General features: G+C 52.8%; 16 non-coding genes and 6 pseudogenes across 16 annotated transcripts; all 22 read left to right on the forward strand.

Annotated features, from left to right (window-relative positions):
- Window positions 1-94: 94 nt before the first annotated feature.
- On the forward strand, window positions 95-288 carry LOC139698361 (U2 spliceosomal RNA). Its single transcript, XR_011702901.1, has one exon. It is a non-coding gene; the product is annotated as a U2 spliceosomal RNA (small nuclear RNA).
- A 1,495-nt stretch (window positions 289-1,783) lies between these two features.
- Window positions 1,784-1,918, forward strand: LOC139698374 (U2 spliceosomal RNA; annotated as a pseudogene).
- Window positions 1,919-7,185: 5,267 nt separating this feature from the next.
- Window positions 7,186-7,379, forward strand: LOC139698362 (U2 spliceosomal RNA). The gene has a single exon (XR_011702902.1). It is a non-coding gene; the product is annotated as a U2 spliceosomal RNA (small nuclear RNA).
- Window positions 7,380-8,890: 1,511 nt separating this feature from the next.
- On the forward strand, window positions 8,891-9,024 carry LOC139698370 (U2 spliceosomal RNA; annotated as a pseudogene).
- A 5,253-nt stretch (window positions 9,025-14,277) lies between these two features.
- LOC139698363 (U2 spliceosomal RNA) lies at window positions 14,278-14,471 on the forward strand. Its single transcript, XR_011702903.1, has one exon. It is a non-coding gene; the product is annotated as a U2 spliceosomal RNA (small nuclear RNA).
- Window positions 14,472-15,982: 1,511 nt separating this feature from the next.
- Window positions 15,983-16,116, forward strand: LOC139698371 (U2 spliceosomal RNA; annotated as a pseudogene).
- A 5,253-nt stretch (window positions 16,117-21,369) lies between these two features.
- Window positions 21,370-21,563, forward strand: LOC139698365 (U2 spliceosomal RNA). The gene has a single exon (XR_011702904.1). It is a non-coding gene; the product is annotated as a U2 spliceosomal RNA (small nuclear RNA).
- Window positions 21,564-23,074: 1,511 nt separating this feature from the next.
- Window positions 23,075-23,267, forward strand: LOC139698355 (U2 spliceosomal RNA). Its single transcript, XR_011702895.1, has one exon. It is a non-coding gene; the product is annotated as a U2 spliceosomal RNA (small nuclear RNA).
- A 1,511-nt stretch (window positions 23,268-24,778) lies between these two features.
- On the forward strand, window positions 24,779-24,971 carry LOC139698368 (U2 spliceosomal RNA). The gene has a single exon (XR_011702907.1). It is a non-coding gene; the product is annotated as a U2 spliceosomal RNA (small nuclear RNA).
- A 1,511-nt stretch (window positions 24,972-26,482) lies between these two features.
- LOC139698372 (U2 spliceosomal RNA) lies at window positions 26,483-26,616 on the forward strand (annotated as a pseudogene).
- A 5,252-nt stretch (window positions 26,617-31,868) lies between these two features.
- LOC139698366 (U2 spliceosomal RNA) lies at window positions 31,869-32,062 on the forward strand. The gene has a single exon (XR_011702905.1). It is a non-coding gene; the product is annotated as a U2 spliceosomal RNA (small nuclear RNA).
- A 1,511-nt stretch (window positions 32,063-33,573) lies between these two features.
- On the forward strand, window positions 33,574-33,766 carry LOC139698376 (U2 spliceosomal RNA). The gene has a single exon (XR_011702909.1). It is a non-coding gene; the product is annotated as a U2 spliceosomal RNA (small nuclear RNA).
- Window positions 33,767-35,277: 1,511 nt separating this feature from the next.
- Window positions 35,278-35,470, forward strand: LOC139698377 (U2 spliceosomal RNA). The gene has a single exon (XR_011702910.1). It is a non-coding gene; the product is annotated as a U2 spliceosomal RNA (small nuclear RNA).
- Window positions 35,471-36,981: 1,511 nt separating this feature from the next.
- Window positions 36,982-37,174, forward strand: LOC139698378 (U2 spliceosomal RNA). Its single transcript, XR_011702911.1, has one exon. It is a non-coding gene; the product is annotated as a U2 spliceosomal RNA (small nuclear RNA).
- A 1,511-nt stretch (window positions 37,175-38,685) lies between these two features.
- Window positions 38,686-38,878, forward strand: LOC139698356 (U2 spliceosomal RNA). Its single transcript, XR_011702896.1, has one exon. It is a non-coding gene; the product is annotated as a U2 spliceosomal RNA (small nuclear RNA).
- A 1,511-nt stretch (window positions 38,879-40,389) lies between these two features.
- Window positions 40,390-40,523, forward strand: LOC139698375 (U2 spliceosomal RNA; annotated as a pseudogene).
- A 5,260-nt stretch (window positions 40,524-45,783) lies between these two features.
- LOC139698367 (U2 spliceosomal RNA) lies at window positions 45,784-45,977 on the forward strand. Its single transcript, XR_011702906.1, has one exon. It is a non-coding gene; the product is annotated as a U2 spliceosomal RNA (small nuclear RNA).
- A 1,511-nt stretch (window positions 45,978-47,488) lies between these two features.
- LOC139698357 (U2 spliceosomal RNA) lies at window positions 47,489-47,681 on the forward strand. The gene has a single exon (XR_011702897.1). It is a non-coding gene; the product is annotated as a U2 spliceosomal RNA (small nuclear RNA).
- Window positions 47,682-49,192: 1,511 nt separating this feature from the next.
- Window positions 49,193-49,326, forward strand: LOC139698373 (U2 spliceosomal RNA; annotated as a pseudogene).
- Window positions 49,327-54,579: 5,253 nt separating this feature from the next.
- LOC139698369 (U2 spliceosomal RNA) lies at window positions 54,580-54,773 on the forward strand. The gene has a single exon (XR_011702908.1). It is a non-coding gene; the product is annotated as a U2 spliceosomal RNA (small nuclear RNA).
- Window positions 54,774-56,284: 1,511 nt separating this feature from the next.
- On the forward strand, window positions 56,285-56,477 carry LOC139698359 (U2 spliceosomal RNA). The gene has a single exon (XR_011702899.1). It is a non-coding gene; the product is annotated as a U2 spliceosomal RNA (small nuclear RNA).
- Window positions 56,478-57,988: 1,511 nt separating this feature from the next.
- Window positions 57,989-58,181, forward strand: LOC139698360 (U2 spliceosomal RNA). The gene has a single exon (XR_011702900.1). It is a non-coding gene; the product is annotated as a U2 spliceosomal RNA (small nuclear RNA).
- Window positions 58,182-59,089: the final 908 nt, after the last annotated feature.

Genomic DNA, 59,089 nt, shown 5'->3' on the forward strand with positions numbered 1-59,089 from the left:
CCCCAAAATAAAGGGGCAAAAAGACTTGTTCCCCGGCTCCCTCATTTGGAGGGAGCCGGTCATGTATAAATTATATATTAATTATAAGTTGCTTAAAACTCTGTATGAAAGAATTTTCAAATAAACATTTTAAATCTGTTCTTATCAGCTTAATATCTGATACGTCCCGCATTGCGGGACCAGAATATTAATCTGATTTTTGGACATTGGCGGGGTACCCGGAGTTTACTCCATCCCTGCCGCGGGTTGGCCCGGCATTGCAGTACCGTCGGGATCGGCCCATCATTAAAAAGGTCCACTTAAAAGCTGATGAGAACAGATTGAAGCTTAAATTGATCCGCGAAAATTATTTATTTTCGCACTTGCAAATTTCAGGCGATCCGGCTGGAAAAATATTCGCGAAATTGCATTTTCGCGGAGAGAAGCGATTTTATTCCATGCGAGCGGAGCAAAAGTAATGTAATCCAAATTGAAGCAGCACAACGAAGTATTAAAAGGAATGAATTATTAAAAGGAGAGAAACTTGGGAAGAAAAAAAATCCCATCTGAAGAGAGTCGTCGTCACTTTAAAGTGTAAGTGTAACAATAAATACAATTTTGTGAAAATAATGCAATTATTTTTTCTGCTTTCAATGCAACGTCAACAACAACAACGTCTTGTCTCCTCAGTATTCCATCATTGGAGACGACGACAACTGTTGAAGAGAGGCGCCGGATCACGTTTCAAACTTTGGCGTGTGACGCCCCTTCCTTCCAGCTGTTTACCTCCCCCCCGAAGAGATGGCGCGCGCGCGCTCCCGGCAAGGAGCGTCATTCGGAAATAGGCGAGTTCCACTCTTCTTTACCTTAGTTTTTGAACACCAATCTTTCCACAGAATTTATGCGAAGATAATTCTTGTAAAAGGAGTGTGTGTTTGATGAAAAAAAATTGAACGGAAAAGAAACTCAATACATCGGAGGAAACGACCGATCGCGAGCACTCGGGAAAAAATTGGAAAACATGTTTGCAAAAAAATTTCAGAAATTTTTTTGCGAATTTCGCGGAATCGATGCCCATGTTCCGCGATTTTTTTCGAGAAAATGGAAAATATAAACAATGGAGAAATCTGGTTTTCCAATCTTGTGTAATTGAAAGCGCCACTTTTTTACAGCCTTTTCGATTCCTATTCTCCGATTTGAAGAAAACCCTAATTTGTTTATATTGAAGAAACCCCTAATTTATGTATTTATTTATTTATAAGGAAAGCGTATTTTTACTAATGACGATTAATGCAAAGTAAGTGAACAGCACACGATTTTTAAATCTCTACCACACAGGAAGTGAAGTGAAGAGGAAGCCCGTTTTTCGAAAAAACTGTCGACCACTGAATACTGGCGAAAAGGGCCCTTTATTACCGCCCTGGATGCCCCCCTCCATTTCGGAATGTTGAAAATTGCGCCCGACCTTTCCCGGGAAGCGGGGAGAGAGCTTGCAATACGTCTCGTGTGTCGCTCACAGAGATGGCACGACCCTAGCGAAGGACTCCGCGTTGCAATTTACTGTCTCGCCTCCGGACTCCGGGGACGCAATTGCTCCGGCCGTCCTGCCCCCCGCGCCCCCCCAAAACTTTTCTTGCTGCAGGAAAACAAGGAAGCCTTCGGAAACACCCCCGCAGGACCCTACGCGAATTCTCCCCGACCAATGCCACCCCGCGGCGCCTACGCCAATCCTGCGCCCTCCGCCCCAAGTGCTCCGGGGGTCGTCCCTACACATGGTAAATATTTGCAGAAAAAGGGCTCCCTTATCGCTTCTCGGCCTTATGGCTAAGATCAAAGTGTAGTATCTGTTCTTATCAGCTTAATCCCCTTAACTTTCTTCTTTTTCGCCCGCCAAATTCAAAGTTTTTAAATGAACAGATCTACCGCTTTTGGACCTTTCTAGCCTCTCTGAGGAATCCCGGACGGGCCCCGACCAACGGTAAGCCCCCGCGGGACAACTCCCAGAGGGAAGGGGCAACAGGACACTAGGCGCCTGCTCTGCCCAGTAGCCCCTCTTTCGACCCCCGATGGCCCCCACGGTCCATTGCCTCTTCAAGGCGGACCGTGGGACCCACCGCCCCCCTCAGGGCTCCCCGGTCGCTCACGGACCGTTCCCCACGCCCACTTGGGGGGTGATAACCTCCCCGGGCTCGACGCCGGGCCCCTAAGGCCCGGCGCAGGCCCCCGCCCCCGGTTGCACCGCCGGGTCCCTTCAGGACCGGTAGGCTGAGCACCGGACGTTCCCCGGCCCCCGGTGCACTGCCAGGTCCCCTCCGGACCGGTAGCTTGAGCACCGAGGCCCCCGGACCCCCTCAGGGCCCCCGGGAGCACCCTCCGTCGATCCCGTACGGATCGGCGCAGAGCGGGTGATTTGAACGGCGCGCGGTTTTCCTTTTCGGCCGCGACGCCGGTCAAGCGACCGTTCGGCGCGCTTCACGCCCGATCTGGTTCGATTGACCCCCTCCCCCCCCGTCCGGTATTTGTGGAAGACTTCATCTTCCACAAAACCGTCATTTCAAAAACCCCGGTAAATTCAAATTTCCTCCCGATCCCACCCATACGGGCCGAGAAGCGGGTTTGAGCGCCTTCAGCGCCATCCCTCGCGGCCGGCCTGGACTTCATTCAGGTGGACGCCACGCGCTTAATTTAAATTTGTATTTTTGAAAATTTTCGTTCCGCAGTCCCTCAGACCGCGGAAAAGCCCTCCGTCGCCCCCCTTGGCCTTCAGTCATTGTATATCTTTTGAATTTTTTTGGTGTCCTTAAAAGGACAATTTTTCAAAACAACGTACCACGGTCCTTCAGGCCGTGGAATATCGTCCGCCAGGCCCCGTTTGTGCCATGACTTAACGCCCTCCCATGCCCCCACGTCCTCCCCGTAAAAACGGGGGGGCGGGGCCGTTAGAAAAGCACCATCGCGTGCTAGTTCCTCCGCCCCCCCCTACCTCCTCTCGCACTCCGCGGAGGAGGAAAGTCGAGGCGTCAGAGCCCGACTCCTCCCCTCCCCATACACCACCGGACGGCGCGTCCGAAAAGCGCTTCGGCGCGTAGGACGCGTCGCCCGCGGAAAATCATACACTATGGCTCCCCCGTTTCTTCTTCTTCTTCTTCTCCATCCGGCGTCCGAAAGCCTTCCCTTGAGACCTTCTCCCCGCTCTCGGACGTCACCTATTCTCCCCCAAGTCCGTTCTTCTTCCCCTCTCTCCCTCGACGACTTCACGACGCCTCCGGATCTTCTTCGTCCAGACGTCCGGCGCTGGATTCTCCCCCCCCGATTCCCCCGACTGCCCCCGCCCCCCAAACGACTGACAGGGTCCCGGCGCTTCTCCTGACCGGCACCGCGGTGTCGGCCAGGAGAATCGACAATCAACTTGTGGTTTACTTTCCCGTGGCGGACACGTTAACCTGCACCGAGGTGGGATGCAGCATGTCCTTCCGCGCTACGGAGTGGACGGCGATGCGGAGAAGTCTCGTCCGGCACCTGATGGAGCAGCACGGCCACCGACTCACGTCGGTGAACGCCTGCTCCATCTGCGGTGGGACTATCGGCCGCAAGCCGTCCACTCATCCCTGCCTCAAAGGGGGGATACGTAAGGCTGCGGACGGACGTGTTGCACTCTCGCATCGGTGCGGGGCATGCGATTTCGCATGCGCTACCCGTCGCGGGCTTGCGAACCACATGGTGACCCACAAGAGACCTCCCCCCTTGATTGCCCCCCTTCAGGAGGCAATCGAGGAGACAGTTAGATGCACGACGCCGCCCAACGTGACCGAGGCGCAACCCTCCGATCCAGACGCAGCAGCAGACGCTCCGGCCGAAGACCTGGCGCCGGGGCAGCCTCCTGAAGTCGGTGACCTTAACGACACCGGGTCACCGCCGCCTGTGGACGCAGCAACATCGCCGCCGCCAGCTCCAGACGCAGCAGAAGGAGCACCACGACAGGTCGAGCCACCGATACAGCAGAAGGAGAAGCTGTGGCTCGACCGACTGGCCAGCACATCCGGCCAGTCATGGGAGGAGTTCGAGGTCGTGGTGCAGGATCTGGTGGCCACCACCCAGGCGGAGAGGAAGAGGGAGGCGAAACCTGCGGACGGAGGGGAAGCTCCTCGGCCACGAAACGTCGTGCACAGACAACCACCAAGACGCAGACAAGTAGCTGACTACGACGCGAAAAAGGCGTCGGACATACAGAAACTCTTCAGGAGTCATCCCAGGAGGGCAGTGGAGAGCATCCTGTCCGATAAGTCACCCTATTGCGACATTCCCGCGGAGGAGGTGGAAAAGCATTTCCGCCAAGTCTACGGGAATGTCGGGATGGGGGGCTTGGAGGACGAGGGTGACGACTCGGTCTACCGTCGCACGACGGAGACCGAGAAGAAACTGCTCCTCGAAAGGATCACTCCTGAGGAAGTGACGAGACGCATGTCTAGAACCAAGAACACCGCCCCGGGCCCCGATGGCCTCACCTACGGCGACCTGAGGGCGGTCGATAGACATGGACGAATTCTCTCTTTTATCTTCAACAGATGCCTGAAGGAGGCCAGGACACCGGCCGCGTGGAAGACCTCTCGGACTGTCCTCCTGCACAAAGGGGGGGACCGCCAGGACATCGGCAACTGGAGGCCCATAGCGCTTGGCAACACCATCGCCAAGCTGTACGCCGGGGTGCTTGCTGACCGCATACTATCTTGGGCGGTCAGCGGGAAGAAGATGCACCCGGCTCAAAAGGGCTTCCGGGAGTTCGAGGGGTGCCACGAGCACAATTTCACCCTTCAGGCAGCTGTTGACGAAATGAGACGCAGACGTTCCCGAATCGCACTGGCTTGGCTTGACCTACGGAACGCGTTCGGGTCCATCCCGCACCAACACCTCCAGAACACCCTGAGGAGGATGGACTTGCCTGAGGAGATGAGGAGGACCGTGGAGGAGTTGCAGAAGGGCTCCACGGTCGTGAAGACGACCAGCGGCGACACCGGCGTCATCGACATCTGCGCCGGTGTCAAGCAGGGGTGCCCGTTATCACCGACCATTTTCAACTTGGGAATGGAGCCGGTGATACGGGCGGTCGCTGGTGAGGCAGGCAAGTCCGGAGTCGTCGTCCAGGGGCAAAACATCGCCATCCTGGCCTACGCGGACGACTTGGTGCTGGTGGCCCGGGACCAGGAGCACCTGCAGCGCCTGCTGAACATCGCGGGAGAAGAGGCGACCGCTGCAGGTCTACAGTTCAAGCCAAGCAAGTGCGCAACGCTGGACCTCAACTTTGCAGCAAACCAGCCCGTGCAGCCGTCCCAACTCACCATCCAGGGGGCGGCCATTTCCAGCCTGAAGGACGGCGAAGCGTACCGGTACCTCGGGGTCCCGTTCGGGTTCCACGTGGACCAGACCCCCGAGGAGGACCTGGTGCGCTTGGGCGAGGACGTCAAGAAGATCGACGAGTCACTCCTCGCCCCGTGGCAGAAGATCGCCGCGACCAACATCTTCCTTCTGCCCAGGCTGGAATTCATCTTGCGGGCTGGTAATGTTAAAAAGAAAAACTTGACCGACATCGACAAGAGGCTGAAGGCCTGCGCAAAGGGCTGGCTCCATTTGCCCAAAAGGGCATCGCCTGAGATGGTCTTCATTGGCCATCAACACGGCGGCGCAGGTCTTCTCCCTCTTTCCGACTTGACTGACATATTGACCATCGTGCAGGGATATCGACTCCTCCATTCCCGTGACCCCAACGTGAGAGTGCTCGCCTGGGGTCGCCTGAAGGAGGTAGTGCGGAGGAAGCTGAGGAGACCGCCAACCACCGGTGATCTCGCAGAGTACCTTAGTGGTAGTCTGCGGGATGACTTTGGAAGGGAAAGCGGCGACTTCAGTTCCCTCTTCACGCAGGTTCGCTCCGCGTCACGCCGTATCGCCGCGCGCATAGGCTTGAGCTGGAGATGGTCGGACGAGCTAAGGGAGATGCAGATTTCGTTCCGGGACATGAATGACGGGGCTGAAGACCGCCCCCCCTTCATCAGGGTTCCTCCGAAGGCCGTAAGGCAACTGACGGGTGCCCTGAAGATCGCGGTGCGGCGCTACTACCTGAACAAGGTAAGCGCCAAGCCCGATCAAGGGAAAGTCATTCGTGCCTCGGCGAAATCTGAAGCCTCCAATCACTTCCTGGCAGGAGGGAGATACACCAGGTTTTGTGATTGGAGGTTCATCTTTAGGGCTCGGCTCGATCTGCTCCCGCTCAATGCCTGTCGCCGTTGGGAAACCAACGGGGACAAGCGGTGTCGGCGATGTGGCTACGCGGAGGAGACCCTGCCCCACGTCGTTAATCACTGCACGATGCACTCAAGGACGTGGCAGCATAGACATAATGCTGTCCAAGACCGACTACACAGGGCTCTGATTGGACGCCGGGGAAAAGGTGACGATGAAATCAGAGTCAACAAACAAGTACCTGGCACTGACTCGACTCTTAGACCAGACCTGGTTATAACTAACCAGGCCGACAAGACTGTGACATTGATCGACGTAGCAGTACCGTTCGAGAACAACGAGGGAGCTCTGCTGGCAGCCAGGACCGCGAAGGAGGAGAAGTACGCCGCCCTGGCAGAGACCATCCGCCAGCAGGGATACCGGTCATCGGTCGCCGCCATCGTCGTGGGAAGCCTGGGGACGTGGGACTCGCAGAACGACCCCGTCCTGAAGTCCCTGGGCCTACCTCGACGATTCTGCACCACCATGCGGCGACTGATGGTCAGCGACGTCATCCGCTGGACCCGGGACTGCTACGTCGAACACATCACGGGACATAGACAGTATGAAGACGGCTCCGGAGGCTGAAAAGGAAAGGACAAAAGTGAAGTCGTGTAAAATCATTTCCCCCCCTCTTTCCATACTTCTTCATTGTAAAACCTTTCTCTGTCCCCTTTCTCTTTTATTTACTCTATGAGCCATAGTGTATGAATGGCCACGCCGTGGTGTATAAACGGCCCCCCCCAAAAGTGTAAACCCTCCCCGTGAGAGACTTAAACATATAAAACATTTTATAAAAAAAAACACTCGTGCGAGAAGCCTATATTATTATAATATTTCCCCAAAATAAAGGGGCAAAAAGACTTGTTCCCCGGCTCCCTCATTTGGAGGGAGCCGGTCATGTATAAATTATATATTAATTATAAGTTGCTTAAAACTCTGTATGAAAGAATTTTCAAATAAACATTTTAAATCTGTTCTTATCAGCTTAATATCTGATACGTCCCGCATTGCGGGACCAGAATATTAATCTGATTTTTGGACATTGGCGGGGTACCCGGAGTTTACTCCATCCCTGCCGCGGGTTGGCCCGGCATTGCAGTACCGTCGGGATCGGCCCATCATTAAAAAGGTCCACTTAAAAGCTGATGAGAACAGATTGAAGCTTAAATTGATCCGCGAAAATTATTTATTTTCGCACTTGCAAATTTCAGGCGATCCGGCTGGAAAAATATTCGCGAAATTGCATTTTCGCGGAGAGAAGCGATTTTATTCCATGCGAGCGGAGCAAAAGTAATGTAATCCAAATTGAAGCAGCACAACGAAGTATTAAAAGGAATGAATTATTAAAAGGAGAGAAACTTGGGAAGAAAAAAAATCCCATCTGAAGAGAGTCGTCGTCACTTTAAAGTGTAAGTGTAACAATAAATACAATTTTGTGAAAATAATGCAATTATTTTTTCTGCTTTCAATGCAACGTCAACAACAACAACGTCTTGTCTCCTCAGTATTCCATCATTGGAGACGACGACAACTGTTGAAGAGAGGCGCCGGATCACGTTTCAAACTTTGGCGTGTGACGCCCCTTCCTTCCAGCTGTTTACCTCCCCCCCGAAGAGATGGCGCGCGCGCGCTCCCGGCAAGGAGCGTCATTCAAGACGACCCGACGCGAATCGACTCGCGGAAATAGGCGAGTTCCACTCTTTTACCTTAGTTTTTGAACACCAATCTTTCCACAGAATTTATGCGAAGATAATTCTTGTAAAAGGAGTGTGTGTTTGATGAAAAAAAATTGAACGGAAAAGAAACTCAATACATCGGAGGAAACGACCGATCGCGAGCACTCGGGAAAAATTGGAAAAATGTTTGCAAAAAAATTTTCAGAAATTTTTTGCGAATTTCGCGGAAATCGATGCCCATTTCCGCGATTTTTTCGAGAAAATGGAAAATATAAACAATGGAGAAATCTGGTTTTCCATCTTGTGTAATTGAAAGCGCCACTTTTTTACAGCCTTTTCGATTCCTATTCTCCGATTTGAAGAAAACCCTAATTTGTTTATATTTGAAGAAACCCTAATTTATGTATTTATTTATTTATAAGGAAAGCGTATTTTTACTAATGACGATTAATGCAAAGTAAGTGAACAGCACACGATTTTAAATCTCTACCACACAGGAAGTGAAGTGAAGAGGAAGCCCGTTTTTCGAAAAACTGTCGACCACTGAATACTGGCGAAAAGGGCCCTTTATTACCGCCCTGGATGCCCCCCTCCATTTTCGGAATGTTTGAAAATTGCGCCCGACCTTTCCCGGGAAGCGGGGAGAGAGCTTGCAATACGTCTCGTGTGTCGCTCACAGAGATGGCACGACCTAGCGAAGGACTCCGCGTTGCAATTTACTGTCTCGCCTCCGGACTCCGGGGACGCAATTGCTCCGGCCGTCCTGCCCCCCGCGCCCCCCCAAAACTTTTCTTGCTGCAGGAAAACAAGGAAGCCTTCGGAAACACCCCCGCAGGACCCTACGCGAATTCTCCCCGACCAATGCCACCCCGCGGCGCCTACGCCAATCCTGCGCCCTCCGCCCCAAGTGCTCCGGGGTCGTCCCTACACATGTAAATATTGCAGAAAAGGGCTCCCTTATCGCTTCTCGGCCTTATGGCTAAGATCAAAGTGTAGTATCTGTTCTTATCAGCTTAATCCCCTTAACTTTCTTCTTTTTCGCCCGCCAAATTCAAATTTTTAAATGAACAGATCTACCGCTTTTGGACCTTTCTAGCCTCTCTGAGGAATCCCGGACGGGCCCCGACCAACGGTAAGCCCCCCGGGACACTCCCAGAGGGAAGGGGCAACAGGACACTAGGCGCCTGCTCTGCCCAGTAGCCCCTCTTTCGACCCCCGATGGCCCCACGGTCCATTGCCTCTTCAAGGCGGACCGTGGGACCCACCGCCCCCTCAGGGCTCCCCGGTCGCTCACGGACCGTTCCCCACGCCCACTTGGGGTGATAACCTCCCCGGGCTCGACGCCGGGCCCCTAAGGCCCGGCGCAGGCCCCCGCCCCCGGTGCACCGCCGGGTCCCTTCAGGACCGGTAGGCTGAGCACCGGACGTTCCCCGGCCCCCGGTGCACTGCCAGGTCCCCTCCGGACCGGTAGCTTGAGCACCGAGGCCCCCGGACCCCCTCAGGGCCCCCGGGAGCACCCTCCGTCGATCCCGTACGGATCGGCGCAGAGCGGGTGATTTGAACGGCGCGCGGTTTCCTTTTCGGCCGCGACGCCGGTCAAGCGACCGTTCGGCGCGCTTCACGCCCGATCGGTTCGATTGACCCCCTCCCCCCCGTCCGGTATTTGTGGAAGACTTCATCTTCCACAAAACCGTCATTTCAAAACCCCGGTAAATTCAAATTTCCTCCCGATCCCACCCATACGGGCCGAGAAGCGGGTTGAGCGCCTTCAGCGCCATCCCTCGGCGGCCGCCTGGACTTCATTCAGGTGGACGCCACGCGCTTAATTTAAATTTGTATTTTTGAAAATTTTCGTTCCGCAGTCCCTCAGACCGCGGAAAAGCCCTCCGTCGCCCCCCTTGGCCTTCAGCATTTATATCTTTTGAATTTTTTTGTGTCCTTAAAAGGACAATTTTCAAAACAACGTACCACGGTCCTTCAGGCCGTGGAATATCGTCCGCCAGGCCCCGTTTGTGCCATGACTTAACGCCCTCCCATGCCCCCACGTCCTCCCCGTAAAAACGGGGGGGCGGGGGCCGTTAGAAAAGCACCATCGCGTGCTAGTTCCTCCGCCCCCCCCTCCTCCTCTCGCACTCCGCGGAGGAGGAAAGTCGAGGCGTCAGAGCCCGACTCCTCCCCTCCCCATACACCACCGGACGGCGCGTCCGAAAGCGCTTCGGCGCGTAGGACGCGTCGCCCGCGGAAAATCATACACTATGGCTCCCCCGTTTCTTCTTCTTCTTCTTCTCCATCCGGCGTCCGAAAGCCTTCCCTTGAGACCTTCTCCCCGCTCTCGGACGTCACCTATTCTCCCCCCAAGTCCCGTTCTTCTTCCCCTCTCTCCCTCGACGACTTCACGACGCCTCCGGATTCTTCTTCGTCCAGACGTCCGGCGCTGGATTCTCCCCCCCCGATTCCCCCGACTGCCCCCGCCCCCCAAACGACTGACAGGGTCCCGGCGCTTCTCCTGACCGGCACCGCGGTGTCGGCCAGGAGAATCGACAATCAACTTGTGGTTTACTTTCCCGTGGCGGACACGTTAACCTGCACCGAGGTGGGATGCAGCATGTCCTTCCGCGCTACGGAGTGGACGGCGATGCGGAGAAGTCTCGTCCGGCACCTGATGGAGCAGCACGGCCACCGACTCACGTCGGTGAACGCCTGCTCCATCTGCGGTGGGACTATCGGCCGCAAGCCGTCCACTCATCCCTGCCTCAAAGGGGGGATACGTAAGGCTGCGGACGGACGTGTTGCACTCTCGCATCGGTGCGGGGCATGCGATTTCGCATGCGCTACCCGTCGCGGGCTTGCGAACCACATGGTGACCCACAAGAGACCTCCCCCCTTGATTGCCCCCCTTCAGGAGGCAATCGAGGAGACAGTTAGATGCACGACGCCGCCCAACGTGACCGAGGCGCAACCCTCCGATCCAGACGCAGCAGCAGACGCTCCGGCCGAAGACCTGGCGCCGGGGCAGCCTCCTGAAGTCGGTGACCTTAACGACACCGGGTCACCGCCGCCTGTGGACGCAGCAACATCGCCGCCGCCAGCTCCAGACGCAGCAGAAGGAGCACCACGACAGGTCGAGCCACCGATACAGCAGAAGGAGAAGCTGTGGCTCGACCGACTGGCCAGCACATCCGGCCAGTCATGGGAGGAGTTCGAGGTCGTGGTGCAGGATCTGGTGGCCACCACCCAGGCGGAGAGGAAGAGGGAGGCGAAACCTGCGGACGGAGGGGAAGCTCCTCGGCCACGAAACGTCGTGCACAGACAACCACCAAGACGCAGACAAGTAGCTGACTACGACGCGAAAAAGGCGTCGGACATACAGAAACTCTTCAGGAGTCATCCCAGGAGGGCAGTGGAGAGCATCCTGTCCGATAAGTCACCCTATTGCGACATTCCCGCGGAGGAGGTGGAAAAGCATTTCCGCCAAGTCTACGGGAATGTCGGGATGGGGGGCTTGGAGGACGAGGGTGACGACTCGGTCTACCGTCGCACGACGGAGACCGAGAAGAAACTGCTCCTCGAAAGGATCACTCCTGAGGAAGTGACGAGACGCATGTCTAGAACCAAGAACACCGCCCCGGGCCCCGATGGCCTCACCTACGGCGACCTGAGGGCGGTCGATAGACATGGACGAATTCTCTCTTTTATCTTCAACAGATGCCTGAAGGAGGCCAGGACACCGGCCGCGTGGAAGACCTCTCGGACTGTCCTCCTGCACAAAGGGGGGGACCGCCAGGACATCGGCAACTGGAGGCCCATAGCGCTTGGCAACACCATCGCCAAGCTGTACGCCGGGGTGCTTGCTGACCGCATACTATCTTGGGCGGTCAGCGGGAAGAAGATGCACCCGGCTCAAAAGGGCTTCCGGGAGTTCGAGGGGTGCCACGAGCACAATTTCACCCTTCAGGCAGCTGTTGACGAAATGAGACGCAGACGTTCCCGAATCGCACTGGCTTGGCTTGACCTACGGAACGCGTTCGGGTCCATCCCGCACCAACACCTCCAGAACACCCTGAGGAGGATGGACTTGCCTGAGGAGATGAGGAGGACCGTGGAGGAGTTGCAGAAGGGCTCCACGGTCGTGAAGACGACCAGCGGCGACACCGGCGTCATCGACATCTGCGCCGGTGTCAAGCAGGGGTGCCCGTTATCACCGACCATTTTCAACTTGGGAATGGAGCCGGTGATACGGGCGGTCGCTGGTGAGGCAGGCAAGTCCGGAGTCGTCGTCCAGGGGCAAAACATCGCCATCCTGGCCTACGCGGACGACTTGGTGCTGGTGGCCCGGGACCAGGAGCACCTGCAGCGCCTGCTGAACATCGCGGGAGAAGAGGCGACCGCTGCAGGTCTACAGTTCAAGCCAAGCAAGTGCGCAACGCTGGACCTCAACTTTGCAGCAAACCAGCCCGTGCAGCCGTCCCAACTCACCATCCAGGGGGCGGCCATTTCCAGCCTGAAGGACGGCGAAGCGTACCGGTACCTCGGGGTCCCGTTCGGGTTCCACGTGGACCAGACCCCCGAGGAGGACCTGGTGCGCTTGGGCGAGGACGTCAAGAAGATCGACGAGTCACTCCTCGCCCCGTGGCAGAAGATCGCCGCGACCAACATCTTCCTTCTGCCCAGGCTGGAATTCATCTTGCGGGCTGGTAATGTTAAAAAGAAAAACTTGACCGACATCGACAAGAGGCTGAAGGCCTGCGCAAAGGGCTGGCTCCATTTGCCCAAAAGGGCATCGCCTGAGATGGTCTTCATTGGCCATCAACACGGCGGCGCAGGTCTTCTCCCTCTTTCCGACTTGACTGACATATTGACCATCGTGCAGGGATATCGACTCCTCCATTCCCGTGACCCCAACGTGAGAGTGCTCGCCTGGGGTCGCCTGAAGGAGGTAGTGCGGAGGAAGCTGAGGAGACCGCCAACCACCGGTGATCTCGCAGAGTACCTTAGTGGTAGTCTGCGGGATGACTTTGGAAGGGAAAGCGGCGACTTCAGTTCCCTCTTCACGCAGGTTCGCTCCGCGTCACGCCGTATCGCCGCGCGCATAGGCTTGAGCTGGAGATGGTCGGACGAGCTAAGGGAGATGCAGATTTCGTTCCGGGACATGAATGACGGGGCTGAAGACCGCCCCCCCTTCATCAGGGTTCCTCCGAAGGCCGTAAGGCAACTGACGGGTGCCCTGAAGATCGCGGTGCGGCGCTACTACCTGAACAAGGTAAGCGCCAAGCCCGATCAAGGGAAAGTCATTCGTGCCTCGGCGAAATCTGAAGCCTCCAATCACTTCCTGGCAGGAGGGAGATACACCAGGTTTTGTGATTGGAGGTTCATCTTTAGGGCTCGGCTCGATCTGCTCCCGCTCAATGCCTGTCGCCGTTGGGAAACCAACGGGGACAAGCGGTGTCGGCGATGTGGCTACGCGGAGGAGACCCTGCCCCACGTCGTTAATCACTGCACGATGCACTCAAGGACGTGGCAGCATAGACATAATGCTGTCCAAGACCGACTACACAGGGCTCTGATTGGACGCCGGGGAAAAGGTGACGATGAAATCAGAGTCAACAAACAAGTACCTGGCACTGACTCGACTCTTAGACCAGACCTGGTTATAACTAACCAGGCCGACAAGACTGTGACATTGATCGACGTAGCAGTACCGTTCGAGAACAACGAGGGAGCTCTGCTGGCAGCCAGGACCGCGAAGGAGGAGAAGTACGCCGCCCTGGCAGAGACCATCCGCCAGCAGGGATACCGGTCATCGGTCGCCGCCATCGTCGTGGGAAGCCTGGGGACGTGGGACTCGCAGAACGACCCCGTCCTGAAGTCCCTGGGCCTACCTCGACGATTCTGCACCACCATGCGGCGACTGATGGTCAGCGACGTCATCCGCTGGACCCGGGACTGCTACGTCGAACACATCACGGGACATAGACAGTATGAAGACGGCTCCGGAGGCTGAAAAGGAAAGGACAAAAGTGAAGTCGTGTAAAATCATTTCCCCCCCTCTTTCCATACTTCTTCATTGTAAAACCTTTCTCTGTCCCCTTTCTCTTTTATTTACTCTATGAGCCATAGTGTATGAATGGCCACGCCGTGGTGTATAAACGGCCCCCCCCAAAAGTGTAAACCCTCCCCGTGAGAGACTTAAACATATAAAACATTTTATAAAAAAAAACACTCGTGCGAGAAGCCTATATTATTATAATATTTCCCCAAAATAAAGGGGCAAAAAGACTTGTTCCCCGGCTCCCTCATTTGGAGGGAGCCGGTCATGTATAAATTATATATTAATTATAAGTTGCTTAAAACTCTGTATGAAAGAATTTTCAAATAAACATTTTAAATCTGTTCTTATCAGCTTAATATCTGATACGTCCCGCATTGCGGGACCAGAATATTAATCTGATTTTTGGACATTGGCGGGGTACCCGGAGTTTACTCCATCCCTGCCGCGGGTTGGCCCGGCATTGCAGTACCGTCGGGATCGGCCCATCATTAAAAAGGTCCACTTAAAAGCTGATGAGAACAGATTGAAGCTTAAATTGATCCGCGAAAATTATTTATTTTCGCACTTGCAAATTTCAGGCGATCCGGCTGGAAAAATATTCGCGAAATTGCATTTTCGCGGAGAGAAGCGATTTTATTCCATGCGAGCGGAGCAAAAGTAATGTAATCCAAATTGAAGCAGCACAACGAAGTATTAAAAGGAATGAATTATTAAAAGGAGAGAAACTTGGGAAGAAAAAAAATCCCATCTGAAGAGAGTCGTCGTCACTTTAAAGTGTAAGTGTAACAATAAATACAATTTTGTGAAAATAATGCAATTATTTTTTCTGCTTTCAATGCAACGTCAACAACAACAACGTCTTGTCTCCTCAGTATTCCATCATTGGAGACGACGACAACTGTTGAAGAGAGGCGCCGGATCACGTTTCAAACTTTGGCGTGTGACGCCCCTTCCTTCCAGCTGTTTACCTCCCCCCCGAAGAGATGGCGCGCGCGCGCTCCCGGCAAGGAGCGTCATTCAAGACGACCCGACGCGAATCGACTCGCGGAAATAGGCGAGTTCCACTCTTTTACCTTAGTTTTTGAACACCAATCTTTCCACAGAATTTATGCGAAGATAATTCTTGTAAAAGGAGTGTGTGTTTGATGAAAAAAAATTGAACGGAAAAGAAACTCAATACATCGGAGGAAACGACCGATCGCGAGCACTCGGGAAAAATTGGAAAAATGTTTGCAAAAAAATTTTCAGAAATTTTTTGCGAATTTCGCGGAAATCGATGCCCATTTCCGCGATTTTTTCGAGAAAATGGAAAATATAAACAATGGAGAAATCTGGTTTTCCATCTTGTGTAATTGAAAGCGCCACTTTTTTACAGCCTTTTCGATTCCTATTCTCCGATTTGAAGAAAACCCTAATTTGTTTATATTTGAAGAAACCCTAATTTATGTATTTATTTATTTATAAGGAAAGCGTATTTTTACTAATGACGATTAATGCAAAGTAAGTGAACAGCACACGATTTTAAATCTCTACCACACAGGAAGTGAAGTGAAGAGGAAGCCCGTTTTTCGAAAAACTGTCGACCACTGAATACTGGCGAAAAGGGCCCTTTATTACCGCCCTGGATGCCCCCCTCCATTTTCGGAATGTTTGAAAATTGCGCCCGACCTTTCCCGGGAAGCGGGGAGAGAGCTTGCAATACGTCTCGTGTGTCGCTCACAGAGATGGCACGACCTAGCGAAGGACTCCGCGTTGCAATTTACTGTCTCGCCTCCGGACTCCGGGGACGCAATTGCTCCGGCCGTCCTGCCCCCCGCGCCCCCCCAAAACTTTTCTTGCTGCAGGAAAACAAGGAAGCCTTCGGAAACACCCCCGCAGGACCCTACGCGAATTCTCCCCGACCAATGCCACCCCGCGGCGCCTACGCCAATCCTGCGCCCTCCGCCCCAAGTGCTCCGGGGTCGTCCCTACACATGTAAATATTGCAGAAAAGGGCTCCCTTATCGCTTCTCGGCCTTATGGCTAAGATCAAAGTGTAGTATCTGTTCTTATCAGCTTAATCCCCTTAACTTTCTTCTTTTTCGCCCGCCAAATTCAAATTTTTAAATGAACAGATCTACCGCTTTTGGACCTTTCTAGCCTCTCTGAGGAATCCCGGACGGGCCCCGACCAACGGTAAGCCCCCCGGGACACTCCCAGAGGGAAGGGGCAACAGGACACTAGGCGCCTGCTCTGCCCAGTAGCCCCTCTTTCGACCCCCGATGGCCCCACGGTCCATTGCCTCTTCAAGGCGGACCGTGGGACCCACCGCCCCCTCAGGGCTCCCCGGTCGCTCACGGACCGTTCCCCACGCCCACTTGGGGTGATAACCTCCCCGGGCTCGACGCCGGGCCCCTAAGGCCCGGCGCAGGCCCCCGCCCCCGGTGCACCGCCGGGTCCCTTCAGGACCGGTAGGCTGAGCACCGGACGTTCCCCGGCCCCCGGTGCACTGCCAGGTCCCCTCCGGACCGGTAGCTTGAGCACCGAGGCCCCCGGACCCCCTCAGGGCCCCCGGGAGCACCCTCCGTCGATCCCGTACGGATCGGCGCAGAGCGGGTGATTTGAACGGCGCGCGGTTTCCTTTTCGGCCGCGACGCCGGTCAAGCGACCGTTCGGCGCGCTTCACGCCCGATCGGTTCGATTGACCCCCTCCCCCCCGTCCGGTATTTGTGGAAGACTTCATCTTCCACAAAACCGTCATTTCAAAACCCCGGTAAATTCAAATTTCCTCCCGATCCCACCCATACGGGCCGAGAAGCGGGTTGAGCGCCTTCAGCGCCATCCCTCGGCGGCCGCCTGGACTTCATTCAGGTGGACGCCACGCGCTTAATTTAAATTTGTATTTTTGAAAATTTTCGTTCCGCAGTCCCTCAGACCGCGGAAAAGCCCTCCGTCGCCCCCCTTGGCCTTCAGCATTTATATCTTTTGAATTTTTTTGTGTCCTTAAAAGGACAATTTTCAAAACAACGTACCACGGTCCTTCAGGCCGTGGAATATCGTCCGCCAGGCCCCGTTTGTGCCATGACTTAACGCCCTCCCATGCCCCCACGTCCTCCCCGTAAAAACGGGGGGGCGGGGGCCGTTAGAAAAGCACCATCGCGTGCTAGTTCCTCCGCCCCCCCCTCCTCCTCTCGCACTCCGCGGAGGAGGAAAGTCGAGGCGTCAGAGCCCGACTCCTCCCCTCCCCATACACCACCGGACGGCGCGTCCGAAAGCGCTTCGGCGCGTAGGACGCGTCGCCCGCGGAAAATCATACACTATGGCTCCCCCGTTTCTTCTTCTTCTTCTTCTCCATCCGGCGTCCGAAAGCCTTCCCTTGAGACCTTCTCCCCGCTCTCGGACGTCACCTATTCTCCCCCCAAGTCCCGTTCTTCTTCCCCTCTCTCCCTCGACGACTTCACGACGCCTCCGGATTCTTCTTCGTCCAGACGTCCGGCGCTGGATTCTCCCCCCCCGATTCCCCCGACTGCCCCCGCCCCCCAAACGACTGACAGGGTCCCGGCGCTTCTCCTGACCGGCACCGCGGTGTCGGCCAGGAGAATCGACAATCAACTTGTGGTTTACTTTCCCGTGGCGGACACGTTAACCTGCACCGAGGTGGGATGCAGCATGTCCTTCCGCGCTACGGAGTGGACGGCGATGCGGAGAAGTCTCGTCCGGCACCTGATGGAGCAGCACGGCCACCGACTCACGTCGGTGAACGCCTGCTCCGTCTGCGGTGGGACTATCGGCCGCAAGCCGTCCACTCATCCCTGCCTCAAAGGGGGGATACGTAAGGCTGCGGACGGACGTGTTGCACTCTCGCATCGGTGCGGGGCATGCGATTTCGCATGCGCTACCCGTCGCGGGCTTGCGAACCACATGGTGACCCACAAGAGACCTCCCCCCTTGATTGCCCCCCTTCAGGAGGCAATCGAGGAGACAGTTAGATGCACGACGCCGCCCAACGTGACCGAGGCGCAACCCTCCGATCCAGACGCAGCAGCAGACGCTCCGGCCGAAGACCTGGCGCCGGGGCAGCCTCCTGAAGTCGGTGACCTTAACGACACCGGGTCACCGCCGCCTGTGGACGCAGCAACATCGCCGCCGCCAGCTCCAGACGCAGCAGAAGGAGCACCACGACAGGTCGAGCCACCGATACAGCAGAAGGAGAAGCTGTGGCTCGACCGACTGGCCAGCACATCCGGCCAGTCATGGGAGGAGTTCGAGGTCGTGGTGCAGGATCTGGTGGCCACCACCCAGGCGGAGAGGAAGAGGGAGGCGAAACCTGCGGACGGAGGGGAAGCTCCTCGGCCACGAAACGTCGTGCACAGACAACCACCAAGACGCAGACAAGTAGCTGACTACGACGCGAAAAAGGCGTCGGACATACAGAAACTCTTCAGGAGTCATCCCAGGAGGGCAGTGGAGAGCATCCTGTCCGATAAGTCACCCTATTGCGACATTCCCGCGGAGGAGGTGGAAAAGCATTTCCGCCAAGTCTACGGGAATGTCGGGATGGGGGGCTTGGAGGACGAGGGTGACGACTCGGTCTACCGTCGCACGACGGAGACCGAGAAGAAACTGCTCCTCGAAAGGATCACTCCTGAGGAAGTGACGAGACGCATGTCTAGAACCAAGAACACCGCCCCGGGCCCCGATGGCCTCACCTACGGCGACCTGAGGGCGGTCGATAGACATGGACGAATTCTCTCTTTTATCTTCAACAGATGCCTGAAGGAGGCCAGGACACCGGCCGCGTGGAAGACCTCTCGGACTGTCCTCCTGCACAAAGGGGGGGACCGCCAGGACATCGGCAACTGGAGGCCCATAGCGCTTGGCAACACCATCGCCAAGCTGTACGCCGGGGTGCTTGCTGACCGCATACTATCTTGGGCGGTCAGCGGGAAGAAGATGCACCCGGCTCAAAAGGGCTTCCGGGAGTTCGAGGGGTGCCACGAGCACAATTTCACCCTTCAGGCAGCTGTTGACGAAATGAGACGCAGACGTTCCCGAATCGCACTGGCTTGGCTTGACCTACGGAACGCGTTCGGGTCCATCCCGCACCAACACCTCCAGAACACCCTGAGGAGGATGGACTTGCCTGAGGAGATGAGGAGGACCGTGGAGGAGTTGCAGAAGGGCTCCACGGTCGTGAAGACGACCAGCGGCGACACCGGCGTCATCGACATCTGCGCCGGTGTCAAGCAGGGGTGCCCGTTATCACCGACCATTTTCAACTTGGGAATGGAGCCGGTGATACGGGCGGTCGCTGGTGAGGCAGGCAAGTCCGGAGTCGTCGTCCAGGGGCAAAACATCGCCATCCTGGCCTACGCGGACGACTTGGTGCTGGTGGCCCGGGACCAGGAGCACCTGCAGCGCCTGCTGAACATCGCGGGAGAAGAGGCGACCGCTGCAGGTCTACAGTTCAAGCCAAGCAAGTGCGCAACGCTGGACCTCAACTTTGCAGCAAACCAGCCCGTGCAGCCGTCCCAACTCACCATCCAGGGGGCGGCCATTTCCAGCCTGAAGGACGGCGAAGCGTACCGGTACCTCGGGGTCCCGTTCGGGTTCCACGTGGACCAGACCCCCGAGGAGGACCTGGTGCGCTTGGGCGAGGACGTCAAGAAGATCGACGAGTCACTCCTCGCCCCGTGGCAGAAGATCGCCGCGACCAACATCTTCCTTCTGCCCAGGCTGGAATTCATCTTGCGGGCTGGTAATGTTAAAAAGAAAAACTTGACCGACATCGACAAGAGGCTGAAGGCCTGCGCAAAGGGCTGGCTCCATTTGCCCAAAAGGGCATCGCCTGAGATGGTCTTCATTGGCCATCAACACGGCGGCGCAGGTCTTCTCCCTCTTTCCGACTTGACTGACATATTGACCATCGTGCAGGGATATCGACTCCTCCATTCCCGTGACCCCAACGTGAGAGTGCTCGCCTGGGGTCGCCTGAAGGAGGTAGTGCGGAGGAAGCTGAGGAGACCGCCAACCACCGGTGATCTCGCAGAGTACCTTAGTGGTAGTCTGCGGGATGACTTTGGAAGGGAAAGCGGCGACTTCAGTTCCCTCTTCACGCAGGTTCGCTCCGCGTCACGCCGTATCGCCGCGCGCATAGGCTTGAGCTGGAGATGGTCGGACGAGCTAAGGGAGATGCAGATTTCGTTCCGGGACATGAATGACGGGGCTGAAGACCGCCCCCCCTTCATCAGGGTTCCTCCGAAGGCCGTAAGGCAACTGACGGGTGCCCTGAAGATCGCGGTGCGGCGCTACTACCTGAACAAGGTAAGCGCCAAGCCCGATCAAGGGAAAGTCATTCGTGCCTCGGCGAAATCTGAAGCCTCCAATCACTTCCTGGCAGGAGGGAGATACACCAGGTTTTGTGATTGGAGGTTCATCTTTAGGGCTCGGCTCGATCTGCTCCCGCTCAATGCCTGTCGCCGTTGGGAAACCAACGGGGACAAGCGGTGTCGGCGATGTGGCTACGCGGAGGAGACCCTGCCCCACGTCGTTAATCACTGCACGATGCACTCAAGGACGTGGCAGCATAGACATAATGCTGTCCAAGACCGACTACACAGGGCTCTGATTGGACGCCGGGGAAAAGGTGACGATGAAATCAGAGTCAACAAACAAGTACCTGGCACTGACTCGACTCTTAGACCAGACCTGGTTATAACTAACCAGGCCGACAAGACTGTGACATTGATCGACGTAGCAGTACCGTTCGAGAACAACGAGGGAGCTCTGCTGGCAGCCAGGACCGCGAAGGAGGAGAAGTACGCCGCCCTGGCAGAGACCATCCGCCAGCAGGGATACCGGTCATCGGTCGCCGCCATCGTCGTGGGAAGCCTGGGGACGTGGGACTCGCAGAACGACCCCGTCCTGAAGTCCCTGGGCCTACCTCGACGATTCTGCACCACCATGCGGCGACTGATGGTCAGCGACGTCATCCGCTGGACCCGGGACTGCTACGTCGAACACATCACGGGACATAGACAGTATGAAGACGGCTCCGGAGGCTGAAAAGGAAAGGACAAAAGTGAAGTCGTGTAAAATCATTTCCCCCCCTCTTTCCATACTTCTTCATTGTAAAACCTTTCTCTGTCCCCTTTCTCTTTTATTTACTCTATGAGCCATAGTGTATGAATGGCCACGCCGTGGTGTATAAACGGCCCCCCCCAAAAGTGTAAACCCTCCCCGTGAGAGACTTAAACATATAAAACATTTTATAAAAAAAAACACTCGTGCGAGAAGCCTATATTATTATAATATTTCCCCAAAATAAAGGGGCAAAAAGACTTGTTCCCCGGCTCCCTCATTTGGAGGGAGCCGGTCATGTATAAATTATATATTAATTATAAGTTGCTTAAAACTCTGTATGAAAGAATTTTCAAATAAACATTTTAAATCTGTTCTTATCAGCTTAATATCTGATACGTCCCGCATTGCGGGACCAGAATATTAATCTGATTTTTGGACATTGGCGGGGTACCCGGAGTTTACTCCATCCCTGCCGCGGGTTGGCCCGGCATTGCAGTACCGTCGGGATCGGCCCATCATTAAAAAGGTCCACTTAAAAGCTGATGAGAACAGATTGAAGCTTAAATTGATCCGCGAAAATTATTTATTTTCGCACTTGCAAATTTCAGGCGATCCGGCTGGAAAAATATTCGCGAAATTGCATTTTCGCGGAGAGAAGCGATTTTATTCCATGCGAGCGGAGCAAAAGTAATGTAATCCAAATTGAAGCAGCACAACGAAGTATTAAAAGGAATGAATTATTAAAAGGAGAGAAACTTGGGAAGAAAAAAAATCCCATCTGAAGAGAGTCGTCGTCACTTTAAAGTGTAAGTGTAACAATAAATACAATTTTGTGAAAATAATGCAATTATTTTTTCTGCTTTCAATGCAACGTCAACAACAACAACGTCTTGTCTCCTCAGTATTCCATCATTGGAGACGACGACAACTGTTGAAGAGAGGCGCCGGATCACGTTTCAAACTTTGGCGTGTGACGCCCCTTCCTTCCAGCTGTTTACCTCCCCCCCGAAGAGATGGCGCGCGCGCGCTCCCGGCAAGGAGCGTCATTCAAGACGACCCGACGCGAATCGACTCGCGGAAATAGGCGAGTTCCACTCTTTTACCTTAGTTTTTGAACACCAATCTTTCCACAGAATTTATGCGAAGATAATTCTTGTAAAAGGAGTGTGTGTTTGATGAAAAAAAATTGAACGGAAAAGAAACTCAATACATCGGAGGAAACGACCGATCGCGAGCACTCGGGAAAAATTGGAAAAATGTTTGCAAAAAAATTTTCAGAAATTTTTTGCGAATTTCGCGGAAATCGATGCCCATTTCCGCGATTTTTTCGAGAAAATGGAAAATATAAACAATGGAGAAATCTGGTTTTCCATCTTGTGTAATTGAAAGCGCCACTTTTTTACAGCCTTTTCGATTCCTATTCTCCGATTTGAAGAAAACCCTAATTTGTTTATATTTGAAGAAACCCTAATTTATGTATTTATTTATTTATAAGGAAAGCGTATTTTTACTAATGACGATTAATGCAAAGTAAGTGAACAGCACACGATTTTAAATCTCTACCACACAGGAAGTGAAGTGAAGAGGAAGCCCGTTTTTCGAAAAACTGTCGACCACTGAATACTGGCGAAAAGGGCCCTTTATTACCGCCCTGGATGCCCCCCTCCATTTTCGGAATGTTTGAAAATTGCGCCCGACCTTTCCCGGGAAGCGGGGAGAGAGCTTGCAATACGTCTCGTGTGTCGCTCACAGAGATGGCACGACCTAGCGAAGGACTCCGCGTTGCAATTTACTGTCTCGCCTCCGGACTCCGGGGACGCAATTGCTCCGGCCGTCCTGCCCCCCGCGCCCCCCCAAAACTTTTCTTGCTGCAGGAAAACAAGGAAGCCTTCGGAAACACCCCCGCAGGACCCTACGCGAATTCTCCCCGACCAATGCCACCCCGCGGCGCCTACGCCAATCCTGCGCCCTCCGCCCCAAGTGCTCCGGGGTCGTCCCTACACATGTAAATATTGCAGAAAAGGGCTCCCTTATCGCTTCTCGGCCTTATGGCTAAGATCAAAGTGTAGTATCTGTTCTTATCAGCTTAATATCTGATACGTCCCGCATTGCGGGACCAGAATATTAATCTGATTTTTGGACATTGGCGGGGTACCCGGAGTTTACTCCATCCCTGCCGCGGGTTGGCCCGGCATTGCAGTACCGTCGGGATCGGCCCATCATTAAAAAGGTCCACTTAAAAGCTGATGAGAACAGATTGAAGCTTAAATTGATCCGCGAAAATTATTTATTTTCGCACTTGCAAATTTCAGGCGATCCGGCTGGAAAAATATTCGCGAAATTGCATTTTCGCGGAGAGAAGCGATTTTATTCCATGCGAGCGGAGCAAAAGTAATGTAATCCAAATTGAAGCAGCACAACGAAGTATTAAAAGGAATGAATTATTAAAAGGAGAGAAACTTGGGAAGAAAAAAAATCCCATCTGAAGAGAGTCGTCGTCACTTTAAAGTGTAAGTGTAACAATAAATACAATTTTGTGAAAATAATGCAATTATTTTTTCTGCTTTCAATGCAACGTCAACAACAACAACGTCTTGTCTCCTCAGTATTCCATCATTGGAGACGACGACAACTGTTGAAGAGAGGCGCCGGATCACGTTTCAAACTTTGGCGTGTGACGCCCCTTCCTTCCAGCTGTTTACCTCCCCCCCGAAGAGATGGCGCGCGCGCGCTCCCGGCAAGGAGCGTCATTCAAGACGACCCGACGCGAATCGACTCGCGGAAATAGGCGAGTTCCACTCTTTTACCTTAGTTTTTGAACACCAATCTTTCCACAGAATTTATGCGAAGATAATTCTTGTAAAAGGAGTGTGTGTTTGATGAAAAAAAATTGAACGGAAAAGAAACTCAATACATCGGAGGAAACGACCGATCGCGAGCACTCGGGAAAAATTGGAAAAATGTTTGCAAAAAAATTTTCAGAAATTTTTTGCGAATTTCGCGGAAATCGATGCCCATTTCCGCGATTTTTTCGAGAAAATGGAAAATATAAACAATGGAGAAATCTGGTTTTCCATCTTGTGTAATTGAAAGCGCCACTTTTTTACAGCCTTTTCGATTCCTATTCTCCGATTTGAAGAAAACCCTAATTTGTTTATATTTGAAGAAACCCTAATTTATGTATTTATTTATTTATAAGGAAAGCGTATTTTTACTAATGACGATTAATGCAAAGTAAGTGAACAGCACACGATTTTAAATCTCTACCACACAGGAAGTGAAGTGAAGAGGAAGCCCGTTTTTCGAAAAACTGTCGACCACTGAATACTGGCGAAAAGGGCCCTTTATTACCGCCCTGGATGCCCCCCTCCATTTTCGGAATGTTTGAAAATTGCGCCCGACCTTTCCCGGGAAGCGGGGAGAGAGCTTGCAATACGTCTCGTGTGTCGCTCACAGAGATGGCACGACCTAGCGAAGGACTCCGCGTTGCAATTTACTGTCTCGCCTCCGGACTCCGGGGACGCAATTGCTCCGGCCGTCCTGCCCCCCGCGCCCCCCCAAAACTTTTCTTGCTGCAGGAAAACAAGGAAGCCTTCGGAAACACCCCCGCAGGACCCTACGCGAATTCTCCCCGACCAATGCCACCCCGCGGCGCCTACGCCAATCCTGCGCCCTCCGCCCCAAGTGCTCCGGGGTCGTCCCTACACATGTAAATATTGCAGAAAAGGGCTCCCTTATCGCTTCTCGGCCTTATGGCTAAGATCAAAGTGTAGTATCTGTTCTTATCAGCTTAATATCTGATACGTCCCGCATTGCGGGACCAGAATATTAATCTGATTTTTGGACATTGGCGGGGTACCCGGAGTTTACTCCATCCCTGCCGCGGGTTGGCCCGGCATTGCAGTACCGTCGGGATCGGCCCATCATTAAAAAGGTCCACTTAAAAGCTGATGAGAACAGATTGAAGCTTAAATTGATCCGCGAAAATTATTTATTTTCGCACTTGCAAATTTCAGGCGATCCGGCTGGAAAAATATTCGCGAAATTGCATTTTCGCGGAGAGAAGCGATTTTATTCCATGCGAGCGGAGCAAAAGTAATGTAATCCAAATTGAAGCAGCACAACGAAGTATTAAAAGGAATGAATTATTAAAAGGAGAGAAACTTGGGAAGAAAAAAAATCCCATCTGAAGAGAGTCGTCGTCACTTTAAAGTGTAAGTGTAACAATAAATACAATTTTGTGAAAATAATGCAATTATTTTTTCTGCTTTCAATGCAACGTCAACAACAACAACGTCTTGTCTCCTCAGTATTCCATCATTGGAGACGACGACAACTGTTGAAGAGAGGCGCCGGATCACGTTTCAAACTTTGGCGTGTGACGCCCCTTCCTTCCAGCTGTTTACCTCCCCCCCGAAGAGATGGCGCGCGCGCGCTCCCGGCAAGGAGCGTCATTCAAGACGACCCGACGCGAATCGACTCGCGGAAATAGGCGAGTTCCACTCTTTTACCTTAGTTTTTGAACACCAATCTTTCCACAGAATTTATGCGAAGATAATTCTTGTAAAAGGAGTGTGTGTTTGATGAAAAAAAATTGAACGGAAAAGAAACTCAATACATCGGAGGAAACGACCGATCGCGAGCACTCGGGAAAAATTGGAAAAATGTTTGCAAAAAAATTTTCAGAAATTTTTTGCGAATTTCGCGGAAATCGATGCCCATTTCCGCGATTTTTTCGAGAAAATGGAAAATATAAACAATGGAGAAATCTGGTTTTCCATCTTGTGTAATTGAAAGCGCCACTTTTTTACAGCCTTTTCGATTCCTATTCTCCGATTTGAAGAAAACCCTAATTTGTTTATATTTGAAGAAACCCTAATTTATGTATTTATTTATTTATAAGGAAAGCGTATTTTTACTAATGACGATTAATGCAAAGTAAGTGAACAGCACACGATTTTAAATCTCTACCACACAGGAAGTGAAGTGAAGAGGAAGCCCGTTTTTCGAAAAACTGTCGACCACTGAATACTGGCGAAAAGGGCCCTTTATTACCGCCCTGGATGCCCCCCTCCATTTTCGGAATGTTTGAAAATTGCGCCCGACCTTTCCCGGGAAGCGGGGAGAGAGCTTGCAATACGTCTCGTGTGTCGCTCACAGAGATGGCACGACCTAGCGAAGGACTCCGCGTTGCAATTTACTGTCTCGCCTCCGGACTCCGGGGACGCAATTGCTCCGGCCGTCCTGCCCCCCGCGCCCCCCCAAAACTTTTCTTGCTGCAGGAAAACAAGGAAGCCTTCGGAAACACCCCCGCAGGACCCTACGCGAATTCTCCCCGACCAATGCCACCCCGCGGCGCCTACGCCAATCCTGCGCCCTCCGCCCCAAGTGCTCCGGGGTCGTCCCTACACATGTAAATATTGCAGAAAAGGGCTCCCTTATCGCTTCTCGGCCTTATGGCTAAGATCAAAGTGTAGTATCTGTTCTTATCAGCTTAATCCCCTTAACTTTCTTCTTTTTCGCCCGCCAAATTCAAATTTTTAAATGAACAGATCTACCGCTTTTGGACCTTTCTAGCCTCTCTGAGGAATCCCGGACGGGCCCCGACCAACGGTAAGCCCCCCGGGACACTCCCAGAGGGAAGGGGCAACAGGACACTAGGCGCCTGCTCTGCCCAGTAGCCCCTCTTTCGACCCCCGATGGCCCCACGGTCCATTGCCTCTTCAAGGCGGACCGTGGGACCCACCGCCCCCTCAGGGCTCCCCGGTCGCTCACGGACCGTTCCCCACGCCCACTTGGGGTGATAACCTCCCCGGGCTCGACGCCGGGCCCCTAAGGCCCGGCGCAGGCCCCCGCCCCCGGTGCACCGCCGGGTCCCTTCAGGACCGGTAGGCTGAGCACCGGACGTTCCCCGGCCCCCGGTGCACTGCCAGGTCCCCTCCGGACCGGTAGCTTGAGCACCGAGGCCCCCGGACCCCCTCAGGGCCCCCGGGAGCACCCTCCGTCGATCCCGTACGGATCGGCGCAGAGCGGGTGATTTGAACGGCGCGCGGTTTCCTTTTCGGCCGCGACGCCGGTCAAGCGACCGTTCGGCGCGCTTCACGCCCGATCGGTTCGATTGACCCCCTCCCCCCCGTCCGGTATTTGTGGAAGACTTCATCTTCCACAAAACCGTCATTTCAAAACCCCGGTAAATTCAAATTTCCTCCCGATCCCACCCATACGGGCCGAGAAGCGGGTTGAGCGCCTTCAGCGCCATCCCTCGGCGGCCGCCTGGACTTCATTCAGGTGGACGCCACGCGCTTAATTTAAATTTGTATTTTTGAAAATTTTCGTTCCGCAGTCCCTCAGACCGCGGAAAAGCCCTCCGTCGCCCCCCTTGGCCTTCAGCATTTATATCTTTTGAATTTTTTTGTGTCCTTAAAAGGACAATTTTCAAAACAACGTACCACGGTCCTTCAGGCCGTGGAATATCGTCCGCCAGGCCCCGTTTGTGCCATGACTTAACGCCCTCCCATGCCCCCACGTCCTCCCCGTAAAAACGGGGGGGCGGGGGCCGTTAGAAAAGCACCATCGCGTGCTAGTTCCTCCGCCCCCCCCTCCTCCTCTCGCACTCCGCGGAGGAGGAAAGTCGAGGCGTCAGAGCCCGACTCCTCCCCTCCCCATACACCACCGGACGGCGCGTCCGAAAGCGCTTCGGCGCGTAGGACGCGTCGCCCGCGGAAAATCATACACTATGGCTCCCCCGTTTCTTCTTCTTCTTCTTCTCCATCCGGCGTCCGAAAGCCTTCCCTTGAGACCTTCTCCCCGCTCTCGGACGTCACCTATTCTCCCCCCAAGTCCCGTTCTTCTTCCCCTCTCTCCCTCGACGACTTCACGACGCCTCCGGATTCTTCTTCGTCCAGACGTCCGGCGCTGGATTCTCCCCCCCCGATTCCCCCGACTGCCCCCGCCCCCCAAACGACTGACAGGGTCCCGGCGCTTCTCCTGACCGGCACCGCGGTGTCGGCCAGGAGAATCGACAATCAACTTGTGGTTTACTTTCCCGTGGCGGACACGTTAACCTGCACCGAGGTGGGATGCAGCATGTCCTTCCGCGCTACGGAGTGGACGGCGATGCGGAGAAGTCTCGTCCGGCACCTGATGGAGCAGCACGGCCACCGACTCACGTCGGTGAACGCCTGCTCCATCTGCGGTGGGACTATCGGCCGCAAGCCGTCCACTCATCCCTGCCTCAAAGGGGGGATACGTAAGGCTGCGGACGGACGTGTTGCACTCTCGCATCGGTGCGGGGCATGCGATTTCGCATGCGCTACCCGTCGCGGGCTTGCGAACCACATGGTGACCCACAAGAGACCTCCCCCCTTGATTGCCCCCCTTCAGGAGGCAATCGAGGAGACAGTTAGATGCACGACGCCGCCCAACGTGACCGAGGCGCAACCCTCCGATCCAGACGCAGCAGCAGACGCTCCGGCCGAAGACCTGGCGCCGGGGCAGCCTCCTGAAGTCGGTGACCTTAACGACACCGGGTCACCGCCGCCTGTGGACGCAGCAACATCGCCGCCGCCAGCTCCAGACGCAGCAGAAGGAGCACCACGACAGGTCGAGCCACCGATACAGCAGAAGGAGAAGCTGTGGCTCGACCGACTGGCCAGCACATCCGGCCAGTCATGGGAGGAGTTCGAGGTCGTGGTGCAGGATCTGGTGGCCACCACCCAGGCGGAGAGGAAGAGGGAGGCGAAACCTGCGGACGGAGGGGAAGCTCCTCGGCCACGAAACGTCGTGCACAGACAACCACCAAGACGCAGACAAGTAGCTGACTACGACGCGAAAAAGGCGTCGGACATACAGAAACTCTTCAGGAGTCATCCCAGGAGGGCAGTGGAGAGCATCCTGTCCGATAAGTCACCCTATTGCGACATTCCCGCGGAGGAGGTGGAAAAGCATTTCCGCCAAGTCTACGGGAATGTCGGGATGGGGGGCTTGGAGGACGAGGGTGACGACTCGGTCTACCGTCGCACGACGGAGACCGAGAAGAAACTGCTCCTCGAAAGGATCACTCCTGAGGAAGTGACGAGACGCATGTCTAGAACCAAGAACACCGCCCCGGGCCCCGATGGCCTCACCTACGGCGACCTGAGGGCGGTCGATAGACATGGACGAATTCTCTCTTTTATCTTCAACAGATGCCTGAAGGAGGCCAGGACACCGGCCGCGTGGAAGACCTCTCGGACTGTCCTCCTGCACAAAGGGGGGGACCGCCAGGACATCGGCAACTGGAGGCCCATAGCGCTTGGCAACACCATCGCCAAGCTGTACGCCGGGGTGCTTGCTGACCGCATACTATCTTGGGCGGTCAGCGGGAAGAAGATGCACCCGGCTCAAAAGGGCTTCCGGGAGTTCGAGGGGTGCCACGAGCACAATTTCACCCTTCAGGCAGCTGTTGACGAAATGAGACGCAGACGTTCCCGAATCGCACTGGCTTGGCTTGACCTACGGAACGCGTTCGGGTCCATCCCGCACCAACACCTCCAGAACACCCTGAGGAGGATGGACTTGCCTGAGGAGATGAGGAGGACCGTGGAGGAGTTGCAGAAGGGCTCCACGGTCGTGAAGACGACCAGCGGCGACACCGGCGTCATCGACATCTGCGCCGGTGTCAAGCAGGGGTGCCCGTTATCACCGACCATTTTCAACTTGGGAATGGAGCCGGTGATACGGGCGGTCGCTGGTGAGGCAGGCAAGTCCGGAGTCGTCGTCCAGGGGCAAAACATCGCCATCCTGGCCTACGCGGACGACTTGGTGCTGGTGGCCCGGGACCAGGAGCACCTGCAGCGCCTGCTGAACATCGCGGGAGAAGAGGCGACCGCTGCAGGTCTACAGTTCAAGCCAAGCAAGTGCGCAACGCTGGACCTCAACTTTGCAGCAAACCAGCCCGTGCAGCCGTCCCAACTCACCATCCAGGGGGCGGCCATTTCCAGCCTGAAGGACGGCGAAGCGTACCGGTACCTCGGGGTCCCGTTCGGGTTCCACGTGGACCAGACCCCCGAGGAGGACCTGGTGCGCTTGGGCGAGGACGTCAAGAAGATCGACGAGTCACTCCTCGCCCCGTGGCAGAAGATCGCCGCGACCAACATCTTCCTTCTGCCCAGGCTGGAATTCATCTTGCGGGCTGGTAATGTTAAAAAGAAAAACTTGACCGACATCGACAAGAGGCTGAAGGCCTGCGCAAAGGGCTGGCTCCATTTGCCCAAAAGGGCATCGCCTGAGATGGTCTTCATTGGCCATCAACACGGCGGCGCAGGTCTTCTCCCTCTTTCCGACTTGACTGACATATTGACCATCGTGCAGGGATATCGACTCCTCCATTCCCGTGACCCCAACGTGAGAGTGCTCGCCTGGGGTCGCCTGAAGGAGGTAGTGCGGAGGAAGCTGAGGAGACCGCCAACCACCGGTGATCTCGCAGAGTACCTTAGTGGTAGTCTGCGGGATGACTTTGGAAGGGAAAGCGGCGACTTCAGTTCCCTCTTCACGCAGGTTCGCTCCGCGTCACGCCGTATCGCCGCGCGCATAGGCTTGAGCTGGAGATGGTCGGACGAGCTAAGGGAGATGCAGATTTCGTTCCGGGACATGAATGACGGGGCTGAAGACCGCCCCCCCTTCATCAGGGTTCCTCCGAAGGCCGTAAGGCAACTGACGGGTGCCCTGAAGATCGCGGTGCGGCGCTACTACCTGAACAAGGTAAGCGCCAAGCCCGATCAAGGGAAAGTCATTCGTGCCTCGGCGAAATCTGAAGCCTCCAATCACTTCCTGGCAGGAGGGAGATACACCAGGTTTTGTGATTGGAGGTTCATCTTTAGGGCTCGGCTCGATCTGCTCCCGCTCAATGCCTGTCGCCGTTGGGAAACCAACGGGGACAAGCGGTGTCGGCGATGTGGCTACGCGGAGGAGACCCTGCCCCACGTCGTTAATCACTGCACGATGCACTCAAGGACGTGGCAGCATAGACATAATGCTGTCCAAGACCGACTACACAGGGCTCTGATTGGACGCCGGGGAAAAGGTGACGATGAAATCAGAGTCAACAAACAAGTACCTGGCACTGACTCGACTCTTAGACCAGACCTGGTTATAACTAACCAGGCCGACAAGACTGTGACATTGATCGACGTAGCAGTACCGTTCGAGAACAACGAGGGAGCTCTGCTGGCAGCCAGGACCGCGAAGGAGGAGAAGTACGCCGCCCTGGCAGAGACCATCCGCCAGCAGGGATACCGGTCATCGGTCGCCGCCATCGTCGTGGGAAGCCTGGGGACGTGGGACTCGCAGAACGACCCCGTCCTGAAGTCCCTGGGCCTACCTCGACGATTCTGCACCACCATGCGGCGACTGATGGTCAGCGACGTCATCCGCTGGACCCGGGACTGCTACGTCGAACACATCACGGGACATAGACAGTATGAAGACGGCTCCGGAGGCTGAAAAGGAAAGGACAAAAGTGAAGTCGTGTAAAATCATTTCCTCCCTCTTTCCATACTTCTTCATTGTAAAACCTTTCTCTGTCCCCTTTCTCTTTTATTTACTCTATGAGCCATAGTGTATGAATGGCCACGCCGTGGTGTATAAACGGCCCCCCCCAAAAGTGTAAACCCTCCCCGTGAGAGACTTAAACATATAAAACATTTTATAAAAAAAAACACTCGTGCGAGAAGCCTATATTATTATAATATTTCCCCAAAATAAAGGGGCAAAAAGACTTGTTCCCCGGCTCCCTCATTTGGAGGGAGCCGGTCATGTATAAATTATATATTAATTATAAGTTGCTTAAAACTCTGTATGAAAGAATTTTCAAATAAACATTTTAAATCTGTTCTTATCAGCTTAATATCTGATACGTCCCGCATTGCGGGACCAGAATATTAATCTGATTTTTGGACATTGGCGGGGTACCCGGAGTTTACTCCATCCCTGCCGCGGGTTGGCCCGGCATTGCAGTACCGTCGGGATCGGCCCATCATTAAAAAGGTCCACTTAAAAGCTGATGAGAACAGATTGAAGCTTAAATTGATCCGCGAAAATTATTTATTTTCGCACTTGCAAATTTCAGGCGATCCGGCTGGAAAAATATTCGCGAAATTGCATTTTCGCGGAGAGAAGCGATTTTATTCCATGCGAGCGGAGCAAAAGTAATGTAATCCAAATTGAAGCAGCACAACGAAGTATTAAAAGGAATGAATTATTAAAAGGAGAGAAACTTGGGAAGAAAAAAAATCCCATCTGAAGAGAGTCGTCGTCACTTTAAAGTGTAAGTGTAACAATAAATACAATTTTGTGAAAATAATGCAATTATTTTTTCTGCTTTCAATGCAACGTCAACAACAACAACGTCTTGTCTCCTCAGTATTCCATCATTGGAGACGACGACAACTGTTGAAGAGAGGCGCCGGATCACGTTTCAAACTTTGGCGTGTGACGCCCCTTCCTTCCAGCTGTTTACCTCCCCCCCGAAGAGATGGCGCGCGCGCGCTCCCGGCAAGGAGCGTCATTCAAGACGACCCGACGCGAATCGACTCGCGGAAATAGGCGAGTTCCACTCTTTTACCTTAGTTTTTGAACACCAATCTTTCCACAGAATTTATGCGAAGATAATTCTTGTAAAAGGAGTGTGTGTTTGATGAAAAAAAATTGAACGGAAAAGAAACTCAATACATCGGAGGAAACGACCGATCGCGAGCACTCGGGAAAAATTGGAAAAATGTTTGCAAAAAAATTTTCAGAAATTTTTTGCGAATTTCGCGGAAATCGATGCCCATTTCCGCGATTTTTTCGAGAAAATGGAAAATATAAACAATGGAGAAATCTGGTTTTCCATCTTGTGTAATTGAAAGCGCCACTTTTTTACAGCCTTTTCGATTCCTATTCTCCGATTTGAAGAAAACCCTAATTTGTTTATATTTGAAGAAACCCTAATTTATGTATTTATTTATTTATAAGGAAAGCGTATTTTTACTAATGACGATTAATGCAAAGTAAGTGAACAGCACACGATTTTAAATCTCTACCACACAGGAAGTGAAGTGAAGAGGAAGCCCGTTTTTCGAAAAACTGTCGACCACTGAATACTGGCGAAAAGGGCCCTTTATTACCGCCCTGGATGCCCCCCTCCATTTTCGGAATGTTTGAAAATTGCGCCCGACCTTTCCCGGGAAGCGGGGAGAGAGCTTGCAATACGTCTCGTGTGTCGCTCACAGAGATGGCACGACCTAGCGAAGGACTCCGCGTTGCAATTTACTGTCTCGCCTCCGGACTCCGGGGACGCAATTGCTCCGGCCGTCCTGCCCCCCGCGCCCCCCCAAAACTTTTCTTGCTGCAGGAAAACAAGGAAGCCTTCGGAAACACCCCCGCAGGACCCTACGCGAATTCTCCCCGACCAATGCCACCCCGCGGCGCCTACGCCAATCCTGCGCCCTCCGCCCCAAGTGCTCCGGGGTCGTCCCTACACATGTAAATATTGCAGAAAAGGGCTCCCTTATCGCTTCTCGGCCTTATGGCTAAGATCAAAGTGTAGTATCTGTTCTTATCAGCTTAATATCTGATACGTCCCGCATTGCGGGACCAGAATATTAATCTGATTTTTGGACATTGGCGGGGTACCCGGAGTTTACTCCATCCCTGCCGCGGGTTGGCCCGGCATTGCAGTACCGTCGGGATCGGCCCATCATTAAAAAGGTCCACTTAAAAGCTGATGAGAACAGATTGAAGCTTAAATTGATCCGCGAAAATTATTTATTTTCGCACTTGCAAATTTCAGGCGATCCGGCTGGAAAAATATTCGCGAAATTGCATTTTCGCGGAGAGAAGCGATTTTATTCCATGCGAGCGGAGCAAAAGTAATGTAATCCAAATTGAAGCAGCACAACGAAGTATTAAAAGGAATGAATTATTAAAAGGAGAGAAACTTGGGAAGAAAAAAAATCCCATCTGAAGAGAGTCGTCGTCACTTTAAAGTGTAAGTGTAACAATAAATACAATTTTGTGAAAATAATGCAATTATTTTTTCTGCTTTCAATGCAACGTCAACAACAACAACGTCTTGTCTCCTCAGTATTCCATCATTGGAGACGACGACAACTGTTGAAGAGAGGCGCCGGATCACGTTTCAAACTTTGGCGTGTGACGCCCCTTCCTTCCAGCTGTTTACCTCCCCCCCGAAGAGATGGCGCGCGCGCGCTCCCGGCAAGGAGCGTCATTCAAGACGACCCGACGCGAATCGACTCGCGGAAATAGGCGAGTTCCACTCTTTTACCTTAGTTTTTGAACACCAATCTTTCCACAGAATTTATGCGAAGATAATTCTTGTAAAAGGAGTGTGTGTTTGATGAAAAAAAATTGAACGGAAAAGAAACTCAATACATCGGAGGAAACGACCGATCGCGAGCACTCGGGAAAAATTGGAAAAATGTTTGCAAAAAAATTTTCAGAAATTTTTTGCGAATTTCGCGGAAATCGATGCCCATTTCCGCGATTTTTTCGAGAAAATGGAAAATATAAACAATGGAGAAATCTGGTTTTCCATCTTGTGTAATTGAAAGCGCCACTTTTTTACAGCCTTTTCGATTCCTATTCTCCGATTTGAAGAAAACCCTAATTTGTTTATATTTGAAGAAACCCTAATTTATGTATTTATTTATTTATAAGGAAAGCGTATTTTTACTAATGACGATTAATGCAAAGTAAGTGAACAGCACACGATTTTAAATCTCTACCACACAGGAAGTGAAGTGAAGAGGAAGCCCGTTTTTCGAAAAACTGTCGACCACTGAATACTGGCGAAAAGGGCCCTTTATTACCGCCCTGGATGCCCCCCTCCATTTTCGGAATGTTTGAAAATTGCGCCCGACCTTTCCCGGGAAGCGGGGAGAGAGCTTGCAATACGTCTCGTGTGTCGCTCACAGAGATGGCACGACCTAGCGAAGGACTCCGCGTTGCAATTTACTGTCTCGCCTCCGGACTCCGGGGACGCAATTGCTCCGGCCGTCCTGCCCCCCGCGCCCCCCCAAAACTTTTCTTGCTGCAGGAAAACAAGGAAGCCTTCGGAAACACCCCCGCAGGACCCTACGCGAATTCTCCCCGACCAATGCCACCCCGCGGCGCCTACGCCAATCCTGCGCCCTCCGCCCCAAGTGCTCCGGGGTCGTCCCTACACATGTAAATATTGCAGAAAAGGGCTCCCTTATCGCTTCTCGGCCTTATGGCTAAGATCAAAGTGTAGTATCTGTTCTTATCAGCTTAATATCTGATACGTCCCGCATTGCGGGACCAGAATATTAATCTGATTTTTGGACATTGGCGGGGTACCCGGAGTTTACTCCATCCCTGCCGCGGGTTGGCCCGGCATTGCAGTACCGTCGGGATCGGCCCATCATTAAAAAGGTCCACTTAAAAGCTGATGAGAACAGATTGAAGCTTAAATTGATCCGCGAAAATTATTTATTTTCGCACTTGCAAATTTCAGGCGATCCGGCTGGAAAAATATTCGCGAAATTGCATTTTCGCGGAGAGAAGCGATTTTATTCCATGCGAGCGGAGCAAAAGTAATGTAATCCAAATTGAAGCAGCACAACGAAGTATTAAAAGGAATGAATTATTAAAAGGAGAGAAACTTGGGAAGAAAAAAAATCCCATCTGAAGAGAGTCGTCGTCACTTTAAAGTGTAAGTGTAACAATAAATACAATTTTGTGAAAATAATGCAATTATTTTTTCTGCTTTCAATGCAACGTCAACAACAACAACGTCTTGTCTCCTCAGTATTCCATCATTGGAGACGACGACAACTGTTGAAGAGAGGCGCCGGATCACGTTTCAAACTTTGGCGTGTGACGCCCCTTCCTTCCAGCTGTTTACCTCCCCCCCGAAGAGATGGCGCGCGCGCGCTCCCGGCAAGGAGCGTCATTCAAGACGACCCGACGCGAATCGACTCGCGGAAATAGGCGAGTTCCACTCTTTTACCTTAGTTTTTGAACACCAATCTTTCCACAGAATTTATGCGAAGATAATTCTTGTAAAAGGAGTGTGTGTTTGATGAAAAAAAATTGAACGGAAAAGAAACTCAATACATCGGAGGAAACGACCGATCGCGAGCACTCGGGAAAAATTGGAAAAATGTTTGCAAAAAAATTTTCAGAAATTTTTTGCGAATTTCGCGGAAATCGATGCCCATTTCCGCGATTTTTTCGAGAAAATGGAAAATATAAACAATGGAGAAATCTGGTTTTCCATCTTGTGTAATTGAAAGCGCCACTTTTTTACAGCCTTTTCGATTCCTATTCTCCGATTTGAAGAAAACCCTAATTTGTTTATATTTGAAGAAACCCTAATTTATGTATTTATTTATTTATAAGGAAAGCGTATTTTTACTAATGACGATTAATGCAAAGTAAGTGAACAGCACACGATTTTAAATCTCTACCACACAGGAAGTGAAGTGAAGAGGAAGCCCGTTTTTCGAAAAACTGTCGACCACTGAATACTGGCGAAAAGGGCCCTTTATTACCGCCCTGGATGCCCCCCTCCATTTTCGGAATGTTTGAAAATTGCGCCCGACCTTTCCCGGGAAGCGGGGAGAGAGCTTGCAATACGTCTCGTGTGTCGCTCACAGAGATGGCACGACCTAGCGAAGGACTCCGCGTTGCAATTTACTGTCTCGCCTCCGGACTCCGGGGACGCAATTGCTCCGGCCGTCCTGCCCCCCGCGCCCCCCCAAAACTTTTCTTGCTGCAGGAAAACAAGGAAGCCTTCGGAAACACCCCCGCAGGACCCTACGCGAATTCTCCCCGACCAATGCCACCCCGCGGCGCCTACGCCAATCCTGCGCCCTCCGCCCCAAGTGCTCCGGGGTCGTCCCTACACATGTAAATATTGCAGAAAAGGGCTCCCTTATCGCTTCTCGGCCTTATGGCTAAGATCAAAGTGTAGTATCTGTTCTTATCAGCTTAATATCTGATACGTCCCGCATTGCGGGACCAGAATATTAATCTGATTTTTGGACATTGGCGGGGTACCCGGAGTTTACTCCATCCCTGCCGCGGGTTGGCCCGGCATTGCAGTACCGTCGGGATCGGCCCATCATTAAAAAGGTCCACTTAAAAGCTGATGAGAACAGATTGAAGCTTAAATTGATCCGCGAAAATTATTTATTTTCGCACTTGCAAATTTCAGGCGATCCGGCTGGAAAAATATTCGCGAAATTGCATTTTCGCGGAGAGAAGCGATTTTATTCCATGCGAGCGGAGCAAAAGTAATGTAATCCAAATTGAAGCAGCACAACGAAGTATTAAAAGGAATGAATTATTAAAAGGAGAGAAACTTGGGAAGAAAAAAAATCCCATCTGAAGAGAGTCGTCGTCACTTTAAAGTGTAAGTGTAACAATAAATACAATTTTGTGAAAATAATGCAATTATTTTTTCTGCTTTCAATGCAACGTCAACAACAACAACGTCTTGTCTCCTCAGTATTCCATCATTGGAGACGACGACAACTGTTGAAGAGAGGCGCCGGATCACGTTTCAAACTTTGGCGTGTGACGCCCCTTCCTTCCAGCTGTTTACCTCCCCCCCGAAGAGATGGCGCGCGCGCGCTCCCGGCAAGGAGCGTCATTCAAGACGACCCGACGCGAATCGACTCGCGGAAATAGGCGAGTTCCACTCTTTTACCTTAGTTTTTGAACACCAATCTTTCCACAGAATTTATGCGAAGATAATTCTTGTAAAAGGAGTGTGTGTTTGATGAAAAAAAATTGAACGGAAAAGAAACTCAATACATCGGAGGAAACGACCGATCGCGAGCACTCGGGAAAAATTGGAAAAATGTTTGCAAAAAAATTTTCAGAAATTTTTTGCGAATTTCGCGGAAATCGATGCCCATTTCCGCGATTTTTTCGAGAAAATGGAAAATATAAACAATGGAGAAATCTGGTTTTCCATCTTGTGTAATTGAAAGCGCCACTTTTTTACAGCCTTTTCGATTCCTATTCTCCGATTTGAAGAAAACCCTAATTTGTTTATATTTGAAGAAACCCTAATTTATGTATTTATTTATTTATAAGGAAAGCGTATTTTTACTAATGACGATTAATGCAAAGTAAGTGAACAGCACACGATTTTAAATCTCTACCACACAGGAAGTGAAGTGAAGAGGAAGCCCGTTTTTCGAAAAACTGTCGACCACTGAATACTGGCGAAAAGGGCCCTTTATTACCGCCCTGGATGCCCCCCTCCATTTTCGGAATGTTTGAAAATTGCGCCCGACCTTTCCCGGGAAGCGGGGAGAGAGCTTGCAATACGTCTCGTGTGTCGCTCACAGAGATGGCACGACCTAGCGAAGGACTCCGCGTTGCAATTTACTGTCTCGCCTCCGGACTCCGGGGACGCAATTGCTCCGGCCGTCCTGCCCCCCGCGCCCCCCCAAAACTTTTCTTGCTGCAGGAAAACAAGGAAGCCTTCGGAAACACCCCCGCAGGACCCTACGCGAATTCTCCCCGACCAATGCCACCCCGCGGCGCCTACGCCAATCCTGCGCCCTCCGCCCCAAGTGCTCCGGGGTCGTCCCTACACATGTAAATATTGCAGAAAAGGGCTCCCTTATCGCTTCTCGGCCTTATGGCTAAGATCAAAGTGTAGTATCTGTTCTTATCAGCTTAATATCTGATACGTCCCGCATTGCGGGACCAGAATATTAATCTGATTTTTGGACATTGGCGGGGTACCCGGAGTTTACTCCATCCCTGCCGCGGGTTGGCCCGGCATTGCAGTACCGTCGGGATCGGCCCATCATTAAAAAGGTCCACTTAAAAGCTGATGAGAACAGATTGAAGCTTAAATTGATCCGCGAAAATTATTTATTTTCGCACTTGCAAATTTCAGGCGATCCGGCTGGAAAAATATTCGCGAAATTGCATTTTCGCGGAGAGAAGCGATTTTATTCCATGCGAGCGGAGCAAAAGTAATGTAATCCAAATTGAAGCAGCACAACGAAGTATTAAAAGGAATGAATTATTAAAAGGAGAGAAACTTGGGAAGAAAAAAAATCCCATCTGAAGAGAGTCGTCGTCACTTTAAAGTGTAAGTGTAACAATAAATACAATTTTGTGAAAATAATGCAATTATTTTTTCTGCTTTCAATGCAACGTCAACAACAACAACGTCTTGTCTCCTCAGTATTCCATCATTGGAGACGACGACAACTGTTGAAGAGAGGCGCCGGATCACGTTTCAAACTTTGGCGTGTGACGCCCCTTCCTTCCAGCTGTTTACCTCCCCCCCGAAGAGATGGCGCGCGCGCGCTCCCGGCAAGGAGCGTCATTCAAGACGACCCGACGCGAATCGACTCGCGGAAATAGGCGAGTTCCACTCTTTTACCTTAGTTTTTGAACACCAATCTTTCCACAGAATTTATGCGAAGATAATTCTTGTAAAAGGAGTGTGTGTTTGATGAAAAAAAATTGAACGGAAAAGAAACTCAATACATCGGAGGAAACGACCGATCGCGAGCACTCGGGAAAAATTGGAAAAATGTTTGCAAAAAAATTTTCAGAAATTTTTTGCGAATTTCGCGGAAATCGATGCCCATTTCCGCGATTTTTTCGAGAAAATGGAAAATATAAACAATGGAGAAATCTGGTTTTCCATCTTGTGTAATTGAAAGCGCCACTTTTTTACAGCCTTTTCGATTCCTATTCTCCGATTTGAAGAAAACCCTAATTTGTTTATATTTGAAGAAACCCTAATTTATGTATTTATTTATTTATAAGGAAAGCGTATTTTTACTAATGACGATTAATGCAAAGTAAGTGAACAGCACACGATTTTAAATCTCTACCACACAGGAAGTGAAGTGAAGAGGAAGCCCGTTTTTCGAAAAACTGTCGACCACTGAATACTGGCGAAAAGGGCCCTTTATTACCGCCCTGGATGCCCCCCTCCATTTTCGGAATGTTTGAAAATTGCGCCCGACCTTTCCCGGGAAGCGGGGAGAGAGCTTGCAATACGTCTCGTGTGTCGCTCACAGAGATGGCACGACCTAGCGAAGGACTCCGCGTTGCAATTTACTGTCTCGCCTCCGGACTCCGGGGACGCAATTGCTCCGGCCGTCCTGCCCCCCGCGCCCCCCCAAAACTTTTCTTGCTGCAGGAAAACAAGGAAGCCTTCGGAAACACCCCCGCAGGACCCTACGCGAATTCTCCCCGACCAATGCCACCCCGCGGCGCCTACGCCAATCCTGCGCCCTCCGCCCCAAGTGCTCCGGGGTCGTCCCTACACATGTAAATATTGCAGAAAAGGGCTCCCTTATCGCTTCTCGGCCTTATGGCTAAGATCAAAGTGTAGTATCTGTTCTTATCAGCTTAATCCCCTTAACTTTCTTCTTTTCCGCCCGCCAAATTCAAATTTTTAAATGAACAGATCTACCGCTTTTGGACCTTTCTAGCCTCTCTGAGGAATCCCGGACGGGCCCCGACCAACGGTAAGCCCCCCGGGACACTCCCAGAGGGAAGGGGCAACAGGACACTAGGCGCCTGCTCTGCCCAGTAGCCCCTCTTTCGACCCCCGATGGCCCCACGGTCCATTGCCTCTTCAAGGCGGACCGTGGGACCCACCGCCCCCTCAGGGCTCCCCGGTCGCTCACGGACCGTTCCCCACGCCCACTTGGGGTGATAACCTCCCCGGGCTCGACGCCGGGCCCCTAAGGCCCGGCGCAGGCCCCCGCCCCCGGTGCACCGCCGGGTCCCTTCAGGACCGGTAGGCTGAGCACCGGACGTTCCCCGGCCCCCGGTGCACTGCCAGGTCCCCTCCGGACCGGTAGCTTGAGCACCGAGGCCCCCGGACCCCCTCAGGGCCCCCGGGAGCACCCTCCGTCGATCCCGTACGGATCGGCGCAGAGCGGGTGATTTGAACGGCGCGCGGTTTCCTTTTCGGCCGCGACGCCGGTCAAGCGACCGTTCGGCGCGCTTCACGCCCGATCGGTTCGATTGACCCCCTCCCCCCCGTCCGGTATTTGTGGAAGACTTCATCTTCCACAAAACCGTCATTTCAAAACCCCGGTAAATTCAAATTTCCTCCCGATCCCACCCATACGGGCCGAGAAGCGGGTTGAGCGCCTTCAGCGCCATCCCTCGGCGGCCGCCTGGACTTCATTCAGGTGGACGCCACGCGCTTAATTTAAATTTGTATTTTTGAAAATTTTCGTTCCGCAGTCCCTCAGACCGCGGAAAAGCCCTCCGTCGCCCCCCTTGGCCTTCAGCATTTATATCTTTTGAATTTTTTTGTGTCCTTAAAAGGACAATTTTCAAAACAACGTTCCACGGTCCTTCAGGCCGTGGAATATCGTCCGCCAGGCCCCGTTTGTGCCATGACTTAACGCCCTCCCATGCCCCCACGTCCTCCCCGTAAAAACGGGGGGGCGGGGGCCGTTAGAAAAGCACCATCGCGTGCTAGTTCCTCCGCCCCCCCCTCCTCCTCTCGCACTCCGCGGAGGAGGAAAGTCGAGGCGTCAGAGCCCGACTCCTCCCCTCCCCATACACCACCGGACGGCGCGTCCGAAAGCGCTTCGGCGCATAGGACGCGTCGCCCGCGGAAAATCATACACTATGGCTCCCCCGTTTCTTCTTCTTCTTCTTCTCCATCCGGCGTCCGAAAGCCTTCCCTTGAGACCTTCTCCCCGCTCTCGGACGTCACCTATTCTCCCCCCAAGTCCCGTTCTTCTTCCCCTCTCTCCCTCGACGACTTCACGACGCCTCCGGATTCTTCTTCGTCCAGACGTCCGGCGCTGGATTCTCCCCCCCCGATTCCCCCGACTGCCCCCGCCCCCCAAACGACTGACAGGGTCCCGGCGCTTCTCCTGACCGGCACCGCGGTGTCGGCCAGGAGAATCGACAATCAACTTGTGGTTTACTTTCCCGTGGCGGATACGTTAACCTGCACCGAGGTGGGATGCAGCATGTCCTTCCGCGCTACGGAGTGGACGGCGATGCGGAGAAGTCTCGTCCGACACCTGATGGAGCAGCACGGCCACCGACTCACGTCGGTGAACGCCTGCTCCGTCTGCGGTGGGACTATCGGCCGCAAGCCGTCCACTCATCCCTGCCTCAAAGGGGGGATACGTAAGGCGGCGGACGGGCGTGTTGCACTCTCGCATCGGTGCGGGACATGCGACTTCGCATGCGCTACCCGTCGCGGGTTGGCGAACCACATGGTGACCCACAAGAGACCTCCCCCCTTGATTGCCCCCCTTCAGGAGGCAATCGAGGAGACAGTTAGATGCACGACGCCGCCCAACGTGACCGAGGCGCAACCCTCCGATCCAGACGCAGCAGCTGACGCTCCGGCCGAAGACCTGGCGCCGGGGCAGCCTCCTGAAGTCGGTGACCTTAACGACACCGGGTCACCGCCGCCTGTGGACGCAGCAACATCGCCGCCGCCAGCTCCAGACGCAGCAGAAGGAGCACCACGACAGGTCGAGCCACCGATACAGCAGAAGGAGAAGCTGTGGCTCGACCGACTGGCCAGCACCACCGGCCAGTCATGGGAGGAGTTCGAGGTCGTGGTGCAGGATCTGGTGGCCACCACCCAGGCGGAGAGGAAGAGGGAGGCGAAACCTGCGGACGGAGGGGAAGCTCCTCGGCCACGAAACGTCGTGCACAGACAACCACCAAGACGCAGACAAGTAGCTGACTACGACGCGAAAAAGGCGTCGGACATACAGAAACTCTTCAGGAGTCATCCCAGGAGGGCAGTGGAGAGCATCCTGTCCGATAAGTCACCCTATTGCGACATTCCCGCGGAGGAGGTGGAAAAGCATTTCCGCCAAGTCTACGGGAATGTCGGGATGGGGGGCTTGGAGGACGAGGGTGACGACTCGGTCTACCGTCGCACGACGGAGACCGAGAAGAAACTGCTCCTCGAAAGGATCACTCCTGAGGAAGTGACGAGACGCATGTCTAGAACCAAGAACACCGCCCCGGGCCCCGATGGCCTCACCTACGGCGACCTGAGGGCGGTCGATAGACATGGACGAATTCTCTCTTTTATCTTCAACAGATGCCTGAAGGAGGCCAGGACACCGGCCGCGTGGAAGACCTCTCGGACTGTCCTCCTGCACAAAGGGGGGGACCGCCAGGACATCGGCAACTGGAGGCCCATAGCGCTTGGCAACACCATCGCCAAGCTGTACGCCGGGGTGCTTGCTGACCGCATACTATCTTGGGCGGTCAGCGGGAAGAAGATGCACCCGGCTCAAAAGGGCTTCCGGGAGTTCGAGGGGTGCCACGAGCACAATTTCACCCTTCAGGCAGCTGTTGACGAAATGAGACGCAGACGTTCCCGAATCGCACTGGCTTGGCTTGACCTACGGAACGCGTTCGGGTCCATCCCGCACCAACACCTCCAGAACACCCTGAGGAGGATGGACTTGCCTGAGGAGATGAGGAGGACCGTGGAGGAGTTGCAGAAGGGCTCCACGGTCGTGAAGACGACCAGCGGCGACACCGGCGTCATCGACATCTGCGCCGGTGTCAAGCAGGGGTGCCCGTTATCACCGACCATTTTCAACTTGGGAATGGAGCCGGTGATACGGGCGGTCGCTGGTGAGGCAGGCAAGTCCGGAGTCGTCGTCCAGGGGCAAAACATCGCCATCCTGGCCTACGCGGACGACTTGGTGCTGGTGGCCCGGGACCAGGAGCACCTGCAGCGCCTGCTGAACATCGCGGGAGAAGAGGCGACCGCTGCAGGTCTACAGTTCAAGCCAAGCAAGTGCGCAACGCTGGACCTCAACTTTGCAGCAAACCAGCCCGTGCAGCCGTCCCAACTCACCATCCAGGGGGCGGCCATTTCCAGCCTGAAGGACGGCGAAGCGTACCGGTACCTCGGGGTCCCGTTCGGGTTCCACGTGGACCAGACCCCCGAGGAGGACCTGGTGCGCTTGGGCGAGGACGTCAAGAAGATCGACGAGTCACTCCTCGCCCCGTGGCAGAAGATCGCCGCGACCAACATCTTCCTTCTGCCCAGGCTGGAATTCATCTTGCGGGCTGGTAATGTTAAAAAGAAAAACTTGACCGACATCGACAAGAGGCTGAAGGCCTGCGCAAAGGGCTGGCTCCATTTGCCCAAAAGGGCATCGCCTGAGATGGTCTTCATTGGCCATCAACACGGCGGCGCAGGTCTTCTCCCTCTTTCCGACTTGACTGACATATTGACCATCGTGCAGGGATATCGACTCCTCCATTCCCGTGACCCCAACGTGAGAGTGCTCGCCTGGGGTCGCCTGAAGGAGGTAGTGCGGAGGAAGCTGAGGAGACCGCCAACCACCGGTGATCTCGCAGAGTACCTTAGCGGTAGTCTGCGGGATGACTTTGGAAGGGAAAGCGGCGACTTCAGTTCCCTCTTCACGCAGGTTCGCTCCGCGTCACGCCGTATCGCCGCGCGCATAGGCTTGAGCTGGAGATGGTCGGACGAGCTAAGGGAGATGCAGATTTCGTTCCGGGACATGAATGACGGGGCTGAAGACCGCCCCCCCTTCATCAGGGTTCCTCCGAAGGCCGTAAGGCAACTGACGGGTGCCCTGAAGATCGCGGTGCGGCGCTACTACCTGAACAAGGTAAGCGCCAAGCCCGATCAAGGGAAAGTCATTCGTGCCTCGGCGAAATCTGAAGCCTCCAATCACTTCCTGGCAGGAGGGAGATACACCAGGTTTTGTGATTGGAGGTTCATCTTTAGGGCTCGGCTCGATCTGCTCCCGCTCAATGCCTGTCGCCGTTGGGAAACCAACGGGGACAAGCGGTGTCGGCGATGTGGCTACGCGGAGGAGACCCTGCCCCACGTCGTTAATCACTGCACGATGCACTCAAGGACGTGGCAGCATAGACATAATGCTGTCCAAGACCGACTACACAGGGCTCTGATTGGACGCCGGGGAAAAGGTGACGATGAAATCAGAGTCAACAAACAAGTACCTGGCACTGACTCGACTCTTAGACCAGACCTGGTTATAACTAACCAGGCCGACAAGACTGTGACATTGATCGACGTAGCAGTACCGTTCGAGAACAACGAGGGAGCTCTGCTGGCAGCCAGGACCGCGAAGGAGGAGAAGTACGCCGCCCTGGCAGAGACCATCCGCCAGCAGGGATACCGGTCATCGGTCGCCGCCATCGTCGTGGGAAGCCTGGGGACGTGGGACTCGCAGAACGACCCCGTCCTGAAGTCCCTGGGCCTACCTCGACGATTCTGCACCACCATGCGGCGACTGATGGTCAGCGACGTCATCCGCTGGACCCGGGACTGCTACGTCGAACACATCACGGGACATAGACAGTATGAAGACGGCTCCGGAGGCTGAAAAGGAAAGGACAAAAGTGAAGTCGTGTAAAATCATTTCCCCCCCTCTTTCCATACTTCTTCATTGTAAAACCTTTCTCTGTCCCCTTTCTCTTTTATTTACTCTATGAGCCATAGTGTATGAATGGCCACGCCGTGGTGTATAAACGGCCCCCCCAAAAAGTGTAAACCCTCCCCGTGAGAGACTTAAACATATAAAACATTTTATAAAAAAAAAAAAAAAACACTCGTGCGAGAAGCCTATACTATTATAATATTTCCCCAAAACAAAGGGGCAAAAAGACTTGTTCCCCGGCTCCCTCATTTGGAGGGAGCCGGTCATGTATAAATTATATATTAATTATAAGTTGCTTAAAACTCTGTATGAAAGAATTTTCAAATAAACATTTTAAATCTGTTCTTATCAGCTTAATATCTGATACGTCCCGCATTGCGGGACCAGAATATTAATCTGATTTTTGGACATTGGCGGGGTACCCGGAGTTTACTCCATCCCTGCCGCGGGTTGGCCCGGCATTGCAGTACCGTCGGGATCGGCCCATCATTAAAAAGGTCCACTTAAAAGCTGATGAGAACAGATTGAAGCTTAAATTGATCCGCGAAAATTATTTATTTTCGCACTTGCAAATTTCAGGCGATCCGGCTGGAAAAATATTCGCGAAATTGCATTTTCGCGGAGAGAAGCGATTTTATTCCATGCGAGCGGAGCAAAAGTAATGTAATCCAAATTGAAGCAGCACAACGAAGTATTAAAAGGAATGAATTATTAAAAGGAGAGAAACTTGGGAAGAAAAAAAATCCCATCTGAAGAGAGTCGTCGTCACTTTAAAGTGTAAGTGTAACAATAAATACAATTTTGTGAAAATAATGCAATTATTTTTTCTGCTTTCAATGCAACGTCAACAACAACAACGTCTTGTCTCCTCAGTATTCCATCATTGGAGACGACGACAACTGTTGAAGAGAGGCGCCGGATCACGTTTCAAACTTTGGCGTGTGACGCCCCTTCCTTCCAGCTGTTTACCTCCCCCCCGAAGAGATGGCGCGCGCGCGCTCCCGGCAAGGAGCGTCATTCAAGACGACCCGACGCGAATCGACTCGCGGAAATAGGCGAGTTCCACTCTTTTACCTTAGTTTTTGAACACCAATCTTTCCACAGAATTTATGCGAAGATAATTCTTGTAAAAGGAGTGTGTGTTTGATGAAAAAAAATTGAACGGAAAAGAAACTCAATACATCGGAGGAAACGACCGATCGCGAGCACTCGGGAAAAATTGGAAAAATGTTTGCAAAAAAATTTTCAGAAATTTTTTGCGAATTTCGCGGAAATCGATGCCCATTTCCGCGATTTTTTCGAGAAAATGGAAAATATAAACAATGGAGAAATCTGGTTTTCCATCTTGTGTAATTGAAAGCGCCACTTTTTTACAGCCTTTTCGATTCCTATTCTCCGATTTGAAGAAAACCCTAATTTGTTTATATTTGAAGAAACCCTAATTTATGTATTTATTTATTTATAAGGAAAGCGTATTTTTACTAATGACGATTAATGCAAAGTAAGTGAACAGCACACGATTTTAAATCTCTACCACACAGGAAGTGAAGTGAAGAGGAAGCCCGTTTTTCGAAAAACTGTCGACCACTGAATACTGGCGAAAAGGGCCCTTTATTACCGCCCTGGATGCCCCCCTCCATTTTCGGAATGTTTGAAAATTGCGCCCGACCTTTCCCGGGAAGCGGGGAGAGAGCTTGCAATACGTCTCGTGTGTCGCTCACAGAGATGGCACGACCTAGCGAAGGACTCCGCGTTGCAATTTACTGTCTCGCCTCCGGACTCCGGGGACGCAATTGCTCCGGCCGTCCTGCCCCCCGCGCCCCCCCAAAACTTTTCTTGCTGCAGGAAAACAAGGAAGCCTTCGGAAACACCCCCGCAGGACCCTACGCGAATTCTCCCCGACCAATGCCACCCCGCGGCGCCTACGCCAATCCTGCGCCCTCCGCCCCAAGTGCTCCGGGGTCGTCCCTACACATGTAAATATTGCAGAAAAGGGCTCCCTTATCGCTTCTCGGCCTTATGGCTAAGATCAAAGTGTAGTATCTGTTCTTATCAGCTTAATATCTGATACGTCCCGCATTGCGGGACCAGAATATTAATCTGATTTTTGGACATTGGCGGGGTACCCGGAGTTTACTCCATCCCTGCCGCGGGTTGGCCCGGCATTGCAGTACCGTCGGGATCGGCCCATCATTAAAAAGGTCCACTTAAAAGCTGATGAGAACAGATTGAAGCTTAAATTGATCCGCGAAAATTATTTATTTTCGCACTTGCAAATTTCAGGCGATCCGGCTGGAAAAATATTCGCGAAATTGCATTTTCGCGGAGAGAAGCGATTTTATTCCATGCGAGCGGAGCAAAAGTAATGTAATCCAAATTGAAGCAGCACAACGAAGTATTAAAAGGAATGAATTATTAAAAGGAGAGAAACTTGGGAAGAAAAAAAATCCCATCTGAAGAGAGTCGTCGTCACTTTAAAGTGTAAGTGTAACAATAAATACAATTTTGTGAAAATAATGCAATTATTTTTTCTGCTTTCAATGCAACGTCAACAACAACAACGTCTTGTCTCCTCAGTATTCCATCATTGGAGACGACGACAACTGTTGAAGAGAGGCGCCGGATCACGTTTCAAACTTTGGCGTGTGACGCCCCTTCCTTCCAGCTGTTTACCTCCCCCCCGAAGAGATGGCGCGCGCGCGCTCCCGGCAAGGAGCGTCATTCAAGACGACCCGACGCGAATCGACTCGCGGAAATAGGCGAGTTCCACTCTTTTACCTTAGTTTTTGAACACCAATCTTTCCACAGAATTTATGCGAAGATAATTCTTGTAAAAGGAGTGTGTGTTTGATGAAAAAAAATTGAACGGAAAAGAAACTCAATACATCGGAGGAAACGACCGATCGCGAGCACTCGGGAAAAATTGGAAAAATGTTTGCAAAAAAATTTTCAGAAATTTTTTGCGAATTTCGCGGAAATCGATGCCCATTTCCGCGATTTTTTCGAGAAAATGGAAAATATAAACAATGGAGAAATCTGGTTTTCCATCTTGTGTAATTGAAAGCGCCACTTTTTTACAGCCTTTTCGATTCCTATTCTCCGATTTGAAGAAAACCCTAATTTGTTTATATTTGAAGAAACCCTAATTTATGTATTTATTTATTTATAAGGAAAGCGTATTTTTACTAATGACGATTAATGCAAAGTAAGTGAACAGCACACGATTTTAAATCTCTACCACACAGGAAGTGAAGTGAAGAGGAAGCCCGTTTTTCGAAAAACTGTCGACCACTGAATACTGGCGAAAAGGGCCCTTTATTACCGCCCTGGATGCCCCCCTCCATTTTCGGAATGTTTGAAAATTGCGCCCGACCTTTCCCGGGAAGCGGGGAGAGAGCTTGCAATACGTCTCGTGTGTCGCTCACAGAGATGGCACGACCTAGCGAAGGACTCCGCGTTGCAATTTACTGTCTCGCCTCCGGACTCCGGGGACGCAATTGCTCCGGCCGTCCTGCCCCCCGCGCCCCCCCAAAACTTTTCTTGCTGCAGGAAAACAAGGAAGCCTTCGGAAACACCCCCGCAGGACCCTACGCGAATTCTCCCCGACCAATGCCACCCCGCGGCGCCTACGCCAATCCTGCGCCCTCCGCCCCAAGTGCTCCGGGGTCGTCCCTACACATGTAAATATTGCAGAAAAGGGCTCCCTTATCGCTTCTCGGCCTTATGGCTAAGATCAAAGTGTAGTATCTGTTCTTATCAGCTTAATCCCCTTAACTTTCTTCTTTTTCGCCCGCCAAATTCAAATTTTTAAATGAACAGATCTACCGCTTTTGGACCTTTCTAGCCTCTCTGAGGAATCCCGGACGGGCCCCGACCAACGGTAAGCCCCCCGGGACACTCCCAGAGGGAAGGGGCAACAGGACACTAGGCGCCTGCTCTGCCCAGTAGCCCCTCTTTCGACCCCCGATGGCCCCACGGTCCATTGCCTCTTCAAGGCGGACCGTGGGACCCACCGCCCCCTCAGGGCTCCCCGGTCGCTCACGGACCGTTCCCCACGCCCACTTGGGGTGATAACCTCCCCGGGCTCGACGCCGGGCCCCTAAGGCCCGGCGCAGGCCCCCGCCCCCGGTGCACCGCCGGGTCCCTTCAGGACCGGTAGGCTGAGCACCGGACGTTCCCCGGCCCCCGGTGCACTGCCAGGTCCCCTCCGGACCGGTAGCTTGAGCACCGAGGCCCCCGGACCCCCTCAGGGCCCCCGGGAGCACCCTCCGTCGATCCCGTACGGATCGGCGCAGAGCGGGTGATTTGAACGGCGCGCGGTTTCCTTTTCGGCCGCGACGCCGGTCAAGCGACCGTTCGGCGCGCTTCACGCCCGATCGGTTCGATTGACCCCCTCCCCCCCGTCCGGTATTTGTGGAAGACTTCATCTTCCACAAAACCGTCATTTCAAAACCCCGGTAAATTCAAATTTCCTCCCGATCCCACCCATACGGGCCGAGAAGCGGGTTGAGCGCCTTCAGCGCCATCCCTCGGCGGCCGCCTGGACTTCATTCAGGTGGACGCCACGCGCTTAATTTAAATTTGTATTTTTGAAAATTTTCGTTCCGCAGTCCCTCAGACCGCGGAAAAGCCCTCCGTCGCCCCCCTTGGCCTTCAGCATTTATATCTTTTGAATTTTTTTGTGTCCTTAAAAGGACAATTTTCAAAACAACGTACCACGGTCCTTCAGGCCGTGGAATATCGTCCGCCAGGCCCCGTTTGTGCCATGACTTAACGCCCTCCCATGCCCCCACGTCCTCCCCGTAAAAACGGGGGGGCGGGGGCCGTTAGAAAAGCACCATCGCGTGCTAGTTCCTCCGCCCCCCCCTCCTCCTCTCGCACTCCGCGGAGGAGGAAAGTCGAGGCGTCAGAGCCCGACTCCTCCCCTCCCCATACACCACCGGACGGCGCGTCCGAAAGCGCTTCGGCGCGTAGGACGCGTCGCCCGCGGAAAATCATACACTATGGCTCCCCCGTTTCTTCTTCTTCTTCTTCTCCATCCGGCGTCCGAAAGCCTTCCCTTGAGACCTTCTCCCCGCTCTCGGACGTCACCTATTCTCCCCCCAAGTCCCGTTCTTCTTCCCCTCTCTCCCTCGACGACTTCACGACGCCTCCGGATTCTTCTTCGTCCAGACGTCCGGCGCTGGATTCTCCCCCCCCGATTCCCCCGACTGCCCCCGCCCCCCAAACGACTGACAGGGTCCCGGCGCTTCTCCTGACCGGCACCGCGGTGTCGGCCAGGAGAATCGACAATCAACTTGTGGTTTACTTTCCCGTGGCGGACACGTTAACCTGCACCGAGGTGGGATGCAGCATGTCCTTCCGCGCTACGGAGTGGACGGCGATGCGGAGAAGTCTCGTCCGGCACCTGATGGAGCAGCACGGCCACCGACTCACGTCGGTGAACGCCTGCTCCATCTGCGGTGGGACTATCGGCCGCAAGCCGTCCACTCATCCCTGCCTCAAAGGGGGGATACGTAAGGCTGCGGACGGACGTGTTGCACTCTCGCATCGGTGCGGGGCATGCGATTTCGCATGCGCTACCCGTCGCGGGCTTGCGAACCACATGGTGACCCACAAGAGACCTCCCCCCTTGATTGCCCCCCTTCAGGAGGCAATCGAGGAGACAGTTAGATGCACGACGCCGCCCAACGTGACCGAGGCGCAACCCTCCGATCCAGACGCAGCAGCAGACGCTCCGGCCGAAGACCTGGCGCCGGGGCAGCCTCCTGAAGTCGGTGACCTTAACGACACCGGGTCACCGCCGCCTGTGGACGCAGCAACATCGCCGCCGCCAGCTCCAGACGCAGCAGAAGGAGCACCACGACAGGTCGAGCCACCGATACAGCAGAAGGAGAAGCTGTGGCTCGACCGACTGGCCAGCACATCCGGCCAGTCATGGGAGGAGTTCGAGGTCGTGGTGCAGGATCTGGTGGCCACCACCCAGGCGGAGAGGAAGAGGGAGGCGAAACCTGCGGACGGAGGGGAAGCTCCTCGGCCACGAAACGTCGTGCACAGACAACCACCAAGACGCAGACAAGTAGCTGACTACGACGCGAAAAAGGCGTCGGACATACAGAAACTCTTCAGGAGTCATCCCAGGAGGGCAGTGGAGAGCATCCTGTCCGATAAGTCACCCTATTGCGACATTCCCGCGGAGGAGGTGGAAAAGCATTTCCGCCAAGTCTACGGGAATGTCGGGATGGGGGGCTTGGAGGACGAGGGTGACGACTCGGTCTACCGTCGCACGACGGAGACCGAGAAGAAACTGCTCCTCGAAAGGATCACTCCTGAGGAAGTGACGAGACGCATGTCTAGAACCAAGAACACCGCCCCGGGCCCCGATGGCCTCACCTACGGCGACCTGAGGGCGGTCGATAGACATGGACGAATTCTCTCTTTTATCTTCAACAGATGCCTGAAGGAGGCCAGGACACCGGCCGCGTGGAAGACCTCTCGGACTGTCCTCCTGCACAAAGGGGGGGACCGCCAGGACATCGGCAACTGGAGGCCCATAGCGCTTGGCAACACCATCGCCAAGCTGTACGCCGGGGTGCTTGCTGACCGCATACTATCTTGGGCGGTCAGCGGGAAGAAGATGCACCCGGCTCAAAAGGGCTTCCGGGAGTTCGAGGGGTGCCACGAGCACAATTTCACCCTTCAGGCAGCTGTTGACGAAATGAGACGCAGACGTTCCCGAATCGCACTGGCTTGGCTTGACCTACGGAACGCGTTCGGGTCCATCCCGCACCAACACCTCCAGAACACCCTGAGGAGGATGGACTTGCCTGAGGAGATGAGGAGGACCGTGGAGGAGTTGCAGAAGGGCTCCACGGTCGTGAAGACGACCAGCGGCGACACCGGCGTCATCGACATCTGCGCCGGTGTCAAGCAGGGGTGCCCGTTATCACCGACCATTTTCAACTTGGGAATGGAGCCGGTGATACGGGCGGTCGCTGGTGAGGCAGGCAAGTCCGGAGTCGTCGTCCAGGGGCAAAACATCGCCATCCTGGCCTACGCGGACGACTTGGTGCTGGTGGCCCGGGACCAGGAGCACCTGCAGCGCCTGCTGAACATCGCGGGAGAAGAGGCGACCGCTGCAGGTCTACAGTTCAAGCCAAGCAAGTGCGCAACGCTGGACCTCAACTTTGCAGCAAACCAGCCCGTGCAGCCGTCCCAACTCACCATCCAGGGGGCGGCCATTTCCAGCCTGAAGGACGGCGAAGCGTACCGGTACCTCGGGGTCCCGTTCGGGTTCCACGTGGACCAGACCCCCGAGGAGGACCTGGTGCGCTTGGGCGAGGACGTCAAGAAGATCGACGAGTCACTCCTCGCCCCGTGGCAGAAGATCGCCGCGACCAACATCTTCCTTCTGCCCAGGCTGGAATTCATCTTGCGGGCTGGTAATGTTAAAAAGAAAAACTTGACCGACATCGACAAGAGGCTGAAGGCCTGCGCAAAGGGCTGGCTCCATTTGCCCAAAAGGGCATCGCCTGAGATGGTCTTCATTGGCCATCAACACGGCGGCGCAGGTCTTCTCCCTCTTTCCGACTTGACTGACATATTGACCATCGTGCAGGGATATCGACTCCTCCATTCCCGTGACCCCAACGTGAGAGTGCTCGCCTGGGGTCGCCTGAAGGAGGTAGTGCGGAGGAAGCTGAGGAGACCGCCAACCACCGGTGATCTCGCAGAGTACCTTAGTGGTAGTCTGCGGGATGACTTTGGAAGGGAAAGCGGCGACTTCAGTTCCCTCTTCACGCAGGTTCGCTCCGCGTCACGCCGTATCGCCGCGCGCATAGGCTTGAGCTGGAGATGGTCGGACGAGCTAAGGGAGATGCAGATTTCGTTCCGGGACATGAATGACGGGGCTGAAGACCGCCCCCCCTTCATCAGGGTTCCTCCGAAGGCCGTAAGGCAACTGACGGGTGCCCTGAAGATCGCGGTGCGGCGCTACTACCTGAACAAGGTAAGCGCCAAGCCCGATCAAGGGAAAGTCATTCGTGCCTCGGCGAAATCTGAAGCCTCCAATCACTTCCTGGCAGGAGGGAGATACACCAGGTTTTGTGATTGGAGGTTCATCTTTAGGGCTCGGCTCGATCTGCTCCCGCTCAATGCCTGTCGCCGTTGGGAAACCAACGGGGACAAGCGGTGTCGGCGATGTGGCTACGCGGAGGAGACCCTGCCCCACGTCGTTAATCACTGCACGATGCACTCAAGGACGTGGCAGCATAGACATAATGCTGTCCAAGACCGACTACACAGGGCTCTGATTGGACGCCGGGGAAAAGGTGACGATGAAATCAGAGTCAACAAACAAGTACCTGGCACTGACTCGACTCTTAGACCAGACCTGGTTATAACTAACCAGGCCGACAAGACTGTGACATTGATCGACGTAGCAGTACCGTTCGAGAACAACGAGGGAGCTCTGCTGGCAGCCAGGACCGCGAAGGAGGAGAAGTACGCCGCCCTGGCAGAGACCATCCGCCAGCAGGGATACCGGTCATCGGTCGCCGCCATCGTCGTGGGAAGCCTGGGGACGTGGGACTCGCAGAACGACCCCGTCCTGAAGTCCCTGGGCCTACCTCGACGATTCTGCACCACCATGCGGCGACTGATGGTCAGCGACGTCATCCGCTGGACCCGGGACTGCTACGTCGAACACATCACGGGACATAGACAGTATGAAGACGGCTCCGGAGGCTGAAAAGGAAAGGACAAAAGTGAAGTCGTGTAAAATCATTTCCCCCCCTCTTTCCATACTTCTTCATTGTAAAACCTTTCTCTGTCCCCTTTCTCTTTTATTTACTCTATGAGCCATAGTGTATGAATGGCCACGCCGTGGTGTATAAACGGCCCCCCCCAAAAGTGTAAACCCTCCCCGTGAGAGACTTAAACATATAAAACATTTTATAAAAAAAAACACTCGTGCGAGAAGCCTATATTATTATAATATTTCCCCAAAATAAAGGGGCAAAAAGACTTGTTCCCCGGCTCCCTCATTTGGAGGGAGCCGGTCATGTATAAATTATATATTAATTATAAGTTGCTTAAAACTCTGTATGAAAGAATTTTCAAATAAACATTTTAAATCTGTTCTTATCAGCTTAATATCTGATACGTCCCGCATTGCGGGACCAGAATATTAATCTGATTTTTGGACATTGGCGGGGTACCCGGAGTTTACTCCATCCCTGCCGCGGGTTGGCCCGGCATTGCAGTACCGTCGGGATCGGCCCATCATTAAAAAGGTCCACTTAAAAGCTGATGAGAACAGATTGAAGCTTAAATTGATCCGCGAAAATTATTTATTTTCGCACTTGCAAATTTCAGGCGATCCGGCTGGAAAAATATTCGCGAAATTGCATTTTCGCGGAGAGAAGCGATTTTATTCCATGCGAGCGGAGCAAAAGTAATGTAATCCAAATTGAAGCAGCACAACGAAGTATTAAAAGGAATGAATTATTAAAAGGAGAGAAACTTGGGAAGAAAAAAAATCCCATCTGAAGAGAGTCGTCGTCACTTTAAAGTGTAAGTGTAACAATAAATACAATTTTGTGAAAATAATGCAATTATTTTTTCTGCTTTCAATGCAACGTCAACAACAACAACGTCTTGTCTCCTCAGTATTCCATCATTGGAGACGACGACAACTGTTGAAGAGAGGCGCCGGATCACGTTTCAAACTTTGGCGTGTGACGCCCCTTCCTTCCAGCTGTTTACCTCCCCCCCGAAGAGATGGCGCGCGCGCGCTCCCGGCAAGGAGCGTCATTCAAGACGACCCGACGCGAATCGACTCGCGGAAATAGGCGAGTTCCACTCTTTTACCTTAGTTTTTGAACACCAATCTTTCCACAGAATTTATGCGAAGATAATTCTTGTAAAAGGAGTGTGTGTTTGATGAAAAAAAATTGAACGGAAAAGAAACTCAATACATCGGAGGAAACGACCGATCGCGAGCACTCGGGAAAAATTGGAAAAATGTTTGCAAAAAAATTTTCAGAAATTTTTTGCGAATTTCGCGGAAATCGATGCCCATTTCCGCGATTTTTTCGAGAAAATGGAAAATATAAACAATGGAGAAATCTGGTTTTCCATCTTGTGTAATTGAAAGCGCCACTTTTTTACAGCCTTTTCGATTCCTATTCTCCGATTTGAAGAAAACCCTAATTTGTTTATATTTGAAGAAACCCTAATTTATGTATTTATTTATTTATAAGGAAAGCGTATTTTTACTAATGACGATTAATGCAAAGTAAGTGAACAGCACACGATTTTAAATCTCTACCACACAGGAAGTGAAGTGAAGAGGAAGCCCGTTTTTCGAAAAACTGTCGACCACTGAATACTGGCGAAAAGGGCCCTTTATTACCGCCCTGGATGCCCCCCTCCATTTTCGGAATGTTTGAAAATTGCGCCCGACCTTTCCCGGGAAGCGGGGAGAGAGCTTGCAATACGTCTCGTGTGTCGCTCACAGAGATGGCACGACCTAGCGAAGGACTCCGCGTTGCAATTTACTGTCTCGCCTCCGGACTCCGGGGACGCAATTGCTCCGGCCGTCCTGCCCCCCGCGCCCCCCCAAAACTTTTCTTGCTGCAGGAAAACAAGGAAGCCTTCGGAAACACCCCCGCAGGACCCTACGCGAATTCTCCCCGACCAATGCCACCCCGCGGCGCCTACGCCAATCCTGCGCCCTCCGCCCCAAGTGCTCCGGGGTCGTCCCTACACATGTAAATATTGCAGAAAAGGGCTCCCTTATCGCTTCTCGGCCTTATGGCTAAGATCAAAGTGTAGTATCTGTTCTTATCAGCTTAATATCTGATACGTCCCGCATTGCGGGACCAGAATATTAATCTGATTTTTGGACATTGGCGGGGTACCCGGAGTTTACTCCATCCCTGCCGCGGGTTGGCCCGGCATTGCAGTACCGTCGGGATCGGCCCATCATTAAAAAGGTCCACTTAAAAGCTGATGAGAACAGATTGAAGCTTAAATTGATCCGCGAAAATTATTTATTTTCGCACTTGCAAATTTCAGGCGATCCGGCTGGAAAAATATTCGCGAAATTGCATTTTCGCGGAGAGAAGCGATTTTATTCCATGCGAGCGGAGCAAAAGTAATGTAATCCAAATTGAAGCAGCACAACGAAGTATTAAAAGGAATGAATTATTAAAAGGAGAGAAACTTGGGAAGAAAAAAAATCCCATCTGAAGAGAGTCGTCGTCACTTTAAAGTGTAAGTGTAACAATAAATACAATTTTGTGAAAATAATGCAATTATTTTTTCTGCTTTCAATGCAACGTCAACAACAACAACGTCTTGTCTCCTCAGTATTCCATCATTGGAGACGACGACAACTGTTGAAGAGAGGCGCCGGATCACGTTTCAAACTTTGGCGTGTGACGCCCCTTCCTTCCAGCTGTTTACCTCCCCCCCGAAGAGATGGCGCGCGCGCGCTCCCGGCAAGGAGCGTCATTCAAGACGACCCGACGCGAATCGACTCGCGGAAATAGGCGAGTTCCACTCTTTTACCTTAGTTTTTGAACACCAATCTTTCCACAGAATTTATGCGAAGATAATTCTTGTAAAAGGAGTGTGTGTTTGATGAAAAAAAATTGAACGGAAAAGAAACTCAATACATCGGAGGAAACGACCGATCGCGAGCACTCGGGAAAAATTGGAAAAATGTTTGCAAAAAAATTTTCAGAAATTTTTTGCGAATTTCGCGGAAATCGATGCCCATTTCCGCGATTTTTTCGAGAAAATGGAAAATATAAACAATGGAGAAATCTGGTTTTCCATCTTGTGTAATTGAAAGCGCCACTTTTTTACAGCCTTTTCGATTCCTATTCTCCGATTTGAAGAAAACCCTAATTTGTTTATATTTGAAGAAACCCTAATTTATGTATTTATTTATTTATAAGGAAAGCGTATTTTTACTAATGACGATTAATGCAAAGTAAGTGAACAGCACACGATTTTAAATCTCTACCACACAGGAAGTGAAGTGAAGAGGAAGCCCGTTTTTCGAAAAACTGTCGACCACTGAATACTGGCGAAAAGGGCCCTTTATTACCGCCCTGGATGCCCCCCTCCATTTTCGGAATGTTTGAAAATTGCGCCCGACCTTTCCCGGGAAGCGGGGAGAGAGCTTGCAATACGTCTCGTGTGTCGCTCACAGAGATGGCACGACCTAGCGAAGGACTCCGCGTTGCAATTTACTGTCTCGCCTCCGGACTCCGGGGACGCAATTGCTCCGGCCGTCCTGCCCCCCGCGCCCCCCCAAAACTTTTCTTGCTGCAGGAAAACAAGGAAGCCTTCGGAAACACCCCCGCAGGACCCTACGCGAATTCTCCCCGACCAATGCCACCCCGCGGCGCCTACGCCAATCCTGCGCCCTCCGCCCCAAGTGCTCCGGGGTCGTCCCTACACATGTAAATATTGCAGAAAAGGGCTCCCTTATCGCTTCTCGGCCTTATGGCTAAGATCAAAGTGTAGTATCTGTTCTTATCAGCTTAATATCTGATACGTCCCGCATTGCGGGACCAGAATATTAATCTGATTTTTGGACATTGGCGGGGTACCCGGAGTTTACTCCATCCCTGCCGCGGGTTGGCCCGGCATTGCAGTACCGTCGGGATCGGCCCATCATTAAAAAGGTCCACTTAAAAGCTGATGAGAACAGATTGAAGCTTAAATTGATCCGCGAAAATTATTTATTTTCGCACTTGCAAATTTCAGGCGATCCGGCTGGAAAAATATTCGCGAAATTGCATTTTCGCGGAGAGAAGCGATTTTATTCCATGCGAGCGGAGCAAAAGTAATGTAATCCAAATTGAAGCAGCACAACGAAGTATTAAAAGGAATGAATTATTAAAAGGAGAGAAACTTGGGAAGAAAAAAAATCCCATCTGAAGAGAGTCGTCGTCACTTTAAAGTGTAAGTGTAACAATAAATACAATTTTGTGAAAATAATGCAATTATTTTTTCTGCTTTCAATGCAACGTCAACAACAACAACGTCTTGTCTCCTCAGTATTCCATCATTGGAGACGACGACAACTGTTGAAGAGAGGCGCCGGATCACGTTTCAAACTTTGGCGTGTGACGCCCCTTCCTTCCAGCTGTTTACCTCCCCCCCGAAGAGATGGCGCGCGCGCGCTCCCGGCAAGGAGCGTCATTCAAGACGACCCGACGCGAATCGACTCGCGGAAATAGGCGAGTTCCACTCTTTTACCTTAGTTTTTGAACACCAATCTTTCCACAGAATTTATGCGAAGATAATTCTTGTAAAAGGAGTGTGTGTTTGATGAAAAAAAATTGAACGGAAAAGAAACTCAATACATCGGAGGAAACGACCGATCGCGAGCACTCGGGAAAAATTGGAAAAATGTTTGCAAAAAAATTTTCAGAAATTTTTTGCGAATTTCGCGGAAATCGATGCCCATTTCCGCGATTTTTTCGAGAAAATGGAAAATATAAACAATGGAGAAATCTGGTTTTCCATCTTGTGTAATTGAAAGCGCCACTTTTTTACAGCCTTTTCGATTCCTATTCTCCGAT

This window comes from Hetaerina americana, unplaced genomic scaffold (genome assembly GCF_022747635.1).
Source record: "Hetaerina americana unplaced genomic scaffold, ioHetAmer1.1.p SCAF_833, whole genome shotgun sequence".
NCBI lineage: Eukaryota > Metazoa > Arthropoda > Insecta > Odonata > Calopterygidae > Hetaerina > Hetaerina americana.